Source organism: Trichechus manatus, unplaced genomic scaffold (genome assembly GCF_000243295.1).
Source record: "Trichechus manatus latirostris isolate Lorelei unplaced genomic scaffold, TriManLat1.0 scaffold00087, whole genome shotgun sequence".
Lineage (NCBI taxonomy): Eukaryota > Metazoa > Chordata > Mammalia > Sirenia > Trichechidae > Trichechus > Trichechus manatus.
Window position 1 is genome coordinate 9,656,666 of NW_004444023.1, and position 66,939 is coordinate 9,723,604.

Below are 66,939 nucleotides of genomic sequence, written 5' to 3' on the forward strand. Positions count from 1 at the left end.
AAGCCCAGAAGGGGAATCTCAAACAATTACATAAATAATGGTTGTTGTTAGGTGCCATGGATAGACTCATAGCGACCCCAAGTGATAAAGAGTTCAACTGCCTGCATAGGGTTTCTAGGCTGTAATCTTTACAGGGAGCCCTGGTGGCACAGTGGTTAAGAGAGCAGCTACTAACCAGAAGGTTGGCAGTTTGAATCCACCAGCCACTCCTTGGAAACTCTATGGGGCAGTTCTACTCCGTCCTATAGGGTCTCTATGAGTTGGAATCGACTCTACAGCAACCGGTTTTTTTTTTTTTTTTTTTTCTTAATCTTTACGGGAGCAAATCACCAGGTCTTTCTCCTGCAGAGCTGCTGGGAGGGTTCGAAAGCCAGTGCTTAAACCATTGCACCACCAGGACTCCAGTTATTGTTAGGTACCGTCGGGTCGGTTCCGACTCATAGCGACCCCATGTACAACAGAAGGAAACGGTGCCTGGTCCTGCGCCATCTTCACAATCGTTTGCTATGTTTGAGCCCATTGTTGCAGCCTCTGTGTCAATCCATGTCATTAAGGATCTTCTTTTTCGCTGATCCTCTACTTTACCATGCATGATGTCCTTCTCCAGGGACTGGTCCCTCCTGATAACATGTCCAAAGTAAGTGAGACAAAGTCTCGCCATCCTTGCTTCTACAGAGCTTTCTGGCTATACTTCCTCCAAGACAGATTTGTTCGTTCTTCTGGCAGTCCATGGTGTATTCAATATTCTTTGCCAACACCATAATTCAAATGCATAAGGTAGATGTGCAAAAATAAATCCTAACGAACGGGATTTACACGAGCGCTTAGCAGCGTAGGTCAGGTAAATTCCCCCTCTTCCCGCCCCCGTTCCCCGCCAAGAAAACACAACGGAGCCGAGATCTGACGGCATTAAGGAGGCAACGGAGGAAGGGAAAAGCGGAATCTAATCTGTACCTTTTGCAGCCCCTTAAAGCACTCCACCCTAGTCCTCACAACCTTGGGGAAACGGGGTGCAGCGGAGAGTTATTGTCCGACGGTGACGTCACCAGAAGCAGGACTGAAACTCCATACCTCATGCTTCCCAAGCCACGTTGCTATGCGTGATGCCAGTAACTTGGGGACGCTGTGTGTCCTGCTTCCTTCCTTCATTTAGCAAATACTGAGTCTCAGAGGTGTGACAAACACAGGCACTTGGAGAAAGACCGTGCAGCTGGGAGACAGGGGCCGGCCTACCCGGCCAGGACACAAGAGATGCGGAAGGATTTCTGCCCCAAATCTGCTTAGGACACCTTCTTTCACACGTTTTATGGAGCAGGTACCGCCCCCTCACCACTATTGGCTAAACCGGTTTGAGTGATAACAGTCTGGACCAATTAAAGGAAAGGGGTGGGCTTTCTTAACAAGCTCCTCCACCTTGGCCCAGCGGTTGTTTTGATTGGCAGATAACTTCAGCCCGGCCCCCGCTTTGAAGGCACCTGTCTGTCTACCTTTAGGTACGCGGTCTTTAACGCCCACTCTCCATGCCTTCCTCCGCTTTCCCCGCCCACCTCCAAGACCAGCCAATGGTTTGAGGGCAGAATATGCTATACTAACCAATTAAAAACAGCTCTAAACTTGACGGACGACTTCCCGCCCCTGATCAGCCTAGCCCCTCCCCCACACCAATTGGCTTAGGAGAGGGGGGCGGGTGCATCCAATCAGCACGACACGGACCTTTTGATTGACGTGCGGGTCCTCGCGCTGGCGTGTTGTGCCCTGAGGCGGGAGGAGGAGGCGGGGCGCGGCGAAACCCTGACCCAATCCGAGAAGCCTGCGCTTGAGGCCAATCGAACGCCGCGCCTTGGGGCAATTGTCCAATCGACGAGAGAGGGCCGGCCGCATCCCTGCCGCGAACCAATAGGACGCGGGACAGGGGCAAGAGCGACGTGTAGCGGGATCAATGATAGGCCTATATTCGGTGCTCGGAGGCGGGTCGGCGCCAGAGACGAGAAGAGAGGAGGGGAGGCCTCCTCCGCCGCCGCCATCTTGGACCGGGCCCGGTCAGCTTCCGCGGAGCCATCGGCAGACGCCGCGGCCTCCCTTGAGCCCCGACCCCGTCGTCAGACAACCCTGGGCCCACTTACCCCACCCCACTTCCGCCTCGCGCCGCTATCGCGATAGCGCCCGGGCCTGGGGCGCGAGAAAAAGGCGGCGGGCGCTCGCCTCCCCCGCCTGTCGCGATACAGTCCTCAGCGGCGGCGCCAGCTCCTGTGGTGAGAGCGTCAGGCTCGACTGGGCCAGACCCCTTATTCCCCTCCTCTCCCCCGGCGCTTTCGCCTGCCGTCCCCGCGGCCTCCCGCCCTGGCGACAGCGCCGCCTGTCGCGACATGCCCCCGCTGCCGCAGGAGGCGTCCGTCGCGGCTTTAGCGCCGGCCGTCTCCTCAGTGCGCGGGCCCCTGCCCTTCCCTCCTCCTGTCTTCACGCCCCTCGACCGCGCTCCGGGCCGTTCCCGCGACCCGGGCTCCGTCCCTGCCCCGCGTGGCATCCGTGTCGGGCCCCTCGGTCGGGGTGCGAGTGGTGCGCCCTCCCGTGTGCGGCGCCCGCCCGTCTCCCTGTTGGTATTGGCTCCTTCTGGAAGGATGTCGGCGCTCCTGGGCTCAGGTGCCCGCCCCGTCGGGGTCAGGGTCTGCCCTCCTCGGCATCATTGCCTTCTGTTGGGGGTCATCGCCGGGCTGGGGCTTGGGTGCCAGCCGTCCAGCCCGAGGACCCCTCTGTTGGAGGACTCCCCCTTCCACGCCGCTCCTACCATTGATGCCGTCTCTGGAGTATGACCCTCCCCACTTAGGTCTAAGTAGCTTCCAGCTTCCTCTTAGTATCTAATGGGGCAGCCTCTTTGGCGATCTGGGGGATAACCCCACCTGGATCGACGAGCCCACCTCCCTGTAGTTGACTTAACCTCCCTTCCACGCTCAAAGTTTCTATTTCTTAGTCTGTAGCTGTTTCTTTGCACTGAGAAAGTCCCTTAGCGCTGAGGCTTCTATATTCCTGAGCCCGGGGCTTCCTTTGGGGAGAGGCTCGGGTGCCTACCTGCTTGGGGTCGGGTTCTGCCCCTCTTGGCCTCAGTGTCTTTTTTTGGGGGGTGGGGGGCATCTCTGGGCTGGGGTGCCTACCTTCATCCCGGTCCAACCCAAGTACCCTTCTGTTGGGGGGACTCTCTTTTGCGCCCCTCCTACCATTGATGCCATCTCCGGAATATGACACCGCACCCCCCATCTAAGGTTCCAGTTCCCCTTGGTATCTGATGGAGGTCCTCTTTGGAGATCTGGGGGGGATAAACCCCCCTGGATGGAAGAGCCCAGCTCCTTGTGGTTGGACTTACCTCCCTCCCACGCTCAGAAGTTTTCAGCTCTTAGCCTGTAGCTCTTCCTTTTTGCTGTGAAAAGTTCCTTGGAGCTGAGACTTTTACATATCAGAGCCTGGGGCTTTCTTTTGGGAGGAGCATGACTTTTTCTTGGGTTTCAGGACTCTTCTCTGTTACCTGAGGTCACAGGTCTCACCCCTTTGGCCTTGGTGCCTTCTGCCCCTGACTTTGCTGACGTGAGCTTGCCTGGGTCCCAAAGACTTGGCCTCTCTCGTCTGCCTGTTTCAGGGTGGGCCTTCTCGTAATGTCACCTCTACTGCAGGGGAGGTATGGGAGGGTGGTGCTCTTTAGCTCCCCGCAGGTACCTGCTCCTGTCTTGGTGAAATATCCCAAACCCCCACTTGATGTTGTTTGTGTTCGCCTGTTGTGGGCAGCGCAAGCACTCCGTTTTCTAAGTAGCACCTACCTAGTTCAGGGGCTGTCACTTCCCCTAGGAGGACTGCTCCTGCCCTTGTGATATGGGTTTTTTGGCATCTCATCTCATATGAACTGTAGCCTCCCTTAGGTCTGAGGCTTCTACTCCCTTCCACATCAGTCCCTTCTTTGGGGTGTAATCTCTCCAGGGCCCAGGATCCCCCACCTGCACGGTATTAGTGTCAGTCCCTCATCTGTGGGTGTGTAAACTTTTTGGTGGCACAGAGAAACCGTCTTGGCTCACACCCCCACCCTGCTGGTCCCCATAGGAGCATGAGGCTTCCCAAACATGGGTTCCTGTATTGTGGGGTATGGGCTTTCTGTCTGGGGTTGTGCTTTTTCTTCAGAGTAAGAAACATTTTTTTGGTGTTGCCTTCCCCACGGATAAGGTTCCTGCCTTCTTGGTGTTGGTAACAACCCCTCTTCTGGATTCAAGGTGCCCATACCTCCGTGTGTCCCCCCTACTGTGGAGCTAAGGACCCTGGTCTAGCATAGGTGCCCAGGGCTGATGCTCTTCCTCCCCCTCCTTGTGATATCTCTGTGGGACGTAGGCTCTGCCCTCTCCTAAGGTGAAGGTTCCTTGCTGTGGGGGTGTGAGGTACCTGAGACTTGGGAACAGACCCCACTGTTGTCCCATTCTCTGGAACCAAGGACTGCTCAGGTGCAGCCAGCCCCCCCACCCTTGATAGGAGGCCTCTCGGTGCGGAGAGCAGACCTCCACCCCAGTGCCTAATGCCCCACTTTCCATTATCGGCTTCCTTCCATGTGGCAGCATCACCTGCCTCCAGGGCTAAGGCTTGCCCTCTGACCTCACTTCCCAGTCAAAGCTGTGCCTACTCCATTAGTAGCTCCTTGCTGTGGAGGTATAGCTCCCTGAATCTAAGGCGCCTCACCCCATGGAACCAAGCCTTTCTGTACAGACACATGACAGTGCCCAGGATTAAGAGCTGCCTGTGTTTCTACTCAGGGCTAAGCCTTCTGCCCTCCCTGCCATACTCCTTGGCAGCCCTCTTTGTGTGACAGTGTCATCTCCCCTGAGGTGAAGTTTTGGGGGCCCTTCTGTCTTAGTTTTGCCCCCTTGTTGTAAGCATTGTTGACTCCTGTGGATCTGGTGTGCTGCTCATCCCATCGCACTTCGTCAGTGTGGGTTCCTCACTAGTGTGATGTGTCTGTCTCTTAGACAAAGGCCTCCTCTTGGTTAAAGCTCCTCCTGGGCCGAGTGCCTGATCCTGCCGTGTCTGTTTACGGCCCCTCACTGTGAGAGTACTAGCTGTCCTGTGCCTGAGGTGCCTACCCCCTCAGACTGGCCCCAGTTACAGTGACCTTCTCTCGGAGGATCATGGTCAGTCCCCAGAGTGGGGAGGGCTCTTATGTGGTAGAAGGTCTCCTTCAAGACTCATGCTCTCATGCTCCATCTTCCTTTCTCCCTGGTCCTTTGCCGTGGGGGTCTAAGGTACAAGCACCCTCTTGATGTGGGGTTTTTCTCTTGGGGGATGTTGCCTTCTCTATGGCTAAGGCTCCTGCCCACTGAAGGACCCAGCCACTCTGGGGGAGATGATGCCCCAGGCCTACAGTTCTCCCCGCTTCTCTGTGGAGGAGTTGCCTTAACCCCACATCAGTGACTCCTTTTGGCATGATCTTCTCCAGGCCTAAGTTGTTGCCCACTTTGATATCAGACTTTCTGTCTCAAACATCACCTCCTGGGGCTAGGGCCCTTATTCCCCTGGCGCCTCACTTCTGACTCCTTCATTTGCCCCCATAGGGTGGTGGTCACCTGTCTATGGGGGGATAGCTCCCCCCCAGGCTAGGTTTCCTGACCCCTTCCTTCACTGTGGAGACTGAGGTGTAGAGCTCTTTGCCTCGGGGTATAAACCGTAAGGCATCTTCTTGCTCTGAGCTAGACCCCCAGCTCTGACGCTACACTGGGCTCCTGGAGTAGAGGGAAGGAGAATAAGCTCTTTAGTGTTGCTGTTTCCCCCATGCAGGAAGTAGCCTTTCTCTAAAGGGAATATGGGAGCACCCCTCAGTGCTGGCATCCAGGCCCCACCTCAGTTGGTGTCCCCTCTGTGGAACTGCCTCCTGGATCCTGGTGTCCAGCCACATTGCCTTCCTGGAGCTGGTATTTTCCTCATCTCAGGATTGGGCCCCAAGTAGGGCATGTTGGCTGACCCCATATGGGGGTGCTGCCTTTTTTTTTTTTTTTTTTGTCGTACCCTTTACTGAGGAGATTTAAGTTCCCTTGAGTGTAAGCTAAGGAGCTCTGAAGGTGCAGTAGTTAAGCGCTGGGCTGCTAACCACAAGGTCTGCAGTTCGAACCCACTAGCCACTCTGTGAGAGAAAGATGTGGCAGTCTACTTCCATAAAGATTGCAGCCTTGGAAACCCTGTGGGGCAATTCTACTGTGTCCTGTAGGGTGGCTGTGAGTCAGAATCGACTCGGCAATGGATTTGGTTTTTTATTTGGTGTGAGTCTAAGGTTCCACCCCTGCCCGCCACCACCTGGAATAGATCCCTATCGGAGGGTGGGGTACAACCTCCCTGGAGTTAAGGTACATTTCCCACCGTTTGTGGGCCTTTTGTTGTAAAGCTTGGTCTGTCGTGCTGCCCTATACAGTAGTTAGTAGTCATGTGGTGATTTAAGTTTTAATTAATTAAAGTAAAGATTCAGTTTGTCAGTTGCACTAGCCACATTACAAGTGTTCGGTAGCCCCATGTAGCCAGTGGCTACCAGATTGGACAGCACAGATATACGACATTTGTTGTGTTGGACAAGACTGTTCAGAGATGGTACCTTCTCCCTGGGTGGGGACCCCTTTTGGTCTGACTTCCTTCTGGGTGTGTTCAGGCTCTGCCGTTAGTGTAGGGATGCTTCAGCCTTGGCAGTTCAGTGTTACTCTGTGCCTGTAGAGTAGGGGCTCCGTGGATCCACAGGAGCTCCTCTGTGGTAGGAACCTGTTCTGGCAGCTGCGGAGTCCTCATAGCATGACCCTCCCTCCTACAGCTCCCTGCAGCTCCCCCCTGGTGTGGGTGTCGGCAGGGGTTGGGGGGGCCTGAGGTGTGGCTGCCAGCTCCCAGCAGCTCAACTCTCCTTGACTGCCAGGCCCGTCTGAGTTGCATGTAGCTTCCTTTAGGGTGGGGAGTTCCTCACTCAGTGTTGGGCATTTGCCACTCTGGTTTCTGTTTTCTTGAGTCTAAGTTACCAATTCATTTGATATGGAATTTCTTTGTGAATGCAGATCAGCTCCCTCCCACCCAGTCACCCTTCTGCCCTCTTATCTTTGTCAGAGGTAGATCTTCTCCTGGCCCTCCCTGGGGCCAGCTGACTCCAGATTGCCAGCTTGCCTTGATGTCGGCCTCTTTGGGTTAAGAGTGTTACCTTCTCCTGGTTTAAGGATCCTGCTCTGGCACGGCCTTCGTGGAGGCTAAGATCCTGTCTGTCTGTGTGGGTGGTCTCAACTCCTAAGAGCTGTAGGCATCTCCTGTCGCCCTGCCTGCCGGCCCTTTCCACAGGTCATCTGTACACACACTCAGGCCGTTTTCCATGAGGTGTCCCTGCTCTTGTCTCCTGACTGGTCTGAGGGGGTCACCTCTCCCAGCGCTGAAATCCTCTCTGCACAGGAAGGGTGAGCTTCAGGTCTCATGCCTTCATGCCCAGCAGTCAGCTGTGTGCTGTGTGACTGTTTCCTACTCTGAAATAGCCTTTTGAGTGTGACTTCTGGGGATAAGGTACTCCATGCTTTAGGAATTTTCCACTTCCTGGGTCAGAGGCACACAAAAGGGATATAACTTTGTTTCAGTAAGGCTCTCGAGTCCCCCTGCAGGCCAGAGCCTGGGCTGGGTCATTGTGGGTCTGGTCTCTGGTCAGATAGGAGATGCGTCCTCCCTTACCGTCCCACCTGCACAGTTATTCCCTGGCCATTCCCGACCACATCCACGTCTCTGGGATCGGCCTGGCCAGGGAATAACTGTGTGTTTGTTCCCAATCTCCCCCAGCAGTGTCCGTCTCCAAGAGAGTATGAAGAGAGTGCATCTGTAGGGCAGGGAAGATGGCGGACAAGCGCAAACTCCAAGGTACTGGACTGCGCATTGCCTGTGTACCCACACATGCTCTCTTGTCTGAACTCTTCATTAAATGCCTGCTGCCTTGGCAGAACTTTAAAAGCCTTCCTTTCCCCCTGGCTAGGTGAGATTGATCGCTGCCTCAAGAAGGTGTCCGAGGGCGTGGAGCAGTTCGAGGATATTTGGCAGAAGGTACAGAGGCTGGGGTTTTAGGAATCTGGGTCTCCAGGGAGGAGTGTGTGGGAGGAGGTTCAGGATTTCTGGGTGTCAGCCAGGGAGAGGGGCTGCATGTCCAAGTGCTAAGGACCAAATAAGAGCACTCTGAGGTGGATCAGGAGAGCTGGGTCCGAAGGCCCCATGCTCATGGAGGAGGGTGGCAAGCCCCCCACTGGCACAGGTACTAGGACCGCCACTGCCATGCTGACTCCTGCATTCTCTTCACCCCTCAGCTCCACAATGCAGCCAACGCGAACCAGAAAGAAAAGTATGAGGCTGACCTAAAGAAGGAGATTAAGAAGCTACAAGTGAGGGTGCTGGGGAGGCCGGACATCTGTGTCCCGAGGGCAGAGGGGACAGTGGGAGTGGACGACTGGGTCCCTGGAGAGGCGGGAGCTGGGGCCTCAATTTCTAGGTCTTGAGGCTGTCTGACTTTCCTGCTGTTCCTGTCTGCAGCGGCTGAGGGACCAGATCAAAACATGGGTAGCGTCCAACGAGATCAAGGACAAGAGGCAGCTCATAGACAACCGCAAGCTCATTGAGACGGTAGGCCCCAGAGTGTGGGTCCCTTGAGGAGAAGGTGGCCTGATTCCTGGGTCCCCTAGAAGTCCCGGGAGGAGGAGGAGGGTCTCCATGCCTAAGGATCAGTAGGCACTCAGAGCCCGAAAGGGGGGGCCACAGGTTCACGTTTGAGCCTTTGTTGTCCTGTAGTCAGCGCCTCTCCTGCCAACTGCCCTCTCCACAGCAAATGGAACGGTTCAAGGTGGTGGAACGAGAGACCAAAACCAAAGCTTACAGCAAGGAGGGCCTGGGTCTGGCGCAGAAGGTGGACCCCGCCCAGAAGGAGAAGGAAGAGGTCGGCCAGTGGCTCACGGTGAGCTGGGGTTGAAAAGAGGAGGTGAGCGCTGGGGGCTTTGCCCTGCCCCCACCCAAGACACGGAGAGGCTCTGGGCTGACTTTGTCTCCCCTGTCTCCTAGAACACCATCGACACCCTAAACATGCAGGTGGACCAGTTTGAGAGTGAGGTGGAGTCCCTGTCGGTGCAGACACGCAAGAAGAAGGGCGACAAGGATGTGAGTGGGGGGAGCCCCGGCACCTGAGGTGGAGGATGGCAATGGGCTGGTGAGCTGCGGGAGTGGGGTCTGGATCCCTGGGGTGCAGCAGTGGGGAGTTAGAGTAGTGGATGCGGAACTGGCAGGACTTCGCAGCTGCCTAGGAATGGGGCAGGTGGATGCGAGACAACCTCAGGGGTCTAGCCTTGGTGTCTGTGTGAGTGGTGGGGACTTCGAGAAGAGGACTGGTTTGGGAGGAAGGCACTGAGACCAATTTGGGCCTCAGAGCAAGTGTGAGACCCAAAGAGTCCCACAGCACTGAAGGCCGTGATTCTAAGGCCCAGATTCTAAAACTCCAGGATCGTAGGATTTGAGTTCATGGGGATCCAAGCTGTATCTACTTGTTGGCACAGGAAACAGGGATCAGAGCTGGTCCTCAGGGAAGCTGGGGGGGTAGCTAGGGAGCTGGGAGCTGTGCCATCAGAGTTGGATGTCTGAGACTGAGGGGTTTGGAATCCTGGGCTCTCTCCTTGAAGAGAGAGGGGATTTGGAATTGGGACTAAAATGTCAAATACTAAAGGAAGTTGTAGGGGGGGGTCTTGGAAAGGGGAGAGTCAGGTTTCTAGAGAGCCTAGGGACTGGGCTTTGGAATCTGGGGTTCCCTATGGATGGGATGGAGGGTGGTCCTGATGATGATGATTATCATGATGATGAACATCAAGCTCCCCACAAATGGGGTTGGTTGTTGTTACTTTTGGAGCGTGGCAGGGTGCGGGGCTGTATCTTTATCCCAGAGGGTGGTCAGAGCTGTTGGGGGGACGAGCAGAGCAGCTGGGACGACAGGGGCTGTGTGGTGGGCTGGCGCCAGGATCTCTGAGTCTTTCAGAGGGTCCCAGGGGCCCAAGTAGACTCTGGGCTTTCTGAAGCCACAGGGGGCCTGGGGTGGGAGCTGTTGGATCCCCGAGGTGTCCAGGCCTGAGATGGGGTTCCCACAGGGGTCAGAGGGCAGGCAGCCTCCATGCTTCCCCGAGCTGGGAGGGGCTGGTGCGGGGCCTCTGGGTCTCATGGGGGTCTGGGACTGAGGACAGGTTCTGTGGGGGCAGGAGGGCCGGGGCATGCGCCGGGCCACCCCTGAGCCTGGCCCTGGGCTCGCCAGCAGAAGCAGGACCGGATCGAGGGCTTGAAGCGGCACATTGAAAAGCACCGCTATCATGTGCGCATGCTGGAGACCATCCTGCGCATGCTAGACAACGATTCCATCCTTGTCGACGCCATCCGCAAGATCAAGGACGATGTCGAGTACTACGTCGACTCCTCCCAGTACCCTGACTTCGAGGAGAACGAGTTCCTCTACGACGACCTGGACCTCGAGGACATTCGTGAGGCCCCACGGCTGGCCTGTGGGCACAGGGGGTAGGGCTGGCGGAGGGCATCAGAGCCTGCTGAGCCTGCCCCTCTGCTGCCCCACAGCACAGGCGCTGGTCGCCACCTCCCCACCCAGCCACAGCCACATGGAGGATGAGGTCTTCAACCAGTCAAGCAGCACGCCCACCTCAACCACCTCTAGTTCGCCCATCCCGCCCAGCCCAGCCAACTGCACCACGGTGAGGCTGGGTGTCTGCATCCGGGGTCCCCCGAGCCCAGGGAGTGGGCGTCTGGTTTCCTGAGAGGGTGCTGGAAGTCAAGAGGATGGAAGCGGGGTCTCTCAGGAGTAGCCTGGGTAGGGTCATTGAGGACACAGGAGCCTAGGGATCTGTCCAGGCCTTAAGGGGACTGAGGCCTCTAACTTTGTGAGCTGGGTCCTTGGTGTATGCTGTGGGAGAGGCCCCTGCTTGGTGCCTGAAGGAGGCTGGGCTCTGGGTGCCTTGGGGTGGGTGTCTAGGGGCTGGTTCCCATAAGGACGGCAGGTTCCTGGGTTCTTAGAGTTGGGCGGTGGGTGGCTGGCTCTTGGGAGACTGGGACAGCAGAAGCAGGACTTGGTGGGTTCTCAGAGGAGGTCCAGTCTTAGTCTGCAGTAAGGCAGAGCCCCAGGGTTGTGGTCAGCGCCTGGTCTAGATCCCAGGCGGCTTGGAGATTTACGTTTGTGTGTAGGGCCCAGAGCTCATATGGGCTTCTGACTCGTCTTCCCCTCAGGAAAACTCCGAGGACGACAAGAAGAGGGGCAGATCGACAGACAGTGAGGTCAGCCAGGTGGGTCAGAGACTGGATGTGACGGGTGTCTGCCTCTTTATTCACATGCTCCCCAAGGTGGATCAGGGCCAAGTACCAGGCAGTGCACTAGATCTTGGGAGTACAGAGGTGGGCTAAGGGTCAATGTCTGCTCTGGAGGGAGAGCCTGGCAGACACCAGTACAGGGGGTGACACCGGGCACCACCCTGGCCAGGATGGCAGTCAGGAAATGGTGCTCAGAGGCAGCCTGTGTGCTGGATTTTAGAGAAGAAAGCAGGGAACGGTGAATACTCCAGGGAGAGGCATGGCAGGTAGGAAAGCAAGAGTCCTGGGGTAAAATGTGGAGGTATCGAGACTGCCGGCAGGGTTTTTGGGGGCCCGGGGCCTTGTTGTGACAGACGTCGAATCTTCGGGCCGAGGAGTGTTGACGCTGTGGACTAGCTCTGAAAGGGTCAGACGAGGCTGAGAAATACTACGTTAGGAACACCCAACAGGTTTCTGTTCTTGGGGACTTCTCGGGGCCTTTGCTGTGCTAATGGGCATTGCCACATTCCACGAACGGCAGACAGCGCACAGCATCTCTTAGCATTGCTCCTGGAACTCTGCTGTTAGGAGCGCACTGTGAATGTGCTGCCACAGGAGGAGGGCAAGTGAAGCAGGAGTACAGGGGACCCGAAGCTGCTCCGTGGGCTAGCGTGTAGGCAGCCCTGACAGGGAGGCCCTGGGGTGGGCCTTGCTGAGACTGGGGGCAGGGAGTTGTCCTCAGTCAGGAGCAGTGAGGGGAGAGGCAGCGTAAGCAGGGCATCTGGGAAAGAGGCAGGGGCTCGGGCCAGGGGCTCCCGGTGCCTGGCTTAACTCTGCATTCTCCCAGGTCCCCACAACCAAGCTGGAGCCCCGGGAAGGAGTTGATCTAGGGTCCCATGTGGTGGGCAGTGAGGGCAAGATGCCGGTGGGGTGGCCAGGAGTCGCCAAGAGCAGGTTGTAGCTGGAATGCGGTGATGGTGCAGTTGACTGTGTCTGTGTCCCCTGCACTGCTTTGTGGAGTGCTGGTAATTTGTGGTCCCACAAGTTGCTTTTGTGACCCTTCGCATGACATTGAGAGTTTCAGTTTTTCAGATATTTTTCATTCTACCTGTAGACATGTAGGTTGCCCCAGCTAATCTTGTATTGAGGACGTTCAAGTCTTTGCTGTTGGACGCTTGGTTTGTCCCAGCTAATTTCGTATTGATAGACGTTTAGATGTTTCCACCTCATCCCGTCATTGGACAGACAGGTTTTTCCCACTGTTCTCTTACCAGTGACACAAATGGTATGCCCCATCCTGGTGGGACACCCGTGGGGAAGTATCCAGGGAGGACTTGGGGATCTGGGTGTGGCCGGGAATAGATTGGAGTGTTGTCAGCATGATGGCAGTGAGTGGAGCCAGGAGGGCGAGGGCAGCAGTGGGACAGTGAGGAGGCGAGTATGGTGAAGACAGAACCTGAGCTGGGTCGGGGGGCGAAGTGTGTGAGAGATCTGCCCATCCAGAGTGGGGTGTCCTGACCCTCTTCTCTCTCCCATCTAGTCTCCAGCCAAAAACGGCTCCAAGCCTGTCCACAGCAACCAGCACCCTCAGTCCCCAGCTGTGCCGCCCAGCTACTCCTCTGGCCCCCCACCTGCCACCTCTACCCTGAGCACCACCCCTGGCAACAACGGGGCCCCTACCCCAGCAGCACCCTCAAGTGCCCTGGGATCCAAGGCCAGTCCAGCTCCCAGCCACAACTCGGGCACCCCCGCTCCCTACGCCCAGGCTGTGGCCCCACCAGCCCCCAGTGGGCCCAGCGCAGCCCAGCCCCGGCCACCCAGCGTCCAGCCTGGCGGGGGAGGCGGTGGTGGAGGAGGAGGAGGAGGGAGCAACAGCAGCAGTAACAGCAGCGGAGCTGGAGGTGCTGGCAAGCAGAATGGCGCCACCAGTGAGTAGGGAGATGGGGGCGTGGGGCAGGAGGGGAGACCGGGACAGCAGCCCACAGCCCCTTCTCTTCCCCTCCTCCTGCCCCAGGTTACAGCTCCGTGGTGGCAGACAGCCCAGCAGAGGTGGCTCTGAGCAGCAGTGGGGGCAGCAGCACCAACAGCCAGGCTCTGGGTCCCCCCTCCGGCCCCCACAACCCACCTCCCAGCACCTCGTGAGTGACTCGGCCACCCAGACCTCCTTCCACTCCCACATCTCACAGATACCACCTGCCCCTTGCTGGTCTGCCGCCTTGGCTAAGCCTGTGCACTACTTCTTCCCACCTGGGACATTTGCTGCATCCATCCCCAACTTTGCTCTCTGGAATGTCCTGAAGTATTTCCTCTTCTAATTAGGATTTCCCTCCTCTCCCTGCACACCCACTGTGCATCCCTCCTGGAATATGCTCCGACTGCCCGTTTTCCACAGGAGCTTCTATTTCTCTCCCTTCTCCCCCATTGCCCACGCTCAACCCCACTGCAGCTACCGTTCCACGTGTTCAGTGTCTGCCTTCCAAAGTGCAACAGCCCAAAGGCCTCCTTCCACTCCCCCGCCACCCCTCCAAGCCTGTCTCTCATCCCCAGAACAGTGCCCTAAGAGGTCTGGTCTCCTTAAGGGATGAAGGAAGGCCGTCTCCTGGCCGGCCTCCTCCCGGGCTCTCGTCAGGCTGCCCCAGGGAAAGCGTCTGACTTCCATCCCCTTTGAGCAGCGTGCTTGTGTTTGTGATTGGAACATTCACTTCCTACACCTGCCTTCCTCTTCCACAGACCCTTCCCCAGGGCCTGTCTATTCCCTGCTAAACAATCCAAAGAGGCGTTCTCCCTTTTATCTACTAGTCACTTGTGTGGTCTTCTGTGGGAGCATCCTGAGCAGCCTTGCTCCCGCCTCGCAGCACTGATAAGCAGTGACTCCTAAGCCTGGGGTCTGCTCTGCCCCCGGGATGTTGCAGCATGCTGCCTCACTTCATGCCCACCTCCATGGCCTGCATCAGTGCCCTCGGCCTGTCCTCCAGATCCCACCTTCTCGATCTCTCCTCTCTCTGACTCCTCCCTCTGTCTGCCCACACCTCTCTACTCTTGGCCTCATCTCAGCACCCCCTTCTCTGTCCTCAGAAAGGAACCCAGTGTGGCAGCTCCAACGGGGGCTGGGGGTGTGGCCCCAGGCTCAGGGAACAACGCCGGGGGACCCAGCCTCCTGGTGCCACTACCTGTGAATCCCCCCAGCTCCCCAACGCCCAGCTTCAGTGAGGCCAAGGCAGCAGGGGCACTACTCAATGGGCCCCCGCAGTTCAGCACAGCCCCGGAGATCAAGGTGAGCTCTCCATGTGCTCCCCCCTGGGCCCCAAGCCTGCTCCTTTCCTCGCCCTCTCGGACGCATCCACCTTGGTGTCCAGGCCCTGTTGTCCCAGCACTGGTGTTTTCTGTCCCGTTTTTTCAAGCCTCTGCAGAGTCTCTGTTTCTCTAGCTTTCTGTCCCTTTCCTGCGCTTGCTCTTCCTCTGGGTCTTTCTGTGCTTAGTCACACCCTGATCTTTGGGGCTCTCTTTTTCTTGTGGTCTGTCACTGCTTCCCTACATTTCTCGCACTTTCTTAATGGGTATTTTCACTTGCTCTTTCTGGGTTTCGGTCTTCATGTCTCTCCTCCTCTCAACCCCTGGTCTCTGTCCCCGTTTCTCCTCATAAGGCACTGGACCATCGTCTAGCCTGCTGCCCTCCTTTTCCCTTGTAAGAAACCACTTTAGCTGAGCAAAGACTTGTTGAAGTTTGCTCTGGGCCAGGACAGTCTAGTTCCTTCCTTCAGGAAGCTTGTCCATGGGTGGGGAAATAGACTGTGACCGCACATGTTGCAGTGACTGCTCAGGACTCGCTTAGGAGCATCTCCGCCCTCACTCTCTGCTGGTAATCAGGGAAGGGGCCTGGGATCTGAGTGGGCAGGTGGACGGCTAGGCAGGAGTTCAACAGAGAGAGGGAGACAGGTGTCCACCCTGCAGGAGGGCTCATGGGCTGGCTGTGAGGTGGTGGTGTGCATCGAGGTCTTGAGCTATAGGTTCTCACCACAGCCTGTATGTGGGGAGGCAGAGGGAGTACTCGCTCTGCAGCCAGGTGTCCTGGTTTGAGCATACTCTGGGCACACACTGACCTTTCTGCACCTGAGTGTCATCATCTGGAAATTGGGCATCATCTCTGTTTTACCTACACCTAGGCTTCTACCCCACATGTCTGTCAGTTTGTCATACTGTGGTGGCTTGTGTGTTGCTGTGATGCTGGAATCTATGCCACTGTTACTTCAAATACCAGCAAGGTCACCCATGGTAGACAAGTTTCACCTGAGCTTCCAGACTAAGACAGACTCGGAAGAAGGACCTGGCGGTCTACTTCTGAAACAATTAGCCAGTGAAAACCTTACGAATAGCAGTGGAACATTGATAACAGTGCCGAAAGTTGAGCCCCTCAGGTTGGAAGGCACTCAAAATACGACTAAGGAAGAGCTGACTCCTCAAAGTAGAGTCAACCTTCATAACCTGGATGAGTCAAGCTTTTGGGACTTTCATTTGTTGACGTGGCACAACTCAAAATGAGGAGAAACAGCTGCAAACATCCATTAATAATTGGAATGTGGAATGTACGAAGTCTGAATCTAGGAAAATTCGAAGTCATCAAAAATGAGATTAAATGCATAAACATCGGTATCCTTGGCAATAGTAAGCTGAAATGGACTGGTATTGGCCATTTTGAATAGGCCAATCGTATGGTCTGCTATGCCGGGAATGACAACTTGAAGAGGAATGGGATTGCATTCATTGTCAAAAAGAACATTTCAAGATTTATCCTGAAGTACAGCACTGTCAATGATAGGATAATATCCATACACCTACAAGGAAGACTGGTTAATATGACTGTTATTCAGATTTACACACCAACCACTTATGCCAAAGATGAGGAAATCGAAGATTTATACCAACTTCTGCAGTCTGAAGTTGATCAAACATGCAATCAAGATGCATTAATAATTAGTGTGATTAGAACGGGAAAGTTAGAAACAAAGAAGGAGGATTGGTAGTTGGAAAATACAGCCTTGTGATAGAAACGACACCGAGGTCACATGATAGAATTTTGCAAGACCAGTGATGTCTTCATTGCAAATACCTTTTTTCACCAACATAAATGGCGACTATACACATGGACCTCACCAGATGGAACACACAGGAATCAAATTGACTACATCTGTGGAAGGAGACGATGGAAAAGCTCAATATCAGTCAGAACAAGGCCAGGACCAACTGTGGAACAGACCAGTTGCTCCTATGCAAGTTCAAGTTGAAGCTGAAGAAAATTAGAACAAGTCCACGAGAGTCAAAGTATGACCTTGAGTACATTCTACCTGAATTTAGAGTCCATCTCAAGAATAGATTTGACGCGTTGAACACTAATGATTGAAGACCACACGAGTTGTGGGATGACATCAAGGACATCATGCATGAAGAAAGCAAGAGATCATTAAAAAGACAGGAAAGAAAGAAAAGATGAAAACAGATGTCAGAAGAGATTGTGAAACTTGCTCTTGAATGTAGAGTAGCTAAAGCAAAAAGAAGAAATGATAAAGTAAAAGAGCTGAACAGAAGATTTCAAAGGGCAGCTTGAGAAGACAAAGTAAAGCATTATAATGAAATGTGTGAAGACTTAGAAAACCGAAAGGGAAGAACATGCTCGGCGTTCTCAAGCTGAAAGAACTGTAGAGAAAATTCAAGCCTCGAGGTGAATATTGAAGGATTCTATGGGGAAAATATTAAACCACCCAGGAAGCTTAAAAAAAAGAAGGAATATACAGAGTCACTGTACCGAAAAGATTGGTTAACATTCAGCCATTTCAGAAGGTAGCATATGATCAAGAACCAATGGGACTGAAGGAAGAAGTCCAAGCTGCACTGAAGGCATTGGCAAAAAATAAGGCTCCAGGAATTGATGGAATACAAATTGAGATGTTTCAACAAACGGATGCAGCAGTGGAAATGCTCACTTTTCTAAATTTGGAAGACAGCTACCATATTTGTGCCCATACCAAAGAAAGGTGATCCAACAGATGCGGAAATTATCAAATAGTATCATTAATATCACACTCAAGTAAAATTTTGCTAAAGATTATTTAAAAGCGGCTGCAGCAGTACATCAACAGGGAACTGCCAGAAATTCAAGCCCGATTCAGAAGAGGATGTGGAATGAGGGATATCATTGCTGATGTCAGATGGATCCTGGCTGAAGCAGAGAATACTAGAAAAATGTTTACGTGCGTTTTATTGACTCTGCAAAGGCATTTGACCGTGGATCATAACAAATTATGAATAACATTGGGAAGAATGGGAATTCCAGAATGCTTAATTGTGCTCATGAGGAACCTGTATGTACATATATCAAGAGGCAGTCGTTCAGATAGAACAAGAGGACACTCCGTGGTTTAAAATTAGGAAGTTTGCATCATGGTTGTATCCTTTCCTCATATTTACACCATCAGTACGCCGAGCAAATAATCAGAGAAGCTGGACTCTATGAAGAAGAATGAGGCATCAAGATTGGAGGAAGACTCATTAACAACCTGTGATATGCAGGTGACACAACCTTGCTTGCTGAAAGTGAGAAGGACTTGAAGCACTTATTGATGAAGATCAAAGACTATAGTCTCAGTATGGATTACACCTTAAATAATACAAAAATCCTCACAACTGGACCAATAAGCAACATCATCATAAACAGAGAAAAGATTGAAGTTGTCAAGGATTTCATTTTACTTGGATCCACAATCAACGCCCATGGAAGCAGCAGTCAAGAAATCAAATGATGCATTGTATTGGGCAAATCTGCTGCAAAAGACCTCTATAAAGTATTAAAAAGCAAAGATGTCACTTTAAGGACTAAGGTGTGCCTGACTCAAGCCATGGTGTTTTCAATTGCCTCATATGCATGCGAAGGCTGGATAATGAATAAAGAAGATCGAAGAAGTATTGACGCCTTTGAATTATGGTGTTGGTAGAGAATATTGAATATACCATGGACCACCAGAAGAACAAACAAATCTGTTTTCGACGAAGTACAGCCAGAATGCTCCTTAGAAGTAAGGATGGCAAGATTTTGTCTCACATATTTGGACATGTTATCAGGAGGGACCAGTCCCTGGAGAAGGACATCGTGCTTGGTAAAGTAGAGGGTCAGTGAAAAAGAGGGAGACCCTCAATGAAAGGGATTGACACAGTGGCTGCAACAGTGGGCTTAAGCACTGAGGATGGCACAGGACTAGGCATTGTTTCTTTCTGTTGTACATATTTGCTATGAGTCAGAACTGACTGGACAGCACCAAACAACATCACCAGGCTCCTTTGGAAGATGATTAACTACCCAATGATGAGGACAGTGGAGGGAGGGAGGGTGGTGTGTTCGGAGGTCTGAGTGGGAGAAAAGGGTTCAGGGCTGGGGTGAGGCGAAGGGTGTGGTTCCTTCAAGAGAGATTTGACAGTGAGTGGACAAATGATAACAGGGCTGTGGGGGATGAGGGATGACTACCCTAGGTTATGGTGGACAGGGAGCCGCCCCTGAACTCGCGTTCGTGTGAGGCTGCCTTGACCAGAAGGAACAGAAGCCTGCTCTGACTGCTTAACTGTGAAAGGGGGTTTGAATTCAGGGGCTAGAGGGGCAACTGCTTATTTACTGATGGGACTTGGTACAGAGACAGAGGGAAGCCTGTCACCCCTGTGCCCCCATACCTGTGTCAAAGGCAAAGAAGTTAGAATCCAAGCATGCGGTGCTTGGAGGAGGAATGTATGCTGGGGCCGCATCACCTAACAGATGGGCACGCTGCACACACTCTGATGTTTAATTCCTTTCCCTGGGGAATATCATGAACCTCTGTTTTCAAAGTCGCTGCACAGTCTCCCTGAGAGTCCACACTCCCCAGGCATTCCTTTATTGAGGGACACTTAGTTGTTCCGGGTTTTTTCCCTCATCACAGTGTTGCACTGAAAGTTCTCCTATGTGCAGAGCCTAAGAAGGAGAACTCAGGATGTGGGCATTTTACATTTGACATCCAATGGCCTTTTCTGATGGGTCCTCTGGGTACTCTCCCGCCAACACAGGCAGGGTGCCAGGCTCTGTGCCTACTCCCGGAGCCCAGTTCTCTACTCAGGGCCTCAGCCTAGGCACCTCTTCTCCCTGCAGGCGCCCGAGCCTCTGAGCTCCTTGAAGTCCATGGCAGAGCGGGCAGCCATCAGCTCTGGCATCGAGGACCCTGTGCCAACGCTGCACCTGACAGAGCGAGGTGAGGGTCTGGGGGTAGTGGAGGGCAGGCCAACATGGAGGGGTGGGCCCCAGGCTGGTCTCACCACTGAGGGGTCTGGCCCTGCCTCCCCACAGACATCATCCTGAGCAGTACATCGGCCCCGCCAGCCTCAGCCCAGCCACCTCTGCAGCTGTCGGAGGTGAACATCCCACTGTCCCTGGGCGTGTGTCCCTTGGGGCCTGTGCCCCTCACCAAGGAGCAGCTCTACCAGCAGGCCATGGAAGAGGCCGCCTGGCACCACATGCCCCACCCTTCTGACTCCGAGCGCATCCGGTGAGGGGCCCAAGGGGGACTGGGGGCCAGGACCTGAGGTGGAGGGAGGAGGCGTGGCTGGGGATCAGGTGCCAGGCGCTGAGGTAAAGGTTGCTGGTTTTGTTGGCATTAAGACCAGGTGCTGAGCCTGTGGTAGTAGACTGGGACCCAGGGGGTTGGGCACCTGGTACAGGTTCTCCAGAGGAGGTGGGATGATGAGGAGCCCCAGAAGTCCCCCCTTGATCTGTGAGAGGTGTGGGCACGAGCCCGTAGGTCTAGGGTGTCCTGTCGGAATCCTGCACCTGAGTGTTGGGCAATCAAGACAGTGGGTGGACCTTGACACCCCTGAGGTCAGGAGCCACAGGCAGCTGGTGCTGACACCCTCGAATGTTACCCCACAGGCAGTACCTCCCCCGGAACCCATGTCCAACGCCCCCCTACCACCACCAGATGCCGCCCCCGCACTCGGACACTGTGGAGTTCTACCAGCGCCTGTCGACTGAGACGCTCTTCTTCATCTTCTACTATCTGGAGGTACAGCAGGGCCCTGGGGCAGCCTCGCGCCCCCCGGCTTCGCCGCCACCGCCGCCGTCCCCCCTCGGGCTGGAGGGGTGAGGTGGGTGCCCCACTGCGGCCACCGGAACCGCACCCCCTTCCCGTCCCCCAGTCCTGGGCCCCCCAGACCACATCTGTCCCTACCCCATTTCCAGTTCAGATTGGCCTCCCAGCCAGGCTGGCCTATGCAGCACAGGAGTCAGGGAGCCCCGCTTAGATATGTCCACAGTCCCTTCCCCACTTGGGCAGGTCCCTGTAGTCCAGGCTGTGCTCACTGGCACGTTCTCAGGCCTCCATCAGGGAACCATCCAACCTCCTCATGACCCCAGTGAGTGATGAGTAACCTTCACCCTCATGCTGACTCGAGGACTTTCTTTGCCTCCTGTCAGCTCTCAGCACATTAGTTTCTCTTCCTTCTCAAAGCTTCTCTGAAAGCCATCTCCACTCCTGTCTCACTTTCCTTCTCCTGGTCAGCATTGGTATGTTCTGTGCCCCCAGCCCCAGCTCCAGTTGGATGGTCCAGCCCAACCCTGGTCTGAGGCGGGGGCCTGGGTCCAACTCTGATGCCCACCCTGCCCCCGTTCTGTCCCTTGGTTTGAGGGCCCCCTGACACTCCCTCCACTCTTCCTCCCCAGGGCACTAAGGCACAGTACCTGGCAGCCAAGGCCCTAAAGAAGCAGTCCTGGCGATTCCACACCAAGTACATGATGTGGTTCCAGCGGCACGAGGAGCCCAAGACCATCACGGATGAGTTTGAACAGGTGACAGGCCCTCCCTGTCCCCCTGAAGTTGTCATCAGGCCAGGTCCACACTTCACACCTGACTCCAGGCCCTGTCTCCCTCCTTCTCCACCCTCCTCAGCAACTCAGGTCCTCCAGCTCCCTAAGGTCCTTCTCCCTCAGGCCACCCACTGTGCCTGGAAAGCTCTGATCATCCAACTCCTAGCCGTCCTTTAGGTCTTAGCTTTAATGCCAGTTCCTCAGAGTAAGCCTTCCCAGAACCATCAGCCTAATGCCTCCACTGCATCCCCTTCTCTGTGGTATGGCTGGGGTTCTCTGACCCTGTGGTGTTTTTTACCCCACGTCACCCGTGTCCACAGATACTCGGTGGGGAAGCTGTTTTCTTAAATGACCATCTCATGTTCTAATGATTGATTGAAACCTCCCACTTCTCTCAAAATATGCTGGAGCCAGACACCTGGGTTTGAGTCCAGCTTAGCTGGTGACCTTGAGCAAGTCACTTGAACCTGTCCAAATTTCCTCCTCTGTAAAAATGGGGGTAAGAGGACCTACCTTATGCAGCTGTGACGAGGATTAAATGAATTAATAACGTGTGAAGTACTTAGTGGTGCCTGCTACAAAGTTAAATGTTACAGACGTATTCTGTTAATATTCAAATTACTTTCAGTTGGTGTGTTCCACAACATTTTGTTCCCACCAAATATTTACCGGATGCCAAGCCCCCTTGGAAGAGAGTGTGTAGAATGAGGTGTTGTCCTTGTCCTAGAGAACTCCTCTCTCCCCCTGCCCCCCACCAACCCCACTCCTTCAGGGGGCAATTTTTTGAGGCACTTCAGACAGTGATCCATTTGGAGCCCAGCCCTTCCCCATTGCATCCCCTCCAGTGTTAACTACAGGCTGTCCCATCCTGGCTTGGTCCAAAACAGCCCTCCAGTCAATGTACTTCAGGGCACCTGGCCATTCAGAAATGCTCACCCCTCCATCACCAATAAGATGTCCCTGGAGGGTGCTTGCGTTTAGACTCTGGGCCTCTTCCAGTCTTTAGGACGGGGTATTGATAGCCCACTCCCCCAAAGCTTCTCACAAGATGATAGAACACGTCGCGCACTTGGCATGCAATGGGTGCTCAAAGCTGCAGCCTTGTGAAGGAAGAGCAGCAGTGCTTCTCAGCACCCCTGGGGCAGAGCGCCAGCTCTGTTGTGAGGCCTCGCTCAGTTTCTCTCTAAAGTGGGCATAGTGGTAAGGATGGAACAAGCCAGGCATGTGTGCTTGGCAGACCCCAGCCCTGAGAGCTGCCTCCCTTCCCTGTCCCTTCACTGACCACCTTCTCCCCTGGCCAGGGCACCTACATCTACTTCGACTACGAGAAGTGGGGCCAGCGGAAGAAGGAAGGCTTCACCTTCGAATACCGCTACCTGGAGGACCGGGACCTCCAGTGACACCGGCCCCTCCCTGAGCCCAACCCCTACCCCACGCATGCTGATCCCCCTGCCTAGGTGAGGGCCCTGCCCTGGAAGATTGGGGGAGCCCCCCCACCCCACGGGGCAGCTCCCTCCCCCAGGAAGCAGGGAGGGGGCCAGGAGGTCTTCTCTTCCTCTCAGCCCCACCCTGGGGGCTTGGGGGCGAGGGCTGCCCCCTCCTCCCCTCCCCAGTGAGGGACATTTTTTGGTAAACCTATTTTCATTTTGGAAAATATTTATGAATAAATAGTTTTATATGACGGCTGGCAGCGGCGGCGGCCTCTCCTGTACCCCTCAGGAACAGAGACTTGGGGCCTTGTCCCGGCACAAGTCAGTGGGAGGGCTGGGCATCCTGCTGGCAGGGGCGCCGGGCCAGCTTGGGGTGGAACTGGGAGTTGTAGCGCCGCCGCCGCTCGTCTGTCTCCTCCTCTGGTGGGTCCTCTTGGGGGGCTCTGCCTCGGACCCGGGCCAGCAGGTCCTCTGCCCGGGCCCTCTCAGCTGCTTCCCGCTGGAGACGTTCCGCTCGAAGCTGGTCCAGTGATGGGGGCCTGGGGGCAGAGGAGTCAGGTCAGCAGGCTGAGTGGCCCCAGGAGGGCCTACCCCTCCCACCTCTTTTCAGGTGAGGGGCAGCCACCTCAAACCCCTTGCTTTCTCCTAACATGCCCCCCGATCTCATCTCCTAAAGCCTGCTGGGAGGAAGCAGACCAATTCCAGGATCAGCAGGCCAGCCTCCCTCCTGGGCACATGTCTGTGCCCTCCCTCCTTTGGCTTCTGTCCTCCTCAGCTTTCAAAAGCAGGTTTCCCTCCAACTCAAGAAACCCACTGCTAACTTTGATATCTGACCCTGAGCAACTCCCTGGCCCTCTCTGGGCCTCAGTTCCCCTTTTGTAGAAACAAACTGTAGTCAGTGCACCCCTCTACATGTGGGGCCTGACATGTGGGACACAGCCTGGCTTGCTGTAACCGCAGTTCTCAAACTCTGGTCTCAGGACCCCATTACATTCTTAAACTAATGACCCCTAAGGGCTCTTGTTTGTGTGGCTCATATTAACATTTATCACATTAGATATGAAAACAGATTTTGAGAACACAAGCATATGTCCCATCAACCAACAGAGCAATGACATGTCATGTAGCCTCTGGAAGCCTCCACTGTGCACATGAGAGGGAGCATGGAAAAGGCAACTGTCGTTATGAAAATAAATGTGACTTCACAGACCTTCCCACCCCATCCCCAAAAGGGTCCGAGGCCACTTGGAGAACTGCTCTCACCAGCCAACCCAGTGCCCTTCTGCCCAGCCAGCTCTGGAAGGAGCCTTCCTGCTTACTCCTTTGGCCGCTGTTTCTCAGACCCCTTCTTCTCCTTTCTGCTGGGCCTGCCCTTGTCCCCGCTTTGCTGCCTCTTCTTCCCCAAGTGCTTCTGCATCTCCCGCAGAGGGTCCAGATGTCTCTTGATCTTCTCATCGGGACCTAGGCGGGGTGGGGAGGCCCCTCGGCCCGGGGGGAGCTGGTACCATGGGGGTTGTGTCTGGGCTTCCGCAGCACTCTGGCCCAGGTACGTCAGGATGCCCAGCGCTTTCTCCTGCCTCTCCTGGAGGGGCCAGAGAAACACGGGAGAGATGATTACAGCCACTCAGGATGTCTGGGGAGGGGGGGTGTCAAGCAGGTATGCCCTCAGGGGGCCCTGCCCTGAGAGCCCAAGGTCCTGGGGGGCAGTCAGTCACTCAGCAAACGCACTGAGGGCCTCACGAGCCAGCTACACCAGGGCTGGGGTGTAACAGACCCTGGTGATGGCAGTAACCAACAGTGAGGAAAGGGGATGGTGAGGGTGAAGGACACTTTAGGGTTGAAGGCAGAGGAGTGATTGAGGCCATGTTCAAGTGTGATAGGAATCCCTGGGAGCAGATGAGTGCCTGTCTGATTAACATTTTAAAAATGTCTCAGCAGGAGTGGGTAGGAATGGGAACTTGAGACCAGGCAGGCTGCTGCAGCTTCCAAATGAGGGGGCAGGTGGGGGTGGGGGTGCAGGGAGGAGGTGAAAAATGGTAGGACTCCAGTTAAAGCAGTATCTGAAAGGCAGAGCCCATAGGATGAGCTGATGGACACACCAAGCAGTGTTTTGGAAGTTGGGGGGCTCTTGGCTTCATGGCTGGGACAGCTTAGTTGTACAGGACCATTCTGTGCACTGCAGCTCATCTCATGAGGACCTCCAGCCCCAGCACCCACGCCGTCACTGTGAAGGTCAGGAGGGCCCGCACAGGGAGTGGTGCTGCCCCTTGAAAAGCCCTGCCTGGCGGGTATACCAGTCAGGAGGAGGGTGGTCAAGAATGAGAGGGAAGCCAGACACTTCCCAAGAATGCCCCCATACCTGCTAGGAATTTGTGGGAAAGGCAACAAGAGGGTAAGAAGATGGACCAGCAAATTACCACCACCACTTACCACTTGACACACCCCACATCCCTGTAGGGTTTTTTTTTTTTTAAAATTGTGCTTTAGGTACAGGTTTACAGAGCAAATTAGTTTCTCATTAAACAATACACATATTTTGTGACACTGGTTGCTGACCCTGCCATGTGTCAACACTCTCCCCTTTTCAACCTTGGGTTCCCCATTTCCATTCGTCCAGCTTTCCTGTCCCGCTCCTGTCTTCCCGTCCTCGCCCCTGTATGCCCATTTAGTCTCATCTACATGGTTAAGCTACTGTGTATTACTGTTTTATGGGCCTGTCTAATCTTTGGCTGAAGGGTGAACCTTATGAGTGACTTCAGTACTGAGTTAAAAGGGTGTCCAGGAGCCATACTCTTGAGGTTTCTCCAGTCTCTGTCAGACCCGTAAGTCTGGTCCCTTTTTGAGAGTTTGAATTTTGTTCTACCCTTTTCTCTAGTTCTGACTGGGACCCTCTATTGTGATCCCTGTCAGACCAGTCGGTGGTGGTAGCCAGGCACCACCTAGTTGTTCTAGGCTCAGTCTGGTGGAGGCTGTCGTAGTTGTGGTTCATTAGTCCTTTGGATTAATCTTTCCTTGTGTCTTTGGTTTTCTTCATTCTCCCTTGCCCCTGTAGGGTCTTGACCTCAGGATGGAGACCTGAGCGGTTTGCACTTAGCAGCCCCATAGCTGGGCTGTTGTTAGTTGCCTTCAAGTCAGTTCTAACTCAGGGTGACACCATGTGTGCAGAGTAGAACTGCTCCATAGGGTTTTCGAGGCTGTGATCTTTTGGAAGCAGATCACCAGGCCTGTCTTCTGAGGCACCTCTGGGTGGGTTCAAACCACCAACCTTTCAGTTAGTAGTCGAGCGTTTGCACCACCCACGAACTCCATATGTGGGGTGACTAGCCAAATCCTGTGGGTGCCTGGATAGCCATAGCTAGCACTTCTTGGGTGCTGTTCTGGTCCTGTTCTAAGTTATGTTTGCTCATTTAATCCCCACCGTATCCGCACACTCCTGTTAGTCACACCCAAGTGCCCCCCTTAAGCCCCATTGGCGAGGCCCCCTTACTTTCTCCTGTCGCTTTTCCTCCTCGTACTCTTTATTGCTTCTGGTCACCCCTTTCCCTTCTTCTAGCAGCTCTCGAAACAGGTCCACGGGGCCAGGACTTGGGGCTCCCGCCTCCACTGCTTCAAGTGCAGATCGCGAGTTCTGGTGCCTGGCTTTCTTGCGTAGGAATTCTGTGCGGGCCTGGGAGAAGGGGATGTTGTAGGCATTCAGAACCTAGAGGTGACTCAAGGGGCTGAAAGTCTGGTGTGGACCACAGAACATCACAGTCCGTGGTGCCCGGGGCACTGGGAGCCGGAAGAGGCCCCTGCCCTAGCCTGGGGTGAGGAAATGCCTTCGATTTATAAACTGCCTTTCAAATAGTAATCCATGGATCATCAAGATTGGCTTGGAGGGGATCCCTGGCCTAAACCAGAGGGGTTCCCAATCAAGTAAAACAACAAAAATAACTACAAAGGCAGCCAAACCCTGTATTAAGACCAAAAACACCAAACCAAACCCAATGCCCTTGAGTCAATTCCGACTCAGCGACCCTACAGGACAGAGTAGAACTGCCACATCTTCCTCTCGTGGAGCAGCTTGGTGGGTTCAAACTGCGGACCTTTAGGTTGGCAGGTGAGCGCTTTAACAGCGCCACCAGGGCTCCTTTGTATTAGGGCCAAAAGCAAACTAAACCCATTGCCAGTGACTCAATTCTGACTCATAGTGACCCTACAGAACAGAGTAGAACTGCCCCATAGGGTTTCCAAGGAGCAGCTGGTGGATGTGAACTGCTCTTCTTTTGGTTAGCAGCTGAGCTCTCACCCACTGCGCCATGAGGGCTCCTACATTAGGACAGGCAATCTGAATTTCAGGCATGGCCCCAAGTCACTCCCTCCAGTCAGACGTGCAATTTCTACTGATAATGTGAATAATAAAAGAGCCCAGAAGAGTACCACTTACAGCCAATATTGAGGATCAGATTAGCAGAGGGACACAGGTGTATAGCAAACAGGTTGTTTTTGTTTGTTGCTGTTCAGTCACCATCGAGTCGATTCTGATTCATGGCGACCCCATGTGACAGAGTAACTGCCCCATAAACTTTAATCTTTACGGAAAGGAGCCATACTGGCGCAGTGGTTAAGCACTCAGTTGCTAACCAAAAGGTGGGCGGTTCCAACCCACCAGCAACTCTGCAGGAGAAAGACAGTCTGCGGTAAAGATTACAGCCTTGGAAACCCTGTGGGACAGTTCTACTCTGTCCTGTAGGGTCGCTATGAGTCAGAATTGACTCGACGGCAGTGGGTTTTCTGGTTTTGAAATCTTTAAGAAAGCAGATCGCCAGGTCTTTCCCCCGCGAAGCCGCTGGTGGGTTCCAACCTCCAACTTTTCGGTTAGCGACCGATGACTAAACCACTAGCCACAAGGGCTCCTTAGGAGCCCAATAAATCTGAAGGTTGTGCAAAAACCCAACCCGTTGCCGTCCAGTCAATTCTGATTCATAGCGACTCTATAGGATGTGCAGGCAAACTAAAAAGTGATCACAGTTCCTTTTCGATCACGCAAAGGCTCATTATCTACTCTGTGCCAAGCACTGCTCTGGGCACTTGGCACGCATCCGTGGAGGAAGCCGAGACGAGGGTGGGGTCGGGAGGTTTCGTGGAGGTAGGCACAGGTGAGCTGAGCGGCTCTGCAGAGGCACGTCCCCAGGTGCAAGATCAGAGCCTGAGCCATGATTACACCCGGGGCACACTGCGACTGCGCGCCACTCCGCTTCCGGGCTCGGCCCCTGGAACCCCGCCCGCTCGGGCTCAGGCTTACCTCTTGCTGAGCGAGCAGCGCTCTCCGCTCCCGCTCTTTCTCCTCCTCCCGGGCCTGGGCCTCGTCGCGCCGTACGCGGGCCACATTATCCTTGTTCCGGACGTGCCAGCTCTTCTTGGGCAAGATATTCATGGCGCCGTAACCGTCCTCGAACTGTCAGACCCGCCTCTAGCACTTCGATTGGCGAGAGTATGCTCCCGCTCTGTTGTCCCAGCCGCGGCCACAGACTGGTCTCGGGGTAATCGGCACGCCCCCTCTAGGCCTGTAGCGAGAGGTGATTGGCTGGGTCGTCCACGCATCACCTCAAATCCGTGCGTGGTAGGGCCTAGCAACTGCCTTTTATCAGGGTTCTGAGTCAGTCATGAGTGGCCCCACCCCCAGCGCTGCTGAAGCGGCCGCCGATTGGCTGTCACGCCCGTCAAGTCTGCGGAAAAGCGTACGACACCATCACAAATTCCTATACATTGGATTGGCGCATCCCAGTCTGTACCCCTGCCCGGTTTCAAGAGACAGGTTTCAAAGAGCGCTCAGCAGCCTTCAAGCCAAAGACCAAAACCCATTAATGTCAAGTCGATTCCGACTCATAGTCACCCTATAGGACGGAGTAGAAATGCCCCATAAGGTTTCCAAGGCTCTAATCTTTACAGAAACAGACTGCCACATCTTTCTCCAGAGGAGCGGCTGGTACGTTCGAAACGCTAAACTTTCATGAGCAGGTGAACACTTAACCATTGCACCACCAGCAGCTTCCAGTTGTATTTATTGATAAATGAAAAGGTTCACTAGAGAGTCAGGGACTTGGCGGCCGGAATTCTCCAAATCCCATGCTGGAAGAGTGTGGAGTCTTCTCCAATACTTTCATTTTAGAGATGTGAATAATCGAGGCTTACAAAGGCTATGACACAAAGTTCTGGGGACAGGTCTGGAAACTCCAAGTGGTTACTTCATTCTAAGCCGGGCTGGGCAAGTCACAGAGCCCCGTTGGCCGAGCTCAGCGCCACAGCGCGCTGTGCCAGGAAGACTTTATTCTGCGCCTCCTTGAGTGAAAAGAGAGGTGAAGGTGAAACACGCCTTCCCACTCCCATGTCCCTTTCCATATTCCCCAGGAGCTTTCCCAGGTACCCGGCCTGCCTCACCGTCTCTATCTGGCGCTTGAGCTCAGAGATGAGGCGCCCATATGAGTTGGCCAGGGACACGGTATATGCCATCAGTATGCTGCAGGACACGAGGAATAGAAGCCACATCCAAAATGCTCTTACAACGTCTTCAACGTCTGGCTCCATAAACACCAAGGGTATAGGGCCCCAGCTCCTCTTCCCTGGGACCCAGCAGTCCAGCCTCTCAGCCCCCTCCTCCCTCAGACCCAGGAGTCTGGGCCCTCAGCCTCTTGCTCCATCAGACTCACGAGTTTGAGCCTCCTCCTCCCTCGGACGCAGGTGGCAGGGCCCTCAGATCACACACATTCAAACTCACAATCTAGGAATCCGGGCCCCCTCACCTGGAGATCACCAGAAGGGGCACAGCAAAAGCCTGGGTCCCCAGGAAGAAGAGAAAGTTCTGAGTGGCCTGAGGGAGGCTGTAAATAGACTCAGGGATCTGGGCCCAGATGGACGGCTGTCCCTGGAATGGACCACACAGCTTGGAAGGCGGGATCCTAAAGTCAGAGACAGGTGGGCTCAAGTAGGGCCAGGAGCCAGAACCCTGGATGAGGGCGGAAGGAGGGACTAAGATGCGGGCTCCTCTCACACTTACAGGAAGATGCTACAAAGCACGGGAACAGCGGAGATGGCCAGACCCAGGACGAGGACCAAGGGGAAAAAACAATTCACCATGGAGGCGCGGAAGGTGCGGGAGGCCGGGGAGCAGGTGGAGAAGAGGGTGAGCTGGTGAGAGAAGGTGGGGAAGGAGGAGATCTGAGACACTGAGTCTGAACCCCAGCCCCTCCACGCTCGGAGCCGGCAGTCCTGGCCCCAGCCCCTCCTCCCTCAGATCCAGGAGTTCTGACCCCAGCCCTGTCCTCCCTCATGACCCTGGAGTCCCGACCTCCTCCTCATTCAGGACCCAGAAGTCCGGTCCCCAGTCCCCTTTCCCTCATCACATCCAGGAATCCAGGTCCCCACCTCCCTCCCCCCATCACAACCAGGAGTCCCCCAGCCCCCTCCTTTCTCAGACCCAGGACTCCGGCCCCAAGTCCCTCCTCCCTCAGACCCAGGACTCTGGGCCCCCAGCTCCTCCTCCCTCAGACTCTTGAGTCCTGGCACCTATTTCCCTCCTCCCTTGGACCCAGGAGTCCGGGTTCCAAGCCCCCTCCTCCCTCGGACCCAGGAGTCCGGGCCCCCAACCCCGCCTCTCTCAAGACTTAATAGTCTGGGTCCTCAGCCCCCTCCTCCTCCAGAACCTAGAAGCAACGTCCCTCAGTCCTTTCCTCTTCCCGACCCCAGTAGTCCAGGCCCCCAATACCTCCCGCCTCAGACCCCCGAGTCTTCCCAACCCCGCACCTTTTTCAGATAGAAAAGTAGAAGGAACTTGGCCGTGTTGAGCAGTGGCAGTAAAGGGCAGAAAAAACTCCCCACCCAGACCACTGTCTGCGCGTAGATCAGCCCCAGCACCTCGTCGGGCACCTGGAACTCCTGGGTCCCGGCCAGACGACCAAGCGCCCCGGGAAAGAGGCCACAAAGCAGCCTGCAAGGCAGGGGCGGGCCGAGTCGGGCGTGTCGGCCCGGGGTTTCCCTACCTCTCCTGTCCCGCCCACCAATCGGAAGAGAGCATATCCGGGGGGCGGAGCCTTCGGTGTCCCACGTGGAGGGAGTGAGGAGGTGTGTTTAGAGGGCGGTACCTGGGGATAGGGCCGGCCAGATGGCCTTAGGGGCGGAATCTGGAGGGGACGGGATCTGAGGACCCAGGCCCAGGAAACCAAGCAGTCAGGGTCGTAGCTATAGAAAAGAGACGGTGGGGTGGGGCTTATCCCATTAGTGGCGGGGCCACAGCCAAAGGGCGGGGTTCTCACTTTCGAGGAAACTGGATGAGCAGCGAGACTGCCAAGCCGGTCAGCAGATCAAAAAGCAGGAGTTTGTACATCTCCTGCCCCACCCGGGTCTCCCAGCACTGAGGAAGGAAGAAAACGGGTCAGAAAGACCTCAGGACCCAGGCAAGCGGGTTTCCAAATCGCAAGCATATGAGATCCTATCAATACTTTCTCTGCGGGCGCCCAGTTTTTTCAAGCATCCATACCTGTGTCCTCGGGGTGGGGGTTGGGGGGTGTTCTAAACCCCTGGCCCTTCTCTGGACCCACCTAGCTCCTTCTTCCTTCCTTCAAGGAGCCAGGGTCTCCAGCCCCAGGCCCGTTCTGCCTCTGGCCCTAGGAGTCCGGATCCCCAGTTCCCTCCTCTCTCAGACCGGGGAGTCTGGGCTCCCAGCCCCTCCTCCCTCACACCCGGAGGTCCAGGCCCCACGCGGAGGTCCAGGCCCCCCTCCTCCCTCAGACCCAGGAGTCTGGCCCCCGTCCTTCTTACCGGAAGTTCTTCGTAATTGTAGCCACAGGTTTTGCAGTCCTTAGCCTTGGCATTGCCCCTGCCCCTGCAAGTGATCTGAGTCCAGAGAGAGAAGAGCAGGGAAAACAGAGAGGCGAGGCGGAGAACCACAGTCCTGGCAGAGGAAAGGAGGAAGGGAGGAAGGAAATTAGCATTGACCAGTGCCGCCACCTGCCAGGATCCTCCTGCGTGGAGTGTGCTCACAGTTCTCCCCATGTCACAGATGAAGACACTGAGGCTCAGTGACAGAGTCAGAATGAATCTAGATCTCCCTGGATCCCATGTCCTCGGGATTTCCGCGTCTTCTCTCTCAGAACTAACGTCCCTCCAACCAGCGCCCCCACTACCACCCCCCAATTCCTAGCCTGGGAGGCTGGAACCTGAGCAGGATAAAAACGATCTGGAGGCTCCGAGTGTAGCCCTCCAGCGGGGCAATGAGCTTGAACACGGGTGGCAGCACGAAGTTGACCAAGAAGATGAAGATGGACAGAAGGTAATTCACCAGGAGCTTTAGTAGTGGCGTCTGCTGGACAAAGGAATTCTCCTGGGAGAGAAGGTGGACCAACGGAAGAGGATCTGGGGTTCTGGAGATGCCCCATCAAGACCCATGCTTAAAATACTCCCCCAGCTTCGTCTTCATTTGGGACCCCGAAATCCGGTTCCAACCTCCCCCTCCCTCTGCCCCTCCTCTCTTAAGTTTCCAGGAATCTTAGACTTCAGTCCCCTCCTCCCGTGTACATGCAGGTCCAGGGCCTCCAACCTCTTCTCCCCCAAGACTTTCGCACCTGCAACTCCACGGTGTACTCCGTAGTCCTGAAGACTCCATAGCAGGCTGCCCCCAGGAGCGCTAACACCAGCAGGTTGAGCAGCCCCCGCACAAGCCACACCCTAGCTTCCTGGCCCAGGGTCCGCACTGCAGCCTGACGCCGCACCACTGCCTCCTCCAGCTCCACCTGAGGCCAGAAGAGACTTCCCCTTCCGCTTCATTTCCCTAGGCCCGGCTGCTGGTCCCGAGTCCCGCCTCGACTTGAACTGATGCAGCCCAGCCACTCTAAAAAGGTCCTTGTTCCACCCTCTCCAGGGCTTCCAAGGCTACAACATAGTTCTGCTGGCCCTGCCCCAGGCCCCGCCCACCACCCAAGTCCCGCCCCTCATCGGCCCCACCCAGCACTTTATGCAGGCCGGGAGTTCCAGTTCTTCTCTATGTAGCCCCGCCCCCTTTGTGGCCACGCCCATCCGATCAAAGAGCTCTAGGCCTCGCCCCTTCAGCCAGCTCTCTCCGGTACACTTTGACCTCAAGCAAGAAAGTCCCTCTCAGCATCTTTCTTGAAACCCCCTCTCTCTGATCTAGGCCCTATTCTAGTTCAGCCCCGCCCCCTCTGTACCTATCTAGACCGCCCACTAGTCGTATGCACCGCCCCCTAAACGCACCTGCAGCTCATAGAGGATCGTACGCTGGCGCAGCCGCACGTGGACAGCGCCGCGGAGGCCAAAGTCCCAGGCCGAGAACACGCGATGGCTGTAGCTGGTCAGAGCCCCCGACTCGGCCAGCAGTGTCTGCTTCATGCCGGACACTGAGCTGAGAGAGGGGAGACCCGGGAGGCCGAGTGGGGAAGGACAGTCACAGGGCCACCCTCTCATTGGGCAACCAGGGAAAATGAGCCCTGAGCCCGGGTGGTGCAACAGTTTAGCGCTCGGCCACTAACCCAAAGGTCAGCAACTGGAACCCACCCAAGGGCTCCCCAGGAGAAGGACCCGGCAATCTGCTTCTGTAAAGGTTTCAGCCCAGAAAACCCTATGGGGCAGTCCTACTCTGTCCTATAGGGTCGCTATGAGTCGAAATCCACTAGAAGGCACCTAACAAGATTCTTGACATTTGTCGAGCTGCCAGCTAGTGAAGAAAGGGTCAAAGGGGCGGAGACACAGAGTCTTTGGAGATAAAAACCAACAGAGACAGTCAGAAGCAGACCCAGAGGAGAACGGACACCCAAAAAGAGAGAGGCAAAAACCTAGAAGACAGAGGCAGAGCTCCAGAGAAAAGGGGAACTGGAACCCAAAGTGAGAGAGATGGAGACTGGAGGGAGGACAGGGACTCTGAAGGAGGGGGACTGAGGGCCGTGAGGGGGGCAGAGACTCAGAAGGGGACAGACCCCCAGAGAGAGGGGGGCAGAGACCAAGAGAGGGATGGAGACTCAGAGAGAAGGCGACAGACCCCCAGAGAGAGGGAGACAGAGATTCAGAGAGAGGGGGAGAGACCCATAGAGAAAGGAGGATAGAAATCCAAAGAAGAAGGGGTTGTGAAGACCGGGATCGGAGTGGGGGTGGGAGAGACCAGAGAAAGGGGCAGAAACAGAGAGAACTGGGCAGAGACTCCATCTTCTGGCTCATCTTTCACCTGAACAACTTCTGTGGCCTCCCATGTGGTTTCCCTGCTTGTATTATCCTTGCTGTCTTAGAATCCATTCTGTGCTCTCAAGGCAGTGGAACCTTCTTACCACGCAAATCAGATGGCATTCTGTTTAAAACCTGCCCTACAGCATCTTCTAACTCTTAAAGTCTAGGCTCCTTACTAGCATAGCTGGCAAGAGCCTGCCTGAGGTGGCCTCACTTACCTGTCTGAACTTAATTCCTGTCCCTCCTCCTCCTCGTACTGGCCTTTCATTTCCTAGAACACCCCAATCTTGTTTCTACCACAGGGCCTTTGCACTTGCAGTTTCCTCCGTCCAGAAAGCTAGTGGCTTGCCTATTCACCTGGCTGGCTCTTTCAGGTCTTGGTCTACATCCAGGTCACCTCCTCAGAGAGGCCTTTACTGTCCACTCCATCGAATGAAGGTCCCTGCCCATTATTCTCTCTCACAGGGGTAGGCAAATTACGGCCAACAGGCCAAATTCAGCCCGATGCCTGTTTTTGTAAATAAAGTTTTATAGGAACACAGTCACACCAATTGGTTTACATATTGTCTGTGGCTGCTTTTGTGCTACAATGGCAGAGTTGAGAAGCTGGTCCACAAAGCTGAAAATACTTACCACCTGGCCCTTTACAGAAATTATGTAATTAATTTGCTTGCTTATTTGTTGAACATCTTATCTCCCCACTAAACTGTAAGCCACAGGAGGGAGAAACTTCCCATCCGGTATCTCTAGCCTCTAACCTATTGCTGTCGAGTTGACTGAGTAGAACTGTGTTCCGTAGGGTTTTCTTGGCTGTAATCTTTACAAAAGCAGGTTGCCAGGACTTTCTTCAGTGGCACTGCTGGGTGGGTTCAAACTACCAACCTTTAGGTTACTAGTCAGGAACAAACCATTTGCGCCACCCAGGGATCTATCCCTAGCCTGTAGTACTTAAACATTTTACAACTGATTTTGACTCAAATAGAGAGAAAGGGGTCACACAGCAAGAAGGCTCAAGACTCTTGGGGAGTTCAGACAGGTAAGTGGGAGGCCACCTCAGGCTCTACCACCACCTCTCCCTCCCCTCCAATCCAGGGGTGCGTGCGGGGTGTCACTGACCGGTGCAGGATGAGCAGGAGGCAGAGGAGGCCAATGGCAAAGACTGAGCACAGGTAGGTGACCGCCAGGCGCGGGCGGGGCGGGTAGAATCCATAGAAGAGAGGGGACCATTCTAGATAACCCTAGGGAGGGAAGGCGAACAGGGGTCGCTGTGGGGCTGAGGCTGGGTGGAGGCAGAGGCCAGGAAACTGGGCCATCAGGCTCTAGGGGTCACAGTTTGAGATCCAGTTCATCGAGGGCACCTGGGCTCAGAGATGGGTGGGGAATCTACCAGGGACCCTTGCATGCACCTGTCCCGTGAGCAAGTTGAAGAGCTGGGTGTGGAATGCGATCAAGCCCTGGGAGCTCGGGTTGTAGGAGCCACAGGGTGAGGAGATGTTAGTGCTGGGGGGTCCCGGGGGAGTCCCTTCCAACCAGGTGGGCAGCAGCGTCATGCAGGCCTTCAGCGCGGCGGCCAGCACGTTGAGAAGTAGCAGAAAGCGCAACAAGGAGAAGTAGGACTCGGTGCCGGCCCCGAACTGGCCTGAAGGGGGCAGCAGAGATAAGCCTTGGGTTCCTTCTCAGGCTACAGCCCCGCACCTCCTCCCGGCTGGCTGTCAGGCCCCGCCCCTTCCCTCTGCCCCTCCTCCCTGCTGCCAGGCCCCGCGCCTCCTCCTGGCCCGCCTGCTCCCCAGCCTGGTCCCCAGCACTCCAGCCCCAACCCCACCATACCCCCTATCCTCTTCAGCGTCCATGCCCAGGGCTGCAGGGTACAACAGGCTTCCCGCATCTTCTCCCTGGACCTCCGAAGCACCCGGGCCCAGTGTGCCGCCCTGGACCCCGAGCCGTTGGCCACTTGGTCCCAAGTGTGCCTCTTCCTGGAAGGGAAATGGAGTCAGAGACAGGCAATGGAGGGCCTGCCAGTTGCCTGTTGAGTCAACTCAGGCTCATGGCGAACCCATGTGTGGCAGAGTAGAACTGTGCTCCACGGCGTTTTCAATGGCTAATTTTTCAGAAGCAGATCGCCAGCCCTTTATTCAGAGGCTCCTCTGGGTGGACTCGAGCCTCCAACTTGTCAGTTAGCAGATGAGAGATTAAAATATTTGCATCACCCAGGGAGCCCTATGAAGGGCTTACCAGCCCCAAACTGGAAACAACTCAAATGCAGGACCAACGCAACAATACCACAGGGCAAGTGAACTGTGGTATATTCATCACATGCACTACTATAAAGGAACAAAAATGAATAAACCTAATGTTAACCATAAGGAGCCCTAGTGGCACAATTGTTAAGCACTCAGCTGCTAAACAAAGGTTGTGGTTCAAACCCACCCAGCGGCCCACAGGAGAAAAACCCGGCGATCTGCTTCTGTAAAGATTAAAAGCAAAAACCAAATCTGTTGCTGTGAGTTGATTTCGACTCATAGTGACCCTACAAGACTGAGTAGAACTGCCCCATAGGGTTTCTAAGGCTGTAAATCTTTGCGGAAGCAGACTGCCACAGCTTTCTCCCCCGGAGCAGCTGGTGGGTACAAGCCACCAACCTCTTGGTTAGCAGCCCAGCATTCTAACCACTGCGCCACCAGGGCTCCTTTCCGTAAAGATTACAGCCTAGAAAACCCTATGTAGCAGTTCTTGTCTGTAACTACACGGGATCACTATGAGTGGGAATCGACTCTATGGCACACAAGAACCACAAGACGTAAAGCACCAAAGAATAAATACTGCCCAATTCCATGTACATAAAGTTCCCGAGAAAGCACAACAAGACTCTTCGACCAGGGCTCCTTTAGGAATGCATGTTGTTGTTGTTAGGAGCTATTGAGTCAGTTCCAACTCATAGCAACCCTACAGGACAGAGGAGAACTGCCCCATAGGGTTTCCAAGGAGCAGCTGGCGGATTTGAACTGCTGACCTTTTGGTTAGCAGCCAAGCTCTTAATCACTACGCCACCAGGGCTCCTAGGAATGTATGTCAGGTGGTAAAGCTATAAAGAACAACAAGGAAGTGATTAATTCCAAAAGTCAGGGAAAGGGTTGTCTTGTGGGAGAAGGAGGGTGACAGGGGAAGGGCATGTGGGGTGCTGCAATGTTTCATCTCTTGCCCTAGGTAAAGTTTACCTGGGCGTTCACTTTATAAATATTCTTTAAAGCTGTACATCCCTGTCTCATGCACTTTTCTGTAGATAAATGTGATAATCAAAGAAAACAAGAAAGAAATAGAAGGAAGGGAAGGAGGGAGGAAGGAAGCAGGAAAGAAAGGAGGTGGGGAGGAAGGAAGGAAGGAAGAGAAGAAGCTTGGTTTAATACTGTGCTGCTGCAATCTTAAAATGCATAATATAAAGTGAGAATAGCAGCACAATTGGAAGAGCATAGTTGATGTCACTGAACTGTGCATGTAGAAATTTTTGAAATGGTGTATCTTTGGCTATGTATACTTTCACCAAAAAAAAAAAAAAAAGGTTGAGAAGGGAGAGGGTTGACATGTTGTGGGGTTGTTAACCAATGTCATAAAACAATACGTGTACTACTGTTTCATGAGAAACTATTTGTTCTGTAAGCCTTCACCTGAAGTACAATAAAAAAAAAATGCATAATAATTTTTTAACAAGAGGCCCAGCATTTTCAGTTGTCACTGGGCCCCGCAAATTATGCAGGGGAGAGAGGAAAGAATGAAGTAAAAGAGAGAGTGACAGGCTACGAAAAGGAAGGGAGGCAGAGATAAAGAAAGACATAAACCAGAGAGTGAAAAACAGTCACATTTCTGACACAGAGAGAAACAGGGAGAGACGGAGACAGGTTTGGATGGAGAGGTGACACAGAGAGACAAGACCCTGGGAGAGAGAGGCGAGCCAGAGAGCCAGAGAAGTAGAGACCAAAGCAGGCAAGTTAAGATACTAAGAGACACGGTTGGAGAGAAGAGGAGAGAGACAGACGGCAGAGTAAGAAGCCAGGATGTGGGAGAAATGGCCTCGCTTCAGGGCCCCTGGGTTCTGAGCAGAAAATAGGTCTCACGCGTGTGCCCGTCTGGCCTGCATGGGCCAGGGCAGCTCCCGGGACGGGCAGGATTCCTGCAGCTCCTTTTGGGTGGCTCCCACAAAGGCCTGGATGTTCCCTTCTTCGTCCTCATCCTGCTCCTCCAGTGCCCCGCAAGGCAGCACCCCAGGGCCTCGGTACCGGAGGGTGGCTGCGCTGGGGAGCTCGTTCAGCACAGAGGACAGGGACAGACCTGGGAAAGTAGGGCAGGGAGCTGAGAGGACCCACTCCCTGACCCTCTTCCCTCAGATCCCCTCAGCCCCCTCCTCCCTCAGAGCCAGGAGTCTAAAAACCTCCACCGCCTCCTCAAGGGCCCAAGTGTGGATTCCTCAGCTCCCTTAAGCCCAGGGCTGAGGAATTCAGCCCTCGACTTCCTTTTTTCTTATTCTGGAGTCCCAGCCCCCAGTCTCTCTCATTCCTCAGACACCCCAATGTCCCAGCCCTTATCCCTCTCCAAGACCAGAGTCTGGGTCTCCGGATTCTTCCTCCCTCAGGACCCAGGAGTCCAGGCCTCCATTTTCCTCCTCCCCCAGGCTTCCACCCAGCCTGAGGGTTTCTCCACCAGGGTTGGATCTGAACCCCACCAGCTCCCCTACCTGGTCTGGCCTCCCTGGGTGCCAACCACTCCCCAGAGGCACCCCAAGCGTCAGATCCCCAGGCAGGGGTCTCTTCCATGGCCTCCGGGCTCGGCTGTTTCCGTCTCTAGTGGCCACCAGGGCGGGGACTGCCCCAGGTAAGGGAGGAGCCTGGGCCAGGTCTGTACCTGGCCACCAGGTGGCCCAGAGGGAAGGCTGTACACAACCCATAAACTCAGAACCATGGTCTGGAAAGGCCTCCTGGGAACTGCCTGGTGGCATCCCGAGCTAGCAGCTTGGTTCCTTGTCATTGAGTAGGTTCTGACTCTTAGCAACTATTATGGATTGCATTATGTTCCCAAAAATATGTGTTGTAAATCCTAACCTCTATGCCTGTTGGGTCGCTATGATTCGGAATTGACTGGACAGCAATGGGTTTGGTTTTTGGTTTGTATGCTTGTGGTTATAATCCCATTTGGGAATGGGTTATGTTAATGAAGCAGAATAAGTGTAGGTTTATCTTGAGTCAATCTCTTTTGACATATGAGAGATTAAACAAGTGAGAGAAGCAAAGATGGGGGGAGACGCCAACCACATTAAAATTGCTCAGGAGCAGAAGCTCAGAAGGGGCAAGGACCTTCCCTAGAGCTGACAGAGAAAGCCTTCCCCTAGAGCTGGCACCCTGAATTGACTTCTAGACTCCTAAACTGTGAGAACATAAATGTTTGTTAGAGCCATCCACTTGTATTTCTATCACAGCAGCACTAGGTAACTAGAGACCCTATAAGACAGGGTAGAACTGCCCCACAGGATTTCCAAGGCTGTAATCTTTACTAAATCAGCCTGCCACATCTTTCTCCTGAGGAGCCGTTGCTGGGTTCCAACTGCCGACCTTTTGGTTAGCAGCTGACCTTTAAACCACTGTGCCACCAGGGCTCCTTAGCTTCATTTCAGGGTGCTACAATGCAGCAGCTTCAGGCTCATCGGTTCATTTCCTAGAGACACGCACACACAGACATACACACACAGAGTAGTCTTGTGCAACACTTTATTGGGAACGATTTAAACACTCTGACCCTGTCTTAGTCTGAGGGACCAAGACAAGAGGATGACAAAGGCATTGGGGTCCTGTGGTGGCTCAGACAGAAGCTTCAAGGAGAACGGCAGTCCCAAAGCCTGGTTGTCTGCACCTCAGTTTCCCCTCAATGGAATGGGAAGGTTCTGTCCTCTTCCAGTTCTCAAACAATGATTTCATGAGATAATAAAAGTAGAGCAAAAGAGATGAGAAAGAGTCCCCCACTCCCAGAGCCTGGCCCTGAAGCTCCTAGCCCCACACTGTGGCTCCACAGAAAGGGAATTTGTGCAAGAAAAGACCTCCCCCAGCAGCCTCTGATGTTTTGGGGATGCTTCGTGCTTTCTGAATACCTGGGGCACTGTAGCAGGTGCAGAGGGGGGGCTCTTCTCCGGGCAATACCTTGATTTTACAGGAGGGGGTGGGACTGATCCACTGAAGGGCTCAGGCACAGGGTTGGGAAGCAGGAGGTGGGTACGACCCCAGCTTTGCTTCACTGGGGAGCAAGGTATGTAGCCAGGGGAAAGAGAACCCTCTCCAGGACTCTTTTCTGGGGAAGGCGACAGCAGGCTGGTTCACAGAATTTCCAGGTGAAAGCATGGTGGTTGGGCAGGCTGGCTGGCAGAGGCACACTGGAGCAGCTCACTCCTCCCGGAGCTTTTCTGGGGTGAGGCCAGAGGCCTGGGGTGCTGCCTTCCGCTGACTGGGGCTGCCCCCTCCCAGCGCCAGCCCCAGCCCCAGGGCCACCAGGGCCACCAGGTGGACACAAAAGTAGATGGAGGCCCAGTAGCGGAGTGTGTCCCACAGTGAGAGGAGCACGAAGCCCATGCACATGTAGTCGTAGGCCCGCATCTTCATGAACCAGTGTACCCAGTCCCAGGCCTTCTGGCCCCCAGGGCTCAGCCGCCCCCGCAGGGCCGACTCCAGCCGGCCCTCAGCCGCCAGGCACAGCGGGATGGTCAGGAAGCTCAGGTAGTAGCCGGGGTGCAGGCCGTGCCAGTAGGCACTCATCAGCATTGTCCAGGCGCTCCTGGGGGGGGACCTGGAAGTCAGGACCTGGCAGTCTGGGCTCCCAGCCCCCTCCTCCCTCAGACCCAGGAGTCCTCTTCCTCAGCTCCTGAAGACCGAGGAGGCTATGGGTATTTGCCTTCTTTAGGAACCCAGCAGCCCCCAGCCCCTGCCATTCAGGTTTACAGAACAGTTTAGTAGGTTCCCACACAATTTCTACACAAGTTGTTCAGTGACATTGGTTACATTCTTCACAATGCATGAACATTCTCATTATTTCTGTTCTGGTTGTTCCATTTCCATTAATCTAGCTTCCCTGACCCCTTATATTCTCATCTTTGTTTTAAAGCACAGTAAAACCTGCAAAAGCCAGAACCTGTCTGCGTATAAACCAAAACAAAAAAACCAAACCCGTTGCGATCAAGTCGATTCTGACTCATAGCGACCCTACAGAACAGAGTAGAACTGCCCCATAGGGTTTCCAAGGAGTGGCTGGTGGATTTGAACTGCTGACCTTTTGGTTAGCATCTGAGCTCTTAACCACTGCGCCACCAGGGCAACACAACTACAAGGATAGGAGCTAGGATTTACGACACATATTTTAGGGGAACACAATTCAATCCATAACAAGGATTGCCCTGTTCATTGAAGGATGTTGAGCAGCATCTCTGGTGTCTACCCGCTACAGGCCAGTAGCACCCCCTACAAGTTGTATCAAAAATGCCTCCAGACATCTGACAAATTTCCCGGGGCGGGGTGGTGCAAAAATTGGCCCCGTTGAGGACTATTGGTCTAAACACTGGCGTGCCCTGAGGGTTGACCCGGCCCTCAGTCCTAGAGCTTTAAATATCACCTGTACCTTGATGATGCTCAAGTGCCCACTTCTTTTTTATTTTTCCCATACAAAAATTTGTATATACATTATGTGACTCTAACTGCTCTCCCCACACTGTGACAGCACACTCCTCCTTTCCACCCAATTCCCCATGTCCATTCAACCAGCTCCTAACATTCTCTACCTTCCCATCTCACATCGGGACAGAAGCTGCCCGTTTAGTCTCTTGTATCTACTTGAGCGAAGAGGCACACTCCTCACGAGTATCACTTTATGTTCCACAGTCCTGTCCAACCCGTCTGAAGAGCTGGCCTCAGATATTGTTTTAGTTCTGGGCTGATAGAGAATCCAGGGGCCATGCTCTCCGGGGTTCCTCTAATCTCAGTCAGACCATTAAGTCTGGTCTTCTTACTAGAATTTGAGTTCTTCACCCCACCTTTCTCCTGCTCCATCTGGAGCTCTTTGGTGTGTTCCCTGTCAGGGCGGTCATTGGTGGTAGCTGGGCACCATCTAGTTCTGATCTCAGGCTGAGGAAGTCTCTGGTTTATGTGGCCCTTTCTGTCTCCTGGGCTAATACTTTGTGTCTTTGGTGTTCTTCATTCTCCTTTACTCTGGGTGGCTGGGACCAATTGATTCATCTTAGATGGCCGCTTGCAAGCTTTTGAGACCCCAAACGCTACTCGCCAAAGTAGGATGCAGAACATTTTCTTAATAAGCTTTGTTATGCCAATTGACCTCCATGTCCCTGAAAGCATGGTCCCCAGACCCCTACCCGTGCTACTCTATCCCTCAAAATGCTTGATTGTATTCAGGAACCTTCTTAGCTTTGGTTTAGTCCAGTTGTGCTGACTTCCCCTGTACTGAGTGCTGTCCTTCCTTTCCCCTAAGATAATTCTTATCTACTATCTAGTTAGTAAATAACTCTCCCCCTCCCTCCCCACCCTTGTAACCATCAAAGAATGTTTTCTTCTGTGTTTAAACCTTTTCTTGAGTTCTTATAATAGTGGTCTTATACAATATTTGTCCTTCTGTGACAGACTAAACTCACTCAGCATAATGCCCTCCAGCTTCCTCCATGTTATGTTTCACGGCTTCATCGTTGTTCTTTATTTTGGATAGTATTCCATTGTGTAGATATACCATAATTCGTTTATCCATTCGTCCGTTGATGGGCACCTAGGTTGTTTCCATCTTTTTGCTATTGTGAACAGTGCTGCAATGAACATGGATGTGCATATACCTATTCGTGTGACGGCTCTTATTTCTCTAGGATATATTCTAAGGAGCAGGATAGCTGGAGCCTATGGTACTTCCATTTCTAGCTTTTTAAGGAAGCACCAAATTGATTTCCAAAGGGGCTGTACCATTTTACATTCCCACCAACAGGGTATAAGTGGTGTTCCAGTCTCTCCACAACCTCTCCAGCATTTATTATTTTGTGTTTGTTGGATTAATGCTAGCCTTATTGGGGTGAGATGATATCTCATTGTAGTTTTGACCTGCATTTCTCTAACGGCGAATGATTGTGAGCATTTCTTCATGTGTCTGTTAGCTGCCTGAATATCTTCTTTGGCAAAGTGTCTCTTCATATCCTTTGCCCATTTTTTAATTGGGTTATTTGTCTTCTTGTTGTTGTGGTTTCGCAGTATCTCATAGATTTTAGAGATTAGACGCTGACCGGATTTGTCGTAGCCAAAAATTTTTTCCCAGTCTGTAGGTTGTCTTTTTACTCTTTTGATGAAGTCTTTTGATGAGCGTACGTGTTTGATTTTTAGGATCTCCCAATTATCTAGTCTTGTCCATTGTTACTTATGGTTCGTATTGTGTTTCTGCCATGTATTAGGGCTCCTAGCGTTGTCCCTATTTTATCTTCCATGATCTTTATCGTTTTCAATTTTCTATTTAAGTCTTTGATCCACTTTTGAGTTAGTTTTTGTGCACGGTGTGAGGTATGGGTCTTGCTTCAGTTTTTTGCAGATGGCTATCCAGTTATGCCAGCACCATTTGTTAAAGAGACTGTCTTTTCCCCAGTTAATGGACTTTGGGCCTTTTCAAATATCAGCTGCTCATAGGTGGATGAATTTATGTCTGGATTCTCAATTCTGTTCCATTGGTCTATGTATCTGTTGTTGTATCTGTATCAGGCTGTTCTGACTACCGTGGCAGTATAACAGGTTCTAAAATCAGGTAGTATGAGGCCTCCCACTTTGTTCTTCTCCTTGAGTAGTGCTTTACTTATCCAGGGCCTCTTCTCAAGTGCCCACTTCTAATGCCAACCCTCCCCTTAAGCGCCAGAATCACATAACGAATGTCCTATCCAATAACCCCAGCTGGAAACCTAATAGTCACCTCAAAGTTACTGAGAATAAACCAAACTCCTGATTCTTCATCCTGTTGTTAGTTGCCATTGAGTTGATTCTGACTCATGGCAACCCGATGTGGTACAGAGTAGAACTGCCCCATAGGGTTTCCGAAAGCAGACTGCCACGTCTTTCTCCTGCGAAGCAGCTGGTGGGTTAAAACCACTGACCTTTTGGTTAGCAGCCAAGCGCTCAAACTGCACCACCAGGGCTCCTTCTCATAAACGTTACAATCTAGAAAAACCTATGGGGCAGTTCTACTCTGTCACACATGGGGGTGCTACAAGTTGAAATTGACTCGATGGCACCTAACAACAATAACAATTTTTACGGAAGCACACTGCCAGGACCTTCTGTGGTGACGCTGGGTGGGTTCGAACCACCAACCTTTAGGTTAGCAGTTGAGCGCAAACCGTTTGCACCACCCAGGGACCTTATTCTTCATCCTATCCATCTCCAAAACTTTCTCTACTGCAATATTCCCCTTCTCAGGAAATGTCACTGCCATCCCCTCACTCACATCCATAACCTGGAAGTCATGTTCCCTTCCTCTCTCTCTCACGTCCACCTCTAGTCCATGACTCTTCCTCTCAAATTCATCCACTTCTGGGCCACTGGTCCCTCTCCCAGGCCTCCATCATCTCCCACCTGAACAACCACACAGCTTCCAAATGTGTCTTCTCCCTGCTTTATCTCTTGCTCCCTTTCCCACCCCATTCCAGTCTCTACACATGGCCGGAGTAGATTAAAGGTAAATCTAATCACGCACCCAGGCAGACTAGCTCCACAGGTGCCATCCTTAACTACTGCATCATGAGAGCCTGTCACTGTGTGGTCTGACCTCTCCTGATAGCTTGGGCCAGGCTGAGTGACACTTGGCAAGTTATTAAATATCTCCGAGCCTCAGTTTCCTCATCTTTAAAATGGGGATGATAAAAGTTCATACTTCCAGTGTATACTTCCTAACGGTGTGGAGGAAACACTGTGTGGCACAGAAAGTCTCCACTCAAGAAATGGCTGATGAATGAAAAATAATGAAAATAATCTGCACTCTTCTACTAACCTAACTGTTGCTTGTTCGAATCCAGCCAGCAACACTGCGGAAGAAAGGCCTGGTGATCTGCTTCTATAAAGATTATAGCCAAGAAAACCCCATGGATGGTTCTTGTGTGTCACACATGGGGTTTTTATGAGTTGGAATCGACTCGAGGATGATGGTTTGGCTTTTTTTTTGCAATATATAGTGAGGCCTCACATTAAGTACTTTTCACGCTTTATCTCACGTCAATCAGTTATAGGTAACATCATCATCTGAGGAGACCAAGAGGTCAACTAACTCCTCTAAGGTTTCTAAGTAACCAGCAGGGCCAAGATTCCGGAGTTTGGCTTCCAAGTCCACAGGCTGAAACCTCTTCAGAACACTGCTTCTGTCGAATGAGGCTAACTATATATAAATAGAAACTGAGACCCAGAGAGGGGGTAAATGACTTACCTTAGTAAGTACTGGGGTGGGTGGGGGGCACAAATGGCTGAAAAACTGTAATTCCCATTAGTCTCAGGGCAGAGGCCTAGCCAGGGAAACCACAGGCTGCCCTAGGGGCTGCTGAGAGATACTGTACTCTGGTGGGCTTACCTCAGGACATAGGAGCGGACAGGCGCGCTCTTGTAGACATACTGTGCCAGCCACCACTGCACTGTCATGTTCCAGTACCGCATGCCATCCCGCACCCGCACGCAGAAGTCTGTGCTGTAGCAGTCGATGTTACGGATGGTCTCATAGTCGTACTCCAGGGCTGCAGCTTTCTCCGGACTGGGGGAGGGTGGAGGATGAGGATGGGGGGACAGACATGCAGCTCAGCCAGGCCGCCTCCCGATGCCTATTTCTGTCCCAGCCCCGGATGGACGTTAAGGAGGGGATTCTGGCGAGGCAACAGCACGATGGCCACTGGACTAGCTAGGGCAACAGGGGAGGGTAGCCCAGGAGACTTGTGGGGAGGAAGGTAGGGGGCCCAATTTACCAACAATGAGGTTCTCTTCCTCTTGGTAATGGAGCCTGTGACAGCCATGAAGAGCCCTGAAGTGCTATGGTCGCTAAGTTACACGTCCTTAGCAACCCGACCCTTCACTAGCTCAGATACTAGGGAAAAGCCATTCCTTAGCAATCAAGTGTAATCTATTCTGAGAAGTTTCCCAGTAAGGTCCTAACCAAATTCTCAGGCACTGCGGTTGCTAGGGAAGGATCATCCCTAACAACAAGGTGGTTTATGGTTGCTAGGGAGATGTTATAGGCTCACGTGACACCTTCATGGCCTCTGTTGCTAGGGAAAGGGCATTCCTTAGCAACAAGGCCTCTGTATTCTGAAAAGCTCCAGGAAAGGGCCTTTTCCTGGCTGTTGGTCCCTGTAGTTGTTTGAGAAATGTCATCTCCAGCCGGGTCATGTGTGCCAAAGTCTCCAGCTCTGAGTCGTATCCCTAGCCCGTCTGAACCCTCAGGAGCTGCTCATGACGTGAGTGGGGCCATTCATTAGGAATGGGGCCTGGCAGGATTAGGAAAGCCTTTTCAATTTCTACTTTACATTTTCTGGGGGACGATATCCCTGGCAACTGGAGGTCAGCCCCTTGTCACTACGGCGGTGGCAATAAGTTTGTGTGGGGAGCTACTTTCCCAACAACAGAATGGCAATCATGACTGCTAGGGAATAGTACAAGGAGCCCTGGTGGTGCAGTGGTTATACGCTTGGCTGCTAACCAAAAGGTCAGTGGTTTGAACCCATCAGCTGCTCCACAGGAGAAAGATGTGACAGTCTGCTTCTGTAAGATTTACAGCCTTGGAAACCCTATGGGTCAGTTCTACTCTGTCATATGGAGTTGCTATGAGCTGGAATTGACTCGACAGCACCTTACATCAGCAAAAAAGGTGCTGGGAGGTAACTATCACTAGCAACAAAGATCAATCCATAGTTAAGGGGAAATTCAGCCTCCTCAGCAACAGAAGGCGATCGATTGGCAGTTGCTAGGAATGGTGGGCCTTCCGCTAGAGGACAGCATTGGCAGGATGCTAATTTCCTAGGAACAGTGTGCAACTGGGTACTGCTGTATGCTCAGGAGGTACCATTTCCCTCCACACAGGGCTTGGCTGATTGGGCTGCTGTTTCTGTAGTATCAAAAAGCAACTCTCCTAGCAAGAAGCGGTGACCCACGGTTACTAGGGACCTTGCCCCCAAGCAAAGAGGAATTCGGTTGTTAGGGAATCATTTGCCTGGCAAGCAAGGGCACTCCATCATGGTCGAACAATTGTATTCCGAGCAACCAAGATGATTTGGTTACGGGGTGATGCTTCCGTGGCAACACAAGGCAGCCTATGGTTGCTGATATATCGCCTTCCTCTTCCTAGAAACCAAGAGCAATTCTCCACTACAGGTCCCTGGTTGGCTCAAATGACTGGCCAAAAGGCTGGCGTTCGAACCCACCCAGAGGCGCCTTGGAAGAAAGGCCTGATGATCTGCTTCCAAAAGGTCAGTCTTGAAAACCCTATGGAGCCATTCTATTCTGACACACATGGGGGCGCCATGAGTCGGAATCAACTCGACAGGCAACTAACAAAAAAACAAGGGGCGACAGCGCTACAATGAGGGGCTTTCAGAATTATCAGGAGTTCCGTTTCTCTACTGAGGTGATACTCCGCTAACAACAGGTAGTGAACCTGCCCCCCCTACTCCCCTTGCTGCTAGAGCCAGGGCCAGCCCTTGGTGATGGGGCCAGGTGGGTCTTGGGAAGCCTCCCTCCCGCCGCCTGACCTGCTAGGGGTTGGGCATTGGAGGGTGGGGCCGCCCCCGGCCCGGGCTTTGGCGGCCACAGGGTAGGCCCCGAAGCCGGCGGCAATGCAACCGCACTCAGCGGCAATCCAGGCCACGTAGAAGCGCATGCGGAAGGCGAAGAACACTGGGATCATATAGAAGAGGCGGGCGGGCAGCGGGCGAGCGTAGAACGCGTCCTCACGCACGGCCTCCAGCGGGAAGAGGTGGGAGGAGAGCAGGAAGAGCAGGCCAAAGAGTGGGGCCGGCCAGGCTCGGCGAAGCAGGGGCCGCAGGCTGGGCACGGCCCCCGGGAAGGGCTGCTCCAGCCAGTCCAGGTACGTGCGGTAGCGGAAGAACGGGCCTGTGGCGGGGAAGAGGGCAGGTGGTGAGAGACCTGTACGACCATGGGGTGCGGGTGAGCGGAGCTCTAAACTCAGAGGAAATGGGCCCCAGCCTTGAGAGCTGGGGTAGGGGATAGGCAGGGGGAGGAGAGATGAAGAGGCGCTGAGAGAGAGGGAGGGGCAGAAACTGGGGGATGGGCAGGTATGAGACCCTGAGGGGAGGGGTTGGAGATCCTGAGGGGTGACAGGAGGAAGGACGAAGACCCCAGGGAGATGGAGACCCTGAGGGATGACGGAGACCTGCGGGGAACAGAGACCTGAGTGGGGGACAGAAACCCTGAGGGAGGGATGGAGACCTGAGGGGAGGATGGAGACCTAAGGGGGGGACGGAGATCCTGAGGGGGGGACAGAGACCCCCGAGAGGGAGGACGGAGACCCCAAGAGGGGGTCGGAAGGAGACCCAGAGAGGAGACGAGGAACCAGAGAAAGGGAAGGACAAAAAACTCAGAGAGAAAGAGGGACAGAAAATTAGAGAACGACAAAGACCCTAAGAATGAGGGGGATCGAAGACACTGACAAGATGGGCCAGAGAACCAGGAGGGGAGAGACAGACAGACAAGACCCAGAGAGGTGGGGAAGAAGAAATCAGAGGGCAGCAGTTCGGTCCCCAGGGACCTGCAGGCACTGAGGAGCACTCTGGCTTTTATTCTAAGTGCAACAGGAAGCCATTGAGGGCTTTTCCAACAGGAAAGTGGCAGGCGGCAATCTACCCTTTAACCAGATCCCTCTGGCTGCTGAGTGGGTTTGTAGGGGGATGGTAATGTCAATGAGGAGACTGTTGCAGCCCTTTAGATAAGACATGCATGATTGTGGCCTGGGCTAAGGAGGGAGGAGTGGAGATTAACAGGAGTGGACATGTGTTAGAAAACCTTATGTGTTCACAAATGACTGGACATTGTCTGATTCTGTTTGTAAGAAGTGTCCACCAGAAGGTCAACGATTACTCTAAAGCAAAGATGAGAAGACAAGGGGGCAGGACAACTAGAGTACCAGAAACAGAACAAACAGAACACAATAAAGAGAATGTCAGCTCACTGTGAGAAATGTAACTAATGTCATGGAACAAATTGTATAGAAATTGTCAAATGGGAACCTAATTTACTGTGTAAACTTTAACCAAAAACATATTTAAAAAAAAAAAAAAGTCTCCAGAAGATGCAAATCTATAATGACAGGAGGTTGACTAGTGGTTGCCAGGGGATAGAAGGGGAACAGTGGGGGTTCAATGGTAGAATTCCCACCTGCTATGTTGGAGAGCTGGGTTTCATTCCTGACCAGTGTACCTCATGTCCAGCCACCACCTGTCTGTCAGTGGAGACTTGTGTGTTGCTAAGATGCTCAACAGGTTTCACTGGAGCTTCTAGACTAAGATGGACTAGGAAGAAAGGTTTGGAGAGCTATTTCTGAAAATCAGTCAGTGAAATCCCTATGGATCACAACAGTCCAATGTGCAGTTGATCATGAGGATGGCACAGGACTGGGCACATTTCATTCTGTTGTGCGTGGGATCACTGTGATTCAGGAGCTAAATCGTCGGCAGCTAACAGCAACAGAGAATGGAAAGAAAGAATGCAAAAGTATAGGGTTTCTCTTTGGGATGATGAAAATGTTCTGGAATTACACTGTGGTGATGGCTGCACAACTCTGTGAATATACTGAAAACCACTGAACTCTACACTTTAAATGGGCAAACTGTATTGTATGTGATTATAACTCAATAAAGCTGTTACAAAAAAGACCTCATATGAGGCAAACATGAATGAAAAATACTTCTTAAAATGGGATCGTAAGCTGTGATATTGGTTCCCTTGGTGTGGGAACATCAGGTTGTACAGTGAAAACTTTGACAGCCAGAACTCGATGGGACTGCCTTGTTGTCTGGGTCTTGCACGTTTTCCGCCTTTGACAAGGTGCAGTCTTATCACTATTCTATCGCTTGTTTTAGTGGAAAATATTTGAGTTTTCCTTCTCTGACAGATTTCCACCTTACACAGGCTCTGTATATAAAACACAGGTTTTACTGTGTATATACTTCTCTTTTATCTCAATCTATTTGCTCCCAGTAAGCTATACGGACAGGAGCTCTGGTGACACAATGGTTAAGTGCTCAGCTGCTAATTGAAAGGCTGGTGGCTCAAACACACCCAGCCGCTCCTCGGAAGACCTGGTGATCTGCTCCTGTAAAGACTGCAGCCTAGAAAACCCTATGGGGCAGTTCTACTCTGTCACACAGGGTCGCTATGAGTCAGAATCGACTTGACGGCACCCAACAAGAAGCTATGAGGACAAAAGCAAAGAATCATTTAGCCCCTCCCCTGGTGGAGCTCTGGGGCCAGTGGCAGAGTCAGACACAGAGCCAAACAGGTGAGACCTGGACATAAATGTTCACCCTCAGAGAAGCAGATTCTAGAGCAGAGATAACCCAGGGCAAGGTGAGAACACAGAAGAGGCACCAAACTCAGCTGAAGGATAGAGACAGAGGAAGACAGAGAGGAGGAGAGGCTGCCCTGACGGGCCAGGCTTACTCACCTGTCATGATTCCCACGTAGCAGTAGCTGTAGCTGAGGGTCTCCATCAAAGAGGGCACGTCTGGGAGTAGCCCCAAGGTGGGACCCTTGCTGAAGCCCGTAGCCATCTCCTTCCTCTGGGCCAGGTGGAGGTCCTGCACTTCACTGGCCAGACTCACCAGCTGGGAGGAAGGGGTGTGGCAGGGGGCCAGGTCAGACCCTGGCCCCTTCCTCACACCTGTTTCCCTTCAACTGCCACTCCCAGCAGCCCCAGGGGCTGAGAGACAAGCAGACAAGAGTTGCTGGGAGTGGGCAGCTGGGGATTTTATCTGTATTCCAAGGCAGCTCCTAGCATCTAGAGTCATGTGTAAAAAACCAACCAACCAATTGTTGTGGAGTTGATTCTGACTCATTGCAACCCCATGTGTGTCAGAGTAGAACTGTGCCCCAAAGGGTTTTTTCTTTTTTCATAATTTATTTTATTGTTTTTGTTGTTGTTGCGGAGCATATACACAGCAAAACATACACCAATTCGACAGTTTCTACATGCAGGATTCAGCTGCATTGATTACAGTCCTTGGGTTGTGCAACCATTCTCACCTTTCTTCTCTGAGTTGTTCCTCCCCCATTAACATAAACTCCCTGCCCCTTAAGGTACCTATCTAATCTTTTGAGTTGCTGTTGTAAATTTGGTCCCATATAGGTACATCTCAAAAGAGCCTAATGCTCAAGGCAGACATTCTTTTCTAATTAAGCTAAACTACTGTTTGGTTTTAAGAAGATTTCAGGGGATAGTTTTGGTTTAAAGTTTAAAGATTATCTCAGGGCAATAGTTTGGGGGCCATAGGGTTTTCAATGGCTAGTCTTTTTGGAAATACATTGGTAGATCTTTATTCTGCTGGAATTGCCAACCTTTCGGTTGATAGCCAAGAGCGTTCACCGCCTGCACCACCCAGGGCCACGTGCAATGGCTTCTTAATGCCTCCAGCTGGCGTGCATTCCCCAGGGTTCAGTCTCAGGCCTTCTCTGCTTTCTGTGTTCCATCCTTAGGTGCAGTCCTGTGGCTTTAGAAACCATCCACTCGCTGATAACTCCCAAACTCTATCCCCATTTGGATCTCCCCCTCCCAGCTCCCAAACTATTCATCCAGTTGTCCGTTGTCACTTATATTTGGATGTCTACCCACCCAACCCATTGCTGTTGAGTGACTCATAGCGGCCCTGTAGGACAAAGCAGAAGTGCCCCACAGGGTTTCCTAGGCTATAATCTTTACAGAAGCAGCCTGCCACAGCTTTCTCCTGTGGAGCTGCTGGTGGGTTCCAACTGCCAACCTTTTGGTTAGCAGCTGAGCGATTAACCACTGCATCACCAGGGCACCTTGGATGTCTACCAGGCAACTTAAATTTAACGTGTACAAAATGAAACACGTGATTACCCTCTCCAAAGTGACTCCTCCTCTAGTGTCTCTTCTCAGGAAATGCCACTACCATCCAATGAGTTGCCCAGGTCAGAAACCTTCCCTGTTCCCCAAATCCACTCTCTTCCGTCTCTTAAGTCTGTCCCCTTCTTCCCACCTCTACTACCAAAAACAGTTGACGCTGAGTTAATTCTGACTCATGGCAACCCCATGCGCGTCAGAGTAGAACTATGCTCCATAGAGTTTTCAAATGGCTGATTTTTCGGAAGTAGACTGCCAGGCCTTTCTTCCATGTGCCTCTTGGTGGGTTTGAACTACCAGCCTTTCATTTAGCAGACAAGTGAGTTAACCATTTGCATGACCCAAGGGACCCCTACTGAGCTGAATACCTCCTGCCTGCCCCTCCAGATGTGCTCCTATCCCTTTCGACCCAGCCCCCAAGGCCAACCCTACATCACCAGGTCTCCTGTACCCTCCAGCTTCCTGCTGGGTTTAGCCAAATGAGAGCTGCAGCTGAAGAGGGAGGAAGGCGGGAGAGTGAGGGCAGGGGTTTTGTTCCCCTGTGAGATCACCTAGGGCGGCCATGACCCTTGATAGGTGGGTGGCTCTACCCATTGCTGTCGAGTCACCGACTCAGAGTGACCCTATAGGGCAGAGAAGAACTGCCCCACAGGGTTTTGAAGGCTGTAATCTTTAAGGAAGGAGGCCTGATGGCACAGTGGTTAAGTGCTCAGCTGCTAACCAAAAGGTCGGTGGTCCAGACCCACCCAGAGGCACCACAGGAAAAAAGACCTGGTGACCTGCTCCCATGAAAATTACAACCTGGGAAACACTATGGGGCGATTTTACTCTGTCCTGTAGGGTTGCTATGAGTTAGAATCAACTCGACAGCAATGAGTGATCTTTTTTTTAATTGTGCTTTAGGTGAAAGTTTACAGCTTAAGTTAATTTCTCACACAAAAATTTATACACATATTGTTATGTGACACTAGTTGCAATCCCTATAAGGTAACAGCACGCTCCCTCTTTCCACCCTGGGTTTCCTGTGTCCCTCCAACCAGCTCCTGTCCTTTCCTGCCTTCTCAACAACAGGTAATCTATATGGAAGCAGAATGCCACAACTTTCTCCCAAGTGGCTGGTGGCTTCGAACTTCTGACTTTTCAGTTAGCAGCAGAGCGCTTAACCACTGTGCCACCAGGGCTCCTTTGGGTGGTTCTACAGACCCTTTCTCCTTCAAGGATCTACTACCTGCCTCTCCTCTCGCCCCAATGGGTCCAGAGCTGGTAATAGCTCTGCTACTAGTAATCACAAGTTCCTGTACTTTCCCTTCTGGCTCCCCTACATCCCACCCAAACCCAAACCAAATCACTTGCCATTGAGTTGATTCTGACTCATGGTGACCCCATGTGTTGCAGAGTAGAACTGTGCTCCATAGGGTTTTCTTGGCTGTGACTTTTCAAAAGCAGATTGCCAGGTCTTTCTTCTGAGGTGCGTCTGGATGGACTTGAACTGCCAACATTTCAGTTAATAACAGCAACTACCTGAACTACCTGTTTGCACCACCCAGGAACTCCTAACATCCTGCCCACACCTTTGTAAATAAAAACTCCTCAAACTATCCTAAATGGGGTGCTTCCTGTTGGGACTCTGAGTGATCTACTGACAGCCTACATCAAGCTGCTGTCAAATGTCACCTGTACTCATCCTAATTTTTCTGCTTTACTTCAATTCACCTCTCAGCATCCAGAGTGGGTTTAAAAAAAAACTCACGTAAATCTGGTCCCATTACCTCTTCTGGCAACAAACAAAAAAACTTCTTCCAGTGATGTTGGTCCAAACTCCTCACTGTGGCCCCTGCTGCCCGTTACCCTTCATTCTCTGCAGACAGTGGTTGTACCTGGTGCACAGGTTGTAGAATTCAGCCTGCTGTGTCACACACAGACTGGTTTCTACATCCTGAAATGTTGTTCCTCAATCCTCTTCTTAGTTAATCAACTCCTACAGCTTCAACTCTCAGCTAACCAACTCCTACCTATCCTCAAGGTCCCTGGGTGGTGCAGATGACTAAGTGCTCAACTACTAGCCAAAAGGCTGGCGGTTCCAACTCACCCAGAGGCGACTTGGAAGACAGGCCTGGAAATCTGCTCCTGAAAGGTCACAGCTTTGAAAACCCCATGGAGCAGTTCTGCTCTCACACATGGGGTCGCCATGAGTCAGAATCGACTTGATGGCAACCAACAACAACAACAAAGATTCAAGGACAGCATTGGTAAAGCACCTAGCCCAGCCTCTAGCACATGGCAAGACATGGCAAGTGCCAAATGGCACTTATTATTACAATACTTGTGCTATTTCTTCACCCCAGGAACAGTGGACAGGTGAAGACCTCTTCCCAGGGGCATCTTAGAGGGAAAGTCCCACCCCCCAGGGGTGTGTGGGAGATAAAACCCCACCCCCAATGGGAGTGGGAAGGGAAGTGAACCCCATTCCAGTTGGAAGAGGTGATGTGTGGGCAGGTTATTGGGTCCACATTGAATGGCAGGCCCCATGTCTGACCTTCAGCGTGAGCAGCAACTGGACAGCATTGGTGAAGGGCGTGGGTGTGGGCAGGCCCAGCAGGCTGAGGGCGCGGAAGAACAGGAGATAGGAGAAGGTCCAGGCAAGCGCCAGGGCGTGGCAGGAGCTGGGGCAAAGGCAGGAGGGACCTCAGCCTCTGCCTTCCCCGCCCCCAGGTTCTAGCTATAAATCCACCTCCAACCTCTCCCCCCTACCCCGCAGAGAGGGAAAATGGGGGAGGAAAAGAGAAAGGGGCAGAGATGGGAGGGGGCAGAGAGAGAATGGAAGGGAAGGAGATGGGGATGGAATGAGTGTAATGGAGAGACAGGGGAAGAAGAGGCACGGCCATGCAGAGAGAAAAGAGGAGGAGGAAGAGAGATTTTAAGAGAAGGTTCAGGGTGAAGACTTGTCAGTTTCTGGTTTTTCTTTATCTCTACAATCTACAGCCCAAGATAAGAAAGAGAGAGAGACAAAGAAAAACAGAGAGACAGACACAGAGAGAAACAGAGACACAGAAAGACAAAGAGACACAAAGAGAGAGAATATGAACATGAATGGTGTATCCTCTCCCAAAGATAAGGATGCAGAAGACATAGAAAAAGGCAAGAGAAGAAGAAAAGCAGATGAGACAAATGACACCAAGAAATAAACAAGAGACATCCAGAGACCAGGCAAGAACTGAGAAAGACCCAAGAGGAAACAGGTTGTGTTTTCCTTTCCTTCCCCCACCAAACTCTCACCAGGGCTGGGCCTGAATGAGGGCCCAGGTCCCAAGGATGGTGATCAGAGAATGCAAGGTGTGGGGGCCACAGGTGAACAAGGTAAGCCCCAGGCCTACAGCCGCTGCCCCCCATCGCTTCAGCCCAGGTCCTGTGGAGAGAAGAGACAGTGTCAGCCTGGAACCTGCTAAGGGTCACCCCCCCCATCCGCCCAGGCTCTCCCTCCCTTATTTTCCACTGGGGAGGGAACTTGACTCACCAGCTTTCTTAAAGAGGAAGCCAATGGGGATGGAGATAAGAAGAACCACTAGATATGTCCACTCTTCTGGTGACATGGTCTAGGGGAGGGGCGGGGTTCACAGTGAGAACCCAGGAGTGCAGCCTGAGCCCCCTCCCTCTTCAAAGGCCCAGGAATCCAGTTCCTAGTCCTCAGTTTTCAAGGATTCTAGAGTCTGGGTCTCAGCTCCCCTCTTTTGAGAACTCTGGACCTCCAGTCCTTTCCTTCTTCCAGGATTGAGAAATCCAGCCCCCCACTCACCCTTCCTTTGCAAACCCAGGAATCCAGGCCTTTAGCCCCCTTCTCCTTTGAGAACCCAAGCGTCTAGATCCCCTAGCGCCCCCCTCCCTCGAGGATCCAGATATACAGGCCCCAGCCCCCTCCTTCAGAATCCAGAAATCATAGCCCTTCCCCCTCCCCCATGGATGACCCAGGCTTCTCGACTCGCCCTCCTTTGAGAATCCAGAAACAACCCCCCACTCGAGGCCCCTTCCCTTCTGAAAGCGAAGGAATCCAGATCTGCTGGCCCCCCTTCTCCTTGGAGGATCCAGGAATCTGGATCTCTCTTTTGAAACCCCAGCCCCTTCCTCTTTGAGAACCCAGGTATCGGGACGCCCAGCCCTGGACCCAGAGGAGTCTGAGCCTCCTACCTACCCCTCTTTTGGCGCTCTTGACCCATTGTCCTACCTCGACCCCGGAAAGCGAGCCACCAACACGCCTTCTCAGCGCCCCCACGAGCCCCAAGCACCCGGACGGCTCCGATCCCACCCCCTGCAAAGCCACAGGCGGTTACGCCACCGCTGTGCTCGGCTGCGCTCCAGGGGCCGCCTCCGCACCCGATCAACCCGCGAATCCGCAACGACCTGTCTCCCCTCTCCGGACCCCTTTAGTCCTCGGGACGCCCTGACCCACCCGGGTCCGCGGCTCAGCGCTGCCGGGCCAGGAGGCGGCCAAGCAGTCCCAGCCTACCGGGCCCCACAGGTCCGGCCACGCCTCCCCCGCCGAGCACGCCCCCGCACCGCCTCCTCCGCTTTCTGGGGGCCGGGCGCGCGGACCCCGTTAGGGCTCCGCGCAGGGCAGGGAAGGATCCCCCGGGCAGGACGAGTCCACCGCTCACCCGGGGTCCCGGATCTACGGAGCGGCGGCGCGGGCCGCGGGCATGTAGAGGGTGGGGCTTTGGGCGGGCAGAAGCCGGGCCAGAGGCTTCGGTTCGGAAGGAAGGGGATTGAACCGGGAAAGAGGCGGGGCTTGGTGTTTAGCGTTCGGAAAGAGGCGGGGCCTAGGGCTTCGGATTCCTTCGGCCGGAATGGCGAGCTTGACTTCACAGTTTGGAGGCGGGGCCACAGGCTTCGGCTTACTTCGGGGATAGTCGGGGAATGTAGCACTCTGGGTGCAACAATGGGCTCAAACATAGCAAGGAAGAATTATGAGGATGGGGCAGGACGTGGCAGTGTTTCGTTCTGTTGTACATAGGGGTCTCTATGAGTCGGAACCAACTCTATGGCACCTAACAACTCTGCTCTGTTGGATGTAGGCGGGCCCACCAGCTTCGGCTTACTTTGGAGACAGTTGGGCCCACGTGACCCTGGTTTAAAGATAGGCGGAGCCACCTGCTTCCTCCAACCTCGAGCCTCGTTTTTAAGAAGGCGGAGCCACCACAGCAAAAAAGTACCCTTTTCCAGACGAGCTGTACTCATGGCCACCCTATTAAGACCGAGTAGAACTGCCCCATAGGGTTTCGAAGGCTATACGGAAGCCAACTGCCACATTTTTCTCCCACAGAGCAGCTGGTAGGTTCAAACCACCAACCTCAGCAGCCAAACGCTTAACCACTGTGCCACCAGGGCTCCTTGGCAGGGCCACAGACTTTGTTGTTCAGGTGCCATTGAGTCGGTTGGTTCTGACTCACAGCGACCCTATGTACAACATAATGAAACACTGCCTGGTCCTGTGCCATCTCCACAATAGCAGGTATGCCTGAGGCCATTGTTGCAGCCACCCTGTAAACCCATCTCCTCGACGGTCTTCCTCTTTTTCCATGACCCTACCTTACCAAGCATGATGTCTTTCTCCAGGGACTAGTCCCTCCTGATATCATGTGGACTTAGGCAATACAAAAGAGGTCGTGATAGGCGTATTCCCAAAGGGGGCAGGCAGGGGGTCGGAGCCGGGGAAATGAGCCTCATGTTCCTAAACTGCGGAACCAAACGGCGGCGGTGGGATGAACCGAGGGACACTACGAAGGGGGCGGGGCCAAGGTGTTCTACTTTGGGAAAGGGTGGGGCCACGGTCTTCTGTGGGTGGATCCCAGACTTCCCGCTTCGCTGAGGTGGCGAGATGACGAAATTGACGCAGGGGGTCGGCAGGGTGGGAGGGGGTGGAGAAAGCAGCGCGTGGCGCGGTACGTAGGGGGTGGTTTCGTCTGCACTGCGACTAGGTGTTTACTGGGAGACAAGCGGGGACATTCTGAAGGGAAACAAGGACGCAGACTGAGCGCCCACAAATAGGGTGAGCCCGTTCGAACAGAAAAGGAACGACGGGTCTTGGGGGGCGGAGCCCCGGGCTGTGGGGTTTGGCTGAAACTCCCGAACTGGAGGACCGTTTGCATTTGGAGGGGGCGGGGCTTCAGGGTGGGATTGACGGGAGCCGAGAACCCCTTGCGTTCGGGAAAAGGCGGGACTGTAGAGTCGGCTGAGTCGAGAACTCCCGAACGCCGAACAGCTAGTGCTCAGAGGGGGCGGGGCTGCGGATTCTGCCGATCTGAGAACGCCCGAACGTAGATGCTTGCATTTGGAGGGACCGGGGCTGTGGGTTCTCTTTAGCTGAGAACCACAAACCCCCGCACCGCTTGCATTCGGGTGGGGGGTGGTGAGAGCCTGACTCAGAGCGCTAAGGCTTGAACGTTTGCGGGGGTGCGGCGCCAAGTTGTTAGCTTCCTGAAGAGGGTGAGGCCTACAGTTTCTGGGTGGTGTAACTCCTTCCTTAACGCGCTGGACTGCTAACCTAGCGCTAACGGAAAGGTTGGAGGTTCGAGTCCACCCAGTGGCGCCTCGGCAGAAAGACTTGGCAGTCTACATCCCAAATACCAGTCATCGAAAACTCCACGAGCACAGTCTACTCTGACACACTTGGGGTCGACATGAGTGGAAGCTTACTTGATGACAACTCATCCTGATGCGAGAACGGAGACCCTGAGGCCTTCCCAAAGGGGCTGGCTTTCAGAGTGGGCTGGACATTGGCCTCGGGAGGGCCTTCACCTAAGGGGAACGCCTGAAGGGAGCCGCCTGCTTTGGGAAAGGGCGATGACAAAATGGGCATTTCGAAGGGGCTATGGTCCCAGCTGGCAGATATTTCTCTCTGAGGCGTGAAGGTTCCATGGCAAGTGCATCAGTGTAGGAAAAGGGCGGCGAGTGCTAACAGCAGGTCTCTGGGGCGCGCGCTTGGAGCTTCGGGTATCCAGCGGAGCTCCGCGGACTCGAGAGGCTGCGGGCCTCCATCTCTGCCGCCCGAATTCTGCCGGGATACCCCGAATTCGTTCAGGGGTCGGTCGGGGCTTTGGTCCCTAGCGGCCCGAACCTTGTTGGGGATTGCCCGAAGACACTCGAGGGCGGAGCCTAGGGCTCGACAGGTAGCAAAAGGCCGGCCAGTGAGGCCTGGACCGCTGCGGCCCAGGAACTGCGCTTCGCTAAGACCTAGGAGACCGTGGGTACGCTGGGTGGCGGGAGGGTGCAGCCTTGTTCTTGATCGTTTCCTTCGCCTCCCGCAGGAGGATGCTGGTGGTGGAGGTGGCGAACGGCCGCTCCCTGGTGTGGGGGGCCGAAGCGGTGCAGGCGCTGCGGGAGCGTCTGGGCGTAGGGGGCCGCACGGTGGGCGCCCTGCCCCGCGGCCCCCGCCAGAACTCGCGCTTGGGCCTCCCGCTGCTGCTGATGCCGGAGGAGGCACGGCTGCTGGCAGAGATCGGCGCCGTGACCCTGGTCAGCGCCCCGCGCCCGGATCCCCGCGACCACGGCCTGGTAAGCAGGTTGGGCACGCGAACTCCCGAGTCTTCCGGGGACAAGGGATGGGAACCCCGGATTCCAGGTCCTGCGGTGGTGGGCGGCTGGGAGTCCTGGAGTCTAGATCACTGTTGGGGTAGGGGGCTGGAAGCCCTGGACTCGGGGTCCCTGAGGTGGGAGGGGGCTGGGAACCCAGGATTCTAGATTACAGTTGGGGTAGGGGGCTGGGAGCCCTGGACTCCGAGTCCCTGAGGTGGGAGGGCACTGCTGAGAGCCCTAGACTGTAGATTATTGTTGAGGTAGGGGGCTAGGAGTTCTGGACTACGGGTCCCTGAGGTAAGAGGGGGCTGGGAGTCCCGGATTGTAGATTACTGTTGGGGCAGGAGGCTGGGAGCCTTGGATTCTAGATTACTGGTGGGGTAGGGGGGCTGAAATCCCTGGACTCGGGGTCCCTGTGGTGAGAGAGGGCTGGGAGCACCAGATTGTAGATGATTTTTGGGGTAGGGGGCTGGGAGTTCTAAGATGGGAGTAGGCTGGGAGTCAGAATTCTTAGCTAAGGGCCTGGTGGTACAGTGGTTAAAAGCTACAGCTGCTAACCAAAAGGTCGGCAGTTTGAAACCACCAGCTGCTTCTTGGAAACCATATAGGGCAATTCTACTCTGTCCTATAGGGTCGCTATGAGTCGGAATCGACTCGACGGCAACAGGTTTGGTTTTTTGGTTTTTAAGGGCCTGGGGGAACGGAATACCTGAGACCTGGGCTTCCAGCTAAGTTCACTCCTCAGGCTCTGGCATCATTCAAGCGCCAGCAAGAGCAGGGTTTCCAGGAGCAAAGCGCCTTAGCAGCTGAGGCCCGTGAGACCCGTTGTCAGGAGTTCCTGGAGAAGATCGCAGAGGGCCAGGCTGTGAAGAAGCAGAAGCTACAACAGGATTCAGGGTCTGGCGGGAGCCAGGAGGCTGCTGGGAGCCAGGAGGCTGCTGGGAGCCAAGCTGTTGGAGAGAACGAGGCCAATGCTAGCCAGGCTTCCAGAGAGCACGAGGAAGCAGGTGAAGGTGTGGGTTGGAGTCCAGGGACCAGGGAGGGGAAGGAGGGCCTACAGATTTTTTGGGAATTTTGGTTGGGAATCTAGGGCCTGTGTCTCCCTAAGGGTGGGAAGATCTTGCCCCTTGGGTCCACCAAACTCTCTTTTCTCTGTATCTCCCTCAGGTTCCTCCTCTTCCCAACCAGGGCCTTCAGATGGGGTGGCCCCCCTGCCTAGGTCTGCTCTGCTTGTCCAGCTGGCCACTGCCAGGCCTCGACCCATCAAGGCTAGGCCCCTGGACTGGCGTGTCCAGTCCAAAGACTGGCCCCACGCTGGTCGTCCTGCCCATGAGCTGCGCTATAGCATTTACAGAGACCTGTGGGAGCGAGGTTTCTTCCTCAGTGCTGCCGGCAAGTTTGGGGGTGACTTCCTGGTCTATCCTGGTGAGTTTGGGTTGGGATCCCCTGGTTGATGCCCCTTTTCCTTACAACACTACCATCCAGAAGTATTCTGTATGTTTTTCTTTTTGCTTCATTTTTTGTTAGTCTCTGAAACCCATGGAAGGACGGGAAACATTAGCCCAAGCTTATTTGGCAGGCAGTTAAGTAATTTTGAAAGGAGCCCTGGTGGCATAGTGGTTAAAGTGCTCGGCTGCTAACCGAAAGGCCAGTGGTTTGATCCCGCCAGCTCCTCCACGGGAAAAAGATGTGGCAGTCTGCTTCTGTAAATGTTTATAGCCTTGGAAACCCTACGGGGCAGTTCTGCATTGTCCTATAGGGTTGCTATGAGTCGGAATCGACTCGACAGCAATGGATTTTAGTAATTTTTATTAAACATTTATTTTAATCCAAAAGTTTCACTTAGTAATACTTGGAGTCCCAGGGTGGTGCCGAAAGGTTGGAGGTTCAAGTCCACCCAGAGGCGCCTTGGAAGAAAGGCCTTTCGATCTGATTCTGAAAGGTCAAAGCCTTGAAAACCCTAGGAAGCACAATTCTACTCTGACTCATGTGGGATCGCCATGAGTTGGAGTCAACTCAGTGGCAACTGATACTGGCAGAAATACTTAGACATGTGTACAAAAACTACAAGAATGCTTATGGCAGGATTCTTTACAATATTGCAAAATTAGAAAACAACCAGAATGATTATCAACAGGTTAGTGGTTAAACTAGCAGTTAGTTGTCAGAGAAACGTAGCATTAGTTGTCAGAGGTTGATGTAGGTCCACATACATCTATGAAAAAAATGACCAAAGGGGACAAAAAGAACAAGTTGTAGAAAATGTGTATGATAAAAAATAAATCCTGTTTTTATATGCATGTACTGATATATACGTATCATTTAAGTAGCTGTAAAAATTGTCACCATGATGAAATAATATGAAAGGAAATTAGAATAAAATGAGTACTACATAGATTAAGAGAATCCCATCAAGCAAGTAGAAAAAGGCACGAAAGGATATACCAGCAGCTCAACTACCGTGGTTACCTCCAGGGAGGGAATTTGCATTAGGTAGAGGTGGTCAGGAGCCCTGGTGACGCAGTGATTAAGAGCTACAGCTGCAAACCAAAAGGTCGACAATTCAATCCACCAGCCGCTCCTTGGATACCCTATAGGGCAGTTCTACTCTGTCTTATAGGGTCACTATGAGTCGAAATCAACTTGATGGCAATGGGTTTGGTTCTGTTTTGTTTTTTTTTTAATAGGTGGACAAAGGGGACTTTTGTTGAATCAGTTAATTTTTGAATTATAGGTAGTCCTTGATTTATGACATACTCTAGTGAGGACAAACTGCACTTATGACTTTTTTTTTTTGGACATCTTATCGTTACTAAGTGTACTGAGTATACCACATACAATGTTGTATCACATAATTTGCTGATGTTATCATTCTCGGATGTTCACTTGCTGATGTTTATATGTAATGTTTCCAACCCCCAAAGACAATGATTGGATTTATAAAATACTGATAATAAAAGGTGATGATAATGAAAAGTTTAAAAAAAAAAAAGCGGTATTTGACTTACGTGAGGACGGATTTACCATGGAGTAGTCGGAATATAACGCTGTCGTAAGTGGGAGACTACCTATATAGTAAGGATACCTTCATCTAAAATGTAAAAGTAATCTGCAGAAAATTATCCTTGTTTGCTCTAAGAATGTGGACAGATAGAACAACTCGATAAGTAGTCAGACCTCAGGCATTCATTGGGGACTGTCCATGAAATCCAATGCAGATGAGCTGAGAGCCTCAGGCAGTTCTCAGACTAAAATTTACACTAAGTGACCAATTTAGGAGTGAGAATGGTTTACCTGCTCCAAGACCCATAATCCCGTTCTCTACAGATAAGCCATGGTTTAATTATTTAGCTACTGTTTGTTGGTGATTTTTGTATGTAAAAAAGATTATTTTGTTTTTAAAAGTGGATATTCCATTTATTAAATATACAAATGTAAAAATCCACTTCTCTAAGTTTTGAGTACGATTTACATACCTTAATTTTTTTCAACCTGGGAACATTTAAGGGGGCCATTGTTAGTTCATGTTGCATTCTATTTGCAAAAGGAATTAAGTGCTTTTGAATATTTTTTTTGATGTTCTCTTTGCTTTAGTGTTAAGAATCAGTAAATACGTAACTAGATAACAAGTCCATATGAAATATTGAATATTTAACAATAAGGACACTTTAATGAGTTAGTCATTAAATTATTTTATAGTTGTCATACTATGGAAAAAATGCCATGGAAATTTAAATAATTTGCAATTCCTAATTTAATAAGATAGTTGGCTTGAAAGAGTTGGCTTGAAAGAATGCATTTTCTCAAGAATCTAGACTTTTCTCTGATTCAGAGTAATTTCTTAAACTTTGGGGAGAGCATTTTTAATTCCTAGGGCTCCTTAGTACAAATGCACTCTCCTTTTTATAGTAAGTGATTTTAAGTATTACAAGTGACATTTTAAATTGTAGTATTTTTGTTTTCCTCCCTAAGTTCTACAATTTTCTGATTTGGGAACTTATCTAATAACTTATTTCTAATAAATTGTAAATGAAGTAAGTTTTAAATTCTCTTAGATGTTCGAACACTTTCTAAGTTTACTGTAACTTACGGTTAATATAAGTTTAAATCAGTTAATTACTAAGTCACACAGTATTTACACACACACAGTATTTAAACGGAACCACAAGGCTGACCTGTTAGTTCTAAAACCAAAAACCCATTGCCGTTGAGTCGATTCCGACTCATAGCAACCCTATAGGACAGAGTAGAACTGCTCCATAAGGTTTCCAAGGAGCACCTGGTGGATTCGAACTGCCGACCTTTTGGTTAGCGGCCGAACTCTTAACCACTGTGCCACCAGGGTTTCCTGTTAGTTCTAGTGGGCCAATATTTCTAAAACAATAAGTACTTAGCATACCAGTGTGCATAGATTCTTTGTCTGTGAGATATTAGTATTTTGTATTAGTATTCATATATTAGTATTATATACTAATTTATCCATTAATACTAATATTAGTAGTCAAGATCTGAATCTCTTAAATATTTCTAAGCCTAATTCTAAACCTTCCTGAGGTCAAAATGTGCTAAGCCTATGAGGAGACAGTTTTGGAGTTAATATCTCAAGCATTTGATGCTCCCGTCTTAGCTAGATGAAGTATCATAACAACAAGAGAGGTACCCGGCTTCTGGTTAGATTCCTGATGGAAACTCAGCTGCCAGGCTGGGCCTTGTTCTATAGTTGCTGTGACAGTTCCCTCAGATGGGATGTCTTATTACCTTGCCCACTTAGATTTATATTACCTATTACTTAATCTTCTGTACAATGTCCCACTCAAGTTCCTAGTCAGTCAGATTCATTTAATCCAGGGGCAGACTACAGCCCCATGTCAACTCTGGCCCACCAACTGGTTTTGTAAGTAAAGTTTTATTGGAACACAGCCCTACCAACTTGTTTACATACAGTCTCTGACTACTGTTATGCTACAATTGCAGAAATGAGTATTTGCAACATGGCCCACAAAGCTGAAAATATTTACCATCTGGCCCTTTTCAGAAAAATTTTGTTGGCCTATTATCCCATCTATGTATTGCTCCATCGTATTGTACATACTTTTCTCTTTTCAGTCTGTTAGAGTCATTTCCCATTAGATATGTACATATTATAGTATTTTGAGTTCCTTATATTGACTGACTTTGTCATCCTGTTTCTTAGGCCATGACAATGACATATTCAGTAATTTTTATTGTGTTTTTAAATAAGATTATACTATACATGTGGCAGCTAGCCCCCTGCCCTGTTTTTCTCCTACTCAATGTATCATTGACTTTTCCAAGTTGATAACATTCTTTTACTCTCAAGAATTGTATAATATTTGCTCTTATGGATGTACCATAAATTTAACCAATCCATGGTTTGGTTGTTTCCATTCATTAGCAATTATAAATGAAAACAAAGTAAACATCTTTATGGATATATTTTTGTGCCACTATACCTAAAAGAAAGTTGCACTGGTTGCACAGTGGTTAAGCACTTGTCTGCTAACGGGAAGGTCAGCGGTTTGAACCCGCCAGCTACTATGCAGTAGAAAGATGTGGCAGTCTGCTTCCGTAAAGATTAAAAAAACCAAAACCCATTGTCGTTGAGTGGATTCCGACTCATAGCAACCCTATAGGACAGTAGAACTGCCCCTAAGAATGGGGCAGCCGTTCTCTGTCCTATAAGGTCGCTATGAGCCATAATTGACTTGATAGCAATGAGTTGTTTTTTTTTTTTTTTTTTTTTTAATGCTTATAAGAAGAGTTCATGGTTAGTACAGATGATTAAGTGCTTGACTATTAGCCAAAAGGTTGGCGGTTCAAACCCACCCAGAGGCACCTCAGAAGACAGACCTGGCATTCTACTTCCAAAAGGTCACAGCCTTGAAAAAAGCCATGGAGCAGTTCTACTCTGCACACATGGGATCTCCATGAGTCAGAATTGACTTGATGAAAATAACAGCAACAACAAACTGATAAGACCAAAATGTCTAGTAATGTAATTACTGGGTCCAAGGGAATCATTTTAATTTGATAGTGATTGCCAAAACGCTTTCCTGTCTGCTATGAATGGCTGTTTGAAGGTCTTCTACATTTGCCATTGGAAACTGCTGTAGCAAAAATCCTTTCTAGGCCCTGAGGGACCAAATTACTGGGCTGAGGGCTGGGGACCATGGTCTCGGGGGACATCTAGCTCAATGGCATAACATAGTTTATAAAGAAAATGTTCTACATCCTACTTTGGTGAGTAGTGTCTGGGTCTTAAAAGGTTGTGAAGGGTCGTCTAAGATAGTTTACTGGTCCCATCTCGTCTGGGGCAAGGGAGAATGAAGAAAACTGAAGACACAGGGGAAAGATTAGTCCAAAGGACTAATGAACTGCAAATACCACAGCTTCCACCAGACTGAGTCCAGCACAGTTAGATGGTGCCCGGCTACCACCACTGACTGCTCTGACAGGGATCACCATAGAAGGTCCCTGGACAGAGCTGGAGAACAATGTAGAACAAAATTCTAACCCACAAAAAAAAAGACCAGACTCACTGGTCTGACAGTCTGGAGAAACCCTGAGAGTATGGTCCCTGGACACCCTTTTAACTCAGTACTGAAGTCACTCCTCAGGTTCACCCTTCAGCCAAAGATTAGACAGGTCCATAAAACAAAACAAGACTAAAGGGGCATACCAGCCCAGGGCAAGGACAAGAAGGCAGGAGGGGACAGGAAAGCTGGTAACAGGAAACCCAAGGTTGATAAAGGGAGAGTGTTGACACGTCATGGGGTTGGCAACCAATGTTACAAAACAATATGTGTATTAACTGTTTAATGAGAAACTAAACCATCTGTAAACCTTCATCTAAAGCACGATAAAAAAAAAAATTTCTAGGCCGTTAGGTTGTTAGCATGTCTCTCTGCCTCACCCAGGTGACCCACTACGTTTCCATGCTCACTACATTGCTCAGTGCTGGGCTGCTGAGGACCCAATCCCGCTCCAGGACTTGGTTTCTGCCGGCCGCCTTGGAACCAGCGTCAGAAAGACCCTGCTCCTCTGTTCACCGCAGCCTGATGGTAAGGTGGTGTACACCTCCCTGCAGTGGGCCGGCCTGCAGTGAACTCCAAAGGCCTAGGATGATGGTGTTACTATGTCTGCGGCAGGAGCCTTTGTAGAAGTTCCCAAGCTCATCTCTGCATGGCAGGCTAGAGCACCCTCCTACCTCGCTCTAGGGTTAGTTTTTGATTCCAGGTTTTTAAGCACTACATCTTATATCCCTCCCTGTTTCAAAGCACTTATTGGCTGTGTTATTTTTTCTATTTCCAACTGTTCATCTCTTAAACTGTGAGCTTCTTGAGTGTGAGGACTAGGTTTGATTTGTCTCTGTTTTCCACAGGGCCT

General features: G+C 52.4%; 5 protein-coding genes across 9 annotated transcripts in view; 2 read left to right on the forward strand and 3 right to left on the reverse strand.

Moving 5' to 3' along the window:
- The first annotated feature begins 1,980 nt into the window (after positions 1 to 1,980).
- CNOT3 (CCR4-NOT transcription complex subunit 3) lies at positions 1,981 to 22,916 on the forward strand. Of its 2 annotated transcripts, XM_004381742.1 has the most exons (18): positions 1,981 to 2,252; positions 7,810 to 7,884; positions 7,997 to 8,064; positions 8,322 to 8,396; positions 8,545 to 8,634; positions 8,834 to 8,962; positions 9,067 to 9,162; positions 10,301 to 10,520; positions 10,612 to 10,745; positions 11,275 to 11,331; positions 12,875 to 13,262; positions 13,349 to 13,472; positions 14,410 to 14,608; positions 19,499 to 19,598; positions 19,694 to 19,892; positions 20,273 to 20,405; positions 21,062 to 21,187; positions 22,507 to 22,916. In XM_004381742.1, the coding sequence occupies exons 2-18, from the start codon at positions 7,860 to 7,862 to the stop codon at positions 22,603 to 22,605; spliced, it is 2,262 nt and encodes a 753-aa protein (XP_004381799.1). In that variant the 5' UTR covers positions 1,981 to 2,252; positions 7,810 to 7,859; the 3' UTR covers positions 22,606 to 22,916. The 2 variants fall into 2 exon arrangements, with proteins under 2 accessions (XP_004381799.1, XP_023592095.1); XM_023736327.1 differs by lacking the exon at positions 22,507 to 22,916 and having other exon boundaries at positions 2,043 to 2,252; positions 20,273 to 20,487; positions 21,062 to 21,285.
- Positions 22,917 to 22,957: 41 nt separating this feature from the next.
- On the reverse strand, positions 22,958 to 28,136 carry LENG1 (leukocyte receptor cluster member 1). Its single transcript, XM_004381886.2, has 4 exons — positions 27,920 to 28,136; positions 26,123 to 26,302; positions 23,955 to 24,217; positions 22,958 to 23,174 (listed from the first exon to the last, which is right to left on the reverse strand). The coding sequence occupies exons 1-4, from the start codon at positions 28,049 to 28,051 to the stop codon at positions 22,958 to 22,960; spliced, it is 792 nt and encodes a 263-aa protein (XP_004381943.1). The 5' UTR covers positions 28,052 to 28,136.
- A 537-nt stretch (positions 28,137 to 28,673) lies between these two features.
- TMC4 (transmembrane channel like 4) lies at positions 28,674 to 38,648 on the reverse strand. 2 transcript variants are annotated; one of them, XM_004381887.2, is made up of 15 exons: positions 38,570 to 38,648; positions 37,953 to 38,166; positions 35,671 to 35,816; positions 35,250 to 35,482; positions 34,960 to 35,081; positions 32,881 to 33,028; positions 32,235 to 32,402; positions 31,830 to 31,993; positions 31,432 to 31,564; positions 30,927 to 31,024; positions 30,418 to 30,601; positions 29,672 to 29,802; positions 29,418 to 29,573; positions 29,056 to 29,134; positions 28,674 to 28,956 (listed from the first exon to the last, which is right to left on the reverse strand). In XM_004381887.2, the coding sequence occupies exons 1-15, from the start codon at positions 38,646 to 38,648 to the stop codon at positions 28,888 to 28,890; spliced, it is 2,124 nt and encodes a 707-aa protein (XP_004381944.1). In that variant the 3' UTR covers positions 28,674 to 28,887. The 2 variants fall into 2 exon arrangements, with proteins under 2 accessions (XP_004381944.1, XP_023592096.1); XM_023736328.1 differs by having other exon boundaries at positions 37,953 to 38,187.
- Positions 38,649 to 39,500: 852 nt separating this feature from the next.
- On the reverse strand, positions 39,501 to 56,480 carry MBOAT7 (membrane bound O-acyltransferase domain containing 7). Of its 2 annotated transcripts, XM_004381743.2 has the most exons (8): positions 56,411 to 56,480; positions 55,481 to 55,559; positions 55,243 to 55,372; positions 54,503 to 54,629; positions 50,551 to 50,710; positions 47,621 to 47,981; positions 45,457 to 45,633; positions 39,502 to 40,650 (listed from the first exon to the last, which is right to left on the reverse strand). In XM_004381743.2, the coding sequence occupies exons 2-8, from the start codon at positions 55,554 to 55,556 to the stop codon at positions 40,263 to 40,265; spliced, it is 1,419 nt and encodes a 472-aa protein (XP_004381800.1). In that variant the 5' UTR covers positions 55,557 to 55,559; positions 56,411 to 56,480; the 3' UTR covers positions 39,502 to 40,262. The 2 variants fall into 2 exon arrangements, with proteins under 2 accessions (XP_012412584.1, XP_004381800.1); XM_012557130.2 differs by lacking the exons at positions 54,503 to 54,629; positions 55,481 to 55,559; positions 56,411 to 56,480 and having other exon boundaries at positions 39,501 to 40,650; positions 55,243 to 55,356.
- Positions 56,481 to 57,887: 1,407 nt separating this feature from the next.
- The window catches only part of TSEN34 (tRNA splicing endonuclease subunit 34), a 9,198-nt gene continuing 146 nt past the window's right edge, over positions 57,888 to 66,939 (forward strand). The window contains exons 1-5 of one of the 2 annotated variants that reach the window (XM_023736342.1): positions 57,888 to 58,006; positions 59,265 to 59,511; positions 60,278 to 60,545; positions 60,700 to 60,957; positions 66,471 to 66,939. The exon at positions 66,471 to 66,939 is cut by the window's right edge and continues 146 nt beyond it. In XM_023736342.1, the coding sequence (XP_023592110.1) occupies positions 59,269 to 59,511; positions 60,278 to 60,545; positions 60,700 to 60,957; positions 66,471 to 66,658 (957 nt within the window). In that variant the 5' untranslated portion in view covers positions 57,888 to 58,006; positions 59,265 to 59,268 and the 3' untranslated portion in view covers positions 66,659 to 66,939. The remainder of the gene's footprint in view (positions 58,007 to 59,264; positions 59,512 to 60,277; positions 60,546 to 60,699; positions 60,958 to 66,470) is intronic. The other variant, XM_012557131.2, reaches the window with a different exon arrangement.

Bases quoted from the DNA above. Each gene is read 5' to 3' on its own strand.
- TMC4 (XM_023736328.1), bottom strand. From the start codon at position 38,648: ATGGAAGAGACCCCTGCCTGGGGATCTGACGCTTGGGGTGCCTCTGGG. The intron at 32,403-32,880 runs GTGCGTTTAGGG...TTCTGGCCTCAG, and splicing joins CGATCCTCTATGAGCTGCAG to GTGGAGCTGGAGGAGGCAGT. The intron at 29,135-29,417 runs GTGAGGGGGCCC...CGTGTCCTGCAG, and splicing joins CCCCTTCTGGTGATCTCCAG to CATACTGATGGCATATACCG.
- LENG1 (XM_004381886.2), bottom strand. From the start codon at position 28,051: ATGAATATCTTGCCCAAGAAGAGCTGGCACGTCCGGAACAAGGATAAT. The intron at 26,303-27,919 runs GTAAGCCTGAGC...CCCTTCTCCCAG, and splicing joins CGCTGCTCGCTCAGCAAGAG to GCCCGCACAGAATTCCTACG. The intron at 24,218-26,122 runs GTAAGGGGGCCT...TGGCCCCTCCAG, and splicing joins AGGAAAAGCGACAGGAGAAA to GAGAGGCAGGAGAAAGCGCT.
- MBOAT7 (XM_004381743.2), bottom strand. From the start codon at position 55,556: ATGTCACCAGAAGAGTGGACATATCTAGTGGTTCTTCTTATCTCCATC. The intron at 50,711-54,502 runs GTCAGACATGGG...CCTTCCTCCCAG, and splicing joins AGTTGCTGCTCACGCTGAAG to CTGGTGAGTCTGGCCAGTGA. The intron at 47,982-50,550 runs GTGAGTAAGCCT...TCCCCGCCACAG, and splicing joins CTACGTGGGAATCATGACAG to GCCCGTTCTTCCGCTACCGC.
- CNOT3 (XM_004381742.1), top strand. From the start codon at position 7,860: ATGGCGGACAAGCGCAAACTCCAAG. The intron at 10,746-11,274 runs GTGAGGCTGGGT...TCTTCCCCTCAG, and splicing joins GCCCAGCCAACTGCACCACG to GAAAACTCCGAGGACGACAA. The intron at 21,188-22,506 runs GTGACAGGCCCT...TCCCCTGGCCAG, and splicing joins TCACGGATGAGTTTGAACAG to GGCACCTACATCTACTTCGA.